Source organism: Cupressus sempervirens, chromosome 8, assembly GCF_028749045.1.
Source record: "Cupressus sempervirens isolate cs-2001-9-10 chromosome 8, ASM2874904v1, whole genome shotgun sequence".
In the NCBI taxonomy this organism is placed as follows: Eukaryota; Viridiplantae; Streptophyta; class Pinopsida; order Cupressales; family Cupressaceae; genus Cupressus; species Cupressus sempervirens.
Genome location: NC_143125.1, coordinates 251,090,562 through 251,162,650, shown reverse-complemented (window position 1 = coordinate 251,162,650; position 72,089 = coordinate 251,090,562).

Sequence of the window (72,089 nt, the reverse complement as noted above, 5' to 3'; positions counted from 1 at the left end):
GTGTTGACCAAGTCTTCCTTCATGTGTTGAGTTTTGCTAATTATGCTGAGTGTCAACATTTGGATATGAATTCTATGAGCCAACTTGTAGGATTTATTTTGACCATGACATTTATGTTAAGATCTTTTCTTGGGATGTGTCCAAACCATTGTTGGGTTGTCCTTCCTCTTATGTAATGCTTTAGAATGATCTATAAGTTGTTTTGACAAGTATATATATAGAGTATTTAAGCTTAGAGTTAGGCAATTTTTTTGAGGAGGATTGCAGAGCAGAATTGGAAAGTGCAAATTTTTTGTTGGATCTTTGAATGTGAATGCATTTTTATTTGGCTGTAACTTAGAAGGCCTTACAGCTGGATATGTATGAAGATATTTTGATGAATCAATAAAAGTATTTCACTCTTTTTCCTCCTTTGGTTGTTGTTCTTTGTGTTTGCTTCCATTGTGTTAACTCTTGCAAGGTGGTTTGGATAGTTGGGTGAGCCTTTGGCCCTAGTTTTCCTTATCCTTCCTTGTGTTTGGTGGTATCATAGCTAGAGGTTCATCCTTGTGGAGATTGGATTGTGTAGAACCCTAATTTGGATTTGGTTGTAGGGTGGCAGATCTGCAGATTTGACCTATAACTTGTAGAGGGTTATGATGTTGTAGGAACCTAATTTGTAAAGATGGTTCATGGTAGAGAAAATGTTGATAATGCAATATTGGATTAGTTGAGACAAATTGTAGCCATATTAGATGCTATAGAGACAACCCAGAGGAGAGGAGCACATCTTGATGATGTAAGTGACGATGAAGCAACAACACCAAACCATGATCCAGTTCCTAAAGAAGATCAAGATGAGGAAAGATTGTTGTGAGTGTTGTCTAGGGAAAATTCAAAACCTATTGTAGAAGTTGTTCCTTATGATGGAAAATTGGATACCAATGTTGTGTTGGATTGGATCTCAGATATGGAGAAGTTCTTTGAGTATGAAAACACTCCTAATAATAGAAAGGTGAAGACTGCAGTCACTAGGTTGAAAGGTCATGCTTCACTATGTTGGGAGCATTTGCAAACCGATAGACAAAGAAGAAAAAAAGAGAAGATCAGAACTTGGCCAAAGATGGTGAACAAGGTAAATAACAAATTCCTTCCCACTAATTACCAACTTAGCTTGTTGAGAAATATGAAAAATTTGAAATAAAAGGACATGACTATGTAAGAGTATACCAAGGAATTCTATAGATTGAACATTAGATTTGGACATGTGGATGATGATGTTGAGAAAATTGCAAGGTAAATAAATGGATTGATATTTGGAATTCAAGATGAAATAAGTTTTGTGAAGTTGGAAAGTGTTGAAGAAGCATATCAAGATGCCTTCAAAGCTGAGGAGATCTTAGCAAATAAGCATTAACAAAGACAAAGAGGTAGAGGAGGTAGATTCCAGAGAGGTAGAGGTAGATCTAAAAGTTTTGTGTAGAATAAAGGAAAATCTGAGTGGAAGAATGATGACAAAGGCAAAATTGAATGAAAAAGTGGTAATTCATACAGAGGAGGTTCTAATTCTTACCGAGGAAGAGGTAATTCTTATTCTAGAGGTGGATTTCATGGTAATCGTTTCAGATGTGGTAAAGATGGACATAGATCTTTTAAATGTAGATCCTCTGAAAGTGGGCAAGGTAATAGAAATATTGTGATTCAAGGAGATGATGAGGGTTCACCAAGTGGACTTGAGACAGGAGAAAATTTGATGGTGAGAAGAACCTTATGTAATAAGGGAAGTGATGAGGAACCTATTTTAAGGAGAAGTCTTTTCAAGACAAGATATAAGATGGCTGGAAAATGCTGCAAAGTGATCATTGATAGTGGAAGTTCTACAAATTTGGCATCAGAAGAGTTGGTTACAAAGTTGCAATTATAGAAGCTCAAGCATCCTAAACCCTATCATTTTTCATGGATCAAATATGAGCATAAGATATTGGTAAGTGAGCAATGCCTTTTGAAGTTCAAGATTAGATATTACTTTGATGAAGTTTTGAGTGATATTATGCTTATGGATTGTTGTCATATTCTATTGGGTTGACCTTGGCAATATGATAGATATGCTATGCATGATGGAAGATTGAATCAATATACTCTTTGGGTGAATGGGAAGAAACAAATGTTGTTGCCTTTAATTGAAAGTCTAGATGCGATTAATTGTACTACTATAAAAATTTGCATGGTTAATGAGAAACAATTTGAAAAGGAAATGAAAAAGAATCAAGTTTTTTTTGCTATAATTTCAAAGAAACCATGTTGTATTAATAGTAACCAAGTGCGAAAAAATAATGTTAATTGAGTGCCAGTCAGTGGTGATCGAGGGATAGATGGTAGTATTGACCGAGTGCTAGAAGAAATTGTTGAATTGTTGAATGAGTATAAAGATATTGTTGCAAAAGATATACCTAATGGTTTAACTCCAATGAGAAGTATAAGTCATTGTATGGATTTGATTCCTAGAGCTAGTTTTCTGAACAAAGCAACATATAGATTGACACCTACAAAGAATGAAGAACTTAATAGACAAGTATATGTGTTGTTATAGAAAGGTTTGATCAGAGAAAGCTTGAGTCCATGTGTTGTACCTATTGTATTAGCACCTAAAAATAATGGAGAATGGAGAATGTATACTGATTCCAAAACTATTAACAAGATAGTAGTGAAATATAGGTTTCCTATGCCGAGGATGGATGACATAATGGATTGTTTGAGTGGAGCAAAGTATTTTACCAAGATTGATTTGAAGAGTGGCTATTATCATATTAGAATCAGAGAAAGTGATGAATGGAAGATTTCTTTCAAGACAAAAGATGGTTTGTATGAATGGTTGGTTATGCCTTTTGGTTTGACTAATGCACCTAGTACTTTCATAAGGTTGATGAAAGAAGTTCTGAAAAGGTTTTTGGGTAAGTTTGTGATTATTTATTTGGATGATATTTTGATATTTAGTAAGACTAAGGAAGAACATCTTGAGCATATTAGAAAAGTATTGCAGAGGTTGAAAGAGGAAAAGTTAATGATTATTTTGAAAAAAAGAGCTCTTTTATTTAAGAGGAGATTGTGTATTTGGGATTTGTGATTTTAGCTAATGGATTGAAGATGGATCCTGAGAAGGTTAAATAAATTTTGGAATGGCCTACACCTAAAAACGTGGGTGAGCTAAGATAATTTCATGGTTTGGCTAGTTTTTACAAAAATTTTATAAAGAATTTTAGTTCTGTTTGTAATGCTATGACTGAGACAATGAGGGGAGATACAAAGGAATTCAAGTAGACACATGGAGCTAATAAGAGTTTTGAGACTTTGAAACAAAAGGTTTCTGAATTACTTGTATTGGCTTTTCCTAATTTCAAAAAAGTATTTCAAGTCAAATGTGATGCAAGTGGTAATGCAATAAGAGCTATATTAAGTCAAGAAGGTAAACCTATTGCTTTCTTTAGTGAAAAGTTGAATGATTCTAAAAGGAAGTATTATGTGTATGATCAAGAGTTTTATGCTATTGTTTAAGCATTGAAAAAGTGGAGACATTATTTGATTCCTAAAGAGTTTGTGTTGTATACTGATCATAAAGCTTTACAATACTTGGGAAGTCATTATAAATTAAATCAGAGGCATATAAAGTGGGTTGAGTACTTGTAGAGTTTCACATTTTTTATTAAGCATAAGAGTGGAGTTACTGATAGAGTTGCTAATGCATTGAGTAGAAGACATTCTATGTTGACTGAAATGAAGGTTAAAGTTCTTGGTTTTGATGAAATGAAAGAGTTGTATGATGCTGATCCTGATTTTTTTAAGGCATAAAGAGAGTACAAAGCACCAAATCTAACATATCACATTAGTAAGTATGATGAATATTTTATTCAAGAAGGTATGTTGTTCAAAGGCATGTAGTTGTGTATTCCTAGAAGTTCTATGAGGTTGAATCTGATTTAAAAAAAAACATAGTGGTAGATTGGCTGGACATTTTGGAATTGATAAGATATTGAGTTTGTTGAAAGAGAAGTATTATTGGCCAAAAATGTATAAGGATGTTCAAAAATTTGTAAAGAGTTGTGGAGTTTATCAAATTGCAAAAGGAGTAAGTCAAAATACTAGTTTGTATACACCTATCACTATTCCTAAGAAACCTTGGAGTGACATTAGTATGGATTTTGTTCTTGGATTACCTAAGATAGTGAAGGGGTATGATTCCATATTTGTTGTAGTAGACAGATTTTTTAAGATGGCTCATTTCATACCATGTAAGAAGACATTAGATGTAGAGCATGTTGCTGGAATTTTTTTTAAAGAGATTGTGAGATTGCATGGATTACCAAGAAGTATTATTTCTAACAAAGATAGTAAGTTTGTTGGTTATTTTTGAAAGACTTTGTGGGAGAAGATGGGTACTAAATTGAAGTTTAGTTCTATATTCCATCTGTAGACTGATGGACAAATAGAGGTTGTGAATAGAAGCTTAGGTAATTCACTGAGATGTTTAGTTGAGAATAATTCAAGTAACTAGGAGGTGGTATTGGCACAAGCTAAGTTTGCATATAACAATTTTGTGAATAGACGTATAGGGAAGACACCTTTTGAGATTGTTACTAGAATGTAGCCTGGAGGTATATCAGATTTGAGGGATGTTGTTGGTGAAGAAAAGAGAAGCACTATAGTAGAAGAATTTTTTGATTTTATGGATTCTTTGCATAAGGAAGTGAAGTTGAGGTTGGAACAAAGTAATTAGAAGTATAAGGAGAATGTTGATACGTCTAGAAGAAATCATGATTTTGAAGTTGGTGATGAGGTGATGGTTTATTTAAAGAAAGGAAGATTTCTTGTTAAAACATATAGTAAGCTGAAGATGAATAAATTTGTACCTTGTAAGATCTTCAAAAAGTTTGATAATGGTAATGCTTATGAAGTTGAGTTACTTGATGACATGGATATATCTCCTATATTGAATATTGCTGATTTTTATAAGTATCATGAGTTAGATGATGAAGTTTTTGTATCAAAAGATTATCCTAAGAAGCAAATTGAAGAAGTTGAATAGATATTGGATCAAAGAGTTAAAAATAACACAAGAGGAAAAGATTATTATGAATATTTGAAGTGGAAGAACATGCCTATTGAAGATGCTTCATGGATTTCTAAATCTGAGTTTGATTCAACTTAGATTGTGACATCTCAATGATTCAGGAGAATCATTTTTTTCAACTCTGGTTGTCAGATGCAGGAGCATCTTGGGTTGCTTTGTTATCGTACTCATTTTTTTTTTCATTCTGCATGTTGATGCCGAGTTACTATAGCTCTAATGGATGTTGAGTTAATTTAGCTCTAGTTAGTGCCAAGTTACTATAGCACTTAGTTAGTGTCATGTTATTGTAGCAATTAGTTATCACCGAGTTACTGCAACACTTAGTTGGTGCCAAGTTACTGTAGCACTTAGTTGGTGTCGAGTTACGATAACATTTAGTTGGTGCCAAGTTACTATAGTACTTAGTTGGTGTCAAGTTGTTGTAACACTTAGTTGGTGTTGAGTTACTATAGTAATCTAGTGTTGACAGAGTGTTCCTTTATGTGCCGAGTTACCTAGTGTATGCCAGGTGACTCTTCATGTGTTGACTTACCTAGTGTATGCCAAGTGACCTTTCATGTGCCAAGTTTTTTTGTTTATGCCGAGTGTTAGCATTTGGATGTGATATCTGTGAGCTGACTTGTGGGATTTATTTTGATCATGACATTTATGTTAATATCTTTTCTTGGGATGTGTCTAGACTATTGTTGGGTCAAACTTCCTCTTATGTAATGTTCTAGAGTGATCTATAAGCCATTTTGACAAGTATATATAGAGTGTTTAGGCTTAAAGTTAGGCAGTTTTTTTGAGGAGGATTGCAAAGCAGAACTGGAAAGTGAAAATTTGTTGTTGCATCTATGAATGTGAATGTATTATTATTTGGCCATAACCCAAAATGCCTTAGAATTGGGCATGTATGAAGATATTTTGATGAATCAATAAAATTATTTCACTCTTCTTCCTCCTTTAGTTGTTGTTCTTTGTGTTTACTTCCATTGTGTTAACTCTTCTAGGGTTGTTTGGATAGTTGGGTGAGCCTTTGGCCCTAGTTTTCCCTATCATTCCTTGCATCATGCAAAGAGGTGATCTGCTATCTACTAATAGAGTTCTAACCATAGGATCATTGCTAAGACATTCTAATAGGTGAATTAGTTAAATCTCTTAATAGAGTGGTCTCAATAAGCTATTTTAAATCATTTTATAGGGTGCTTACTTCATTGTAAGTTAAAGTCATTTTATCAAACACACTTCTAATAGGGTGTTGAAATACTTTAATAGGGTAATATCTAACAATCTTGGAAGTCTTTAACAGGGTAGATCATGTTTCATGATGAAACATTGTAACCTTCATTAGATACACTTTATTATTATAGTAGTGAAGATTTGTGGGTGTAATCCCCACCCCAATTTTACCTTCTCATTGGAGAGTTTCTTGGTAACCAAATATCTTGTGTCATACATGTGTTTAATGTTATTTTCTTTCATACTATGGATGAATATGTTTAGCTAGTTATTTTAGTTTACATGCAAATTGTGAGATAGATGTGTGGTGAATGAATTTATGGTTAAAGTTTTGAAGGACTAATTCAACCCCCCACCCGCCCTCCCCCCCCCCCCAATTTTACTTTTCCTATTGTATTTCCAACAAGTGGTATTAGAGCATAATTATCTAGAAAGGAAAGTTTTGTAGCTTTGAGGAAAGATCTTGGAGATGAAAGTCTACAAGTTGGGAAAGACTATTGAGAATCAAAAGATTGAAATCCAACTTGCCCTACATCAACTAAATGAAGCAAGAGATGAGTTTGAAGTGATCATTGAAGAGAAGAAAAGAGATAGCTATTGAAGATAATGATACACATTACCAAGACATTGACACTACTAAATTATCTGTAGATGACAATTCAAGTGAATTTGATGCAATAGTTGTAGATCTAATGAAAAAGAATGGAGCCCTAACTAAAGAGGTCAAAAATCTCAAGATAGAACAAGAAGTCCAATCAGTATTGCTATGTGAAGTAACTAAGGAAAAAATGAAAGTAGAAGAAGAAAAAATCATGATTGGGGATGACAAAAGGATACTAACCAATAGACTAGAAGAGAATACATCAGAGGTAAATAAGATTTCTCACATGCAATTGGAAACATTGAATCAAATGATGATTGCAAATCATGAATTGAATGGAAAAGATATTGAGATCACAACACTAAAGTTTCAGAATGAACAACTAAGAAATGATCTGAAAAGAGAAAAAGAATTTGTTGAATGTTTCAACAGACCTAGTGAAGCCATCAAGTATTTTGAGCAATTGATGAGATCTCCTAGATCAAACAGTGCTACTACTAGATTGGGTTACATCAGTATTGAAGAAGGAGAATCATCTAAAAGTGTTCAACAAAGGAATATCAATGCTAGAAACTCCAAACCTACTTGTCATAACTGTGGTAAGATAGTTCATACAACAAATTTCTGTAGGAGCAAGACTACAAATAAAAATCCTAAAGTAGAAGTTCATGGGTCACTGCCATAAGTGCAACAAGCAAGGACATCAGACACATGAATGTAGAACCAAGACCATAAGCACACAAAGATTTGAAGGATACTAGTATAATTGATAGAAGTATGGACATATAGCATATGAGTGTAGATCAAGCACAATTGGTCATCAAACAAGTACACAAAGGTAAAGCACAATGGAAACTCTTATAATTGGGATTATAATACAAGGTATAGTTGTCACTATTGTCAAGAATATGTTCATGTTGCTGAAAATTGCATTAGAACACATTTTAGAAGTGATTACGGTAGATGGTTAAGTCAGACTACATGTTTTAGTTTCTTAAAGACTGGTCACATAAGTAGACATTGTCCAAAAATGTCAAAGGCACCAAGTAGTGACTTCAACAAAGGAAAAGGAATGGTAGATGTTTAAGAAGTCAAAGTGTAGATGAACAAGACATGGAAGAGGGAAGATTGCAGTACATCAAGTTCAGATGGGATCACTTCGTCCAAATGGATCAGGTAATCACACCATCCCCAACTAGGCAATCAAGAGGTATGTATGGAATTGATAGTTCAATGTTCAATTATACATCAGTTCTAAGGATTGAGTTCTAAAAATATCATATATTCATGAAGTAAGATGCAAAGTATTGGTTAGAACTTAGAATAAATCTATAAGTTTTCATGTTGTTGCTGAGCATGAAAAGTTTCATTGTGGTTGCCAAGCGAAAGCTAGTTGATGTCATGCTATTGAAGGTGATATTGTTGACCAAGCTCATAGTGGTTTTTGAGCATGAAGAAAGCTACATGGAAGCTGAGTGAGTCAAAATTTCTATTATAGCCAAGCTTACAGTTGTGTAAGCTCTAAGCATTAATTGTGAAGTTTTGAGGGCTATATGGTCTATTTTTTGATTCATTTGACATCATTTAAATTTGGACAGAGAACAAAGAGTTTAAGGTGAATTGGAGAGATCATTCCAAGAAATTTTAGACTAAATTCAACCACTCTTTGACACCATTCATCGAATTTGAGAAGGCAAAAAAGACATTTGTAGAGGAAGGAAATCACCAAGGCACAACTATGTAGTCATCTTTTATTGGTGAGTGTAGATGCAATTGAGAAAGTAGAAAAGACATTTGTAGAGGAAGGAAATCAAGTCATAACTCAAACTCCTTAGTTTACTATGGTACAACTTATAATTTCCATTTTAGTGTACCAAAGGAAATAGATAAAAATGGAAAATATCAGCACAATGGTGCAAAATGTGTCAGTACAAGAAGTTGCTATGAAAGCATAGGAAGGGACATGTTGCCAAATTTTAGTTGCCCCTTTTTGTTTTGATTGAAGTATTTGGTTAGTTTGAGAATGTGTTATACATGAAGTATGTCTAAGTGTGTCTTAGGTAACTTACTTCTCATCTTTCTTGAGCCATCTTCTTTCTTCCATTGTGACTTTCCTATTTATCCATTGTGTGCATGATTTAGCTGGTCAAGGAGTTATTAATTTGTACTCTAGCATCTTCCTGATGAGAAATAAGTTATTCTTAACCTCATTATCAAGTATCTAGTTCTAACATTTCATTTCCCATTGCTTTGGAGATCTTGAGAAACTCTTCTCCTTCAAGAAAACCACATCAAGTGTAGATCCGAGGAATAGAGCCATGGTAGTTGTTGATAACTCTCAAATGTGATTATATCAAAATCAAAGGCTTGTGAGGTTATAGATAGAAGTAGATGCAATGTCATTAAAGATTTGAATAAATAAGACTAAGTATATCAAGTATTATGAGTTTATCGTTGATCTACTGCACATTGATAGAAATGAAGCCATTAGTCTCTGCTTCTAGTGCCACATGAATTTAAGATAAAAGTCTACCCCAATGGCCAAGGGAATGTATAATGGCTTGTAATTGTTAAGATGTGATCATAAATTGAGGATCAATGCCTCCAAAAAGAAATAAAGGTGAAAGTTTGTTTGTTGGATCTTAGATCAGGAAATGCAATCATAAGGGGTATGGGTATTTTCTGCCATAAGGTAACAAAGAAGCCATTTTTCTGAAGAATGTGAAAAGAGTAAAGTAGGGATGCCCTAAAATAAAAATATTCCTCAAAAAATCCCATCAAATGCTTCTAGAAATGTCAATAATAAAAAATGATCCATATATAAAGAGAAAGTAGTACTAAAAGCTTTTAGCAAAAAGAAGAAGAATGAAGTGCGTGCTACCAAAGGATTACTATCCATGTTGTATTTCTAGATAAAAGGGAAAGTAACTTGCAAAAAAATTTAAGTGTATCTCTCTCTCTCCTTCATACACAAGAGCTATTAAATATTTGTGTTCCTGACTTTGATTGGAAGTAGGGCACTTCCCATAAAGATAAAACACTCATGCAAAGTCATATCACTCTAGTAAAGTAATAGTGATTCTAGAAATGTTATATTTGATGTGCAAATAATGGAAATTTTAAATAGTTTTTATTCACAAAATTAAATTTAAATATTTCTATTGTGAATGTTGGCCAAACTTAATTTCATTTGTGTGGTGCCAACATTTGAATTCATCTACCTATTTAACTAGGATTGTTGGTATTTCCCTTATTCAAGTATATTTAAAATGACTATCTATCAAAATCTCCATCCTATGTAATCATTTGGTGAATGGAAACCAAAGCTTCTAGTTACAACTTATTGGCCTAGAGAGTGAGCTAAAAGAGTTGTCAGACACATCCTTCAAATTCTATGATTTGGGTGATCTTCGTGAAAGGCTTAATTCTCAACCTCTTCACCCAATCACTTAGAAGTTCAAAGATAGTGGACTGGTCAAGGGAACTAGATTTCCTATGGTTGTACATGCACCTAAGCTTGTTTGAGAGTGCATAGAATGATATGACCCAGAAACAAAGCAAATGTTATTCCCTAATTAGTCTATTGTCCTATCTATCAACAAGGTATTAATGCAATCTATGTTCAACATCCCAATCAAGCAACACTATTGTGACATAGATTTCATGAATTTTGCATCCATGTTCAATGAAAAGAAGACTCTCAAGTAGGAGGACATGTAGAAGACCTAGTTCCAGACTGTGTACTTGAAGAAGAGAAAGATGCCAAAAACTATATTTGACACAAATCTAAAGCAAGAAATTATGGACATCCTCACACTTCTCCTTCGGCTAAAAGGAAAAGAAGATATATATATTAGAGTTTTTTGTGCCTCATTTCTTTCTAGTGCAAGGAATTTCTATAGAAAAACATGCATATAGATTGGGCACAGATCATCTAACATGAACTCTCAGCATGGTTAAATTCAGCTAGAGGCTTCAAGTAGTTCTACATGTCTTCTTATTTTATTTATGTCCTAGCGACTCACCACAGTTGTCCTGGCCTCCCTTGCATTCAAGATTACAATGAGAATACTAAATTCTATAAGCTTTACCCACATCTACAACTATAGAGAAGTTACAAGGAGTATGTGGCAGTTAATGATGCCTTCACAATGAGGCTATGCCATGAATTACAAGGATGCCCAAATAGAAGATTCTCACCTGAGGTAATTTTGGCAATAAGTCAATTCAGATGTTCATTCATCTAGTTCTTGAGTTTCTCCTATTTATGGATAGGAGCTTATGATAGATTCCCTAAGAAATTACCAAGGTGTTTGGAGGACAAAGTGGTGCTAGTCAAGCTATGTTGACAGATCCTAGAAGTAAACACTCTCTGTTCTAATGTAAAGAAGACTGCTAAAATTTCATTTCCTATAGTGGTTGGCCTGTATTCTTGTGCCTCTAGATTAGATGCCTGAAATCTTGTGAAAATTTTTGAAGGCAAGATCAAGTTGCTAAATTATGAGGTGCTCAAGCCTTGGTATGATCTAGTTGATTTTGTAAAGGATCATTTGAAATTGGGATGTGCCTATAGGCATGTCCTGAACATTGCAGATTATTGGTCTAGGTGTCTCAATGAGTACCAAACTCAAGAGAGATTTTGATCATGGCTAACTATTGATGGAATTAAAGTATATACAAGTTTTTTTGATGTTTCTGACCTTGTAGATGATGAAGGCTTCATGCATCCTACATCATATGAAAAGATCAAGAACACCTCAATTTTGTCCACCCCAAATGCTAGCCTAGTTATTGATACCATGGAGGTCCTCATGTGAGGGATCATTAAAAGAACTTATAAATGGGTTAAATGGACTCAAGAAAGGAAGAAAAGAATAGCAAGTACTAGTTCCATGAGAGGAGTTTCATTTGGGGCTACTCAATTCACTATAGAAAAAACACCATAGCCACTACTTCAAGTTTTGTAGGTCTTGCTCAATCCATTAGGTAGGGAGGAGATCAGCCTCCAGAGAAGAACATGTCAATTAATCCTATGTGTGGAATTGGCTCTCTTCTAGACACTAGAAATGTTGGATAAAAGCACGATGAAAAAGATAAGGGGAAGGAGCAAGAAAAACCAATGGCTAAGCCTTCCTCCCCTATTCAAGTCATCAATTTGGATGGTGATACCAATCCTATGAATGGTCAAGAGAAAGATGTATCCCAACAAGAAGATACCTTAGCCCTTTCAGTGACTAAGGTAGTTACTTTCACTATTGCTTCATAGAACAACACATCTCCTTTAATGCCAAGGAAGTTGTTTGACCCTACTACTTTATATTTGGCTATTAATGTACTATCTGTGGAGTCATGGCTCAAGGAGACTACTGAAAAAAAGTAGAGGAGATATGAGGATGCTACTCCATCAAAGGACTTGGTTACATAAGTTACCTCTTCTCAGCCCTCCAAAAAGATGAAGAAGCAAAAGACAATTGTGGTGTTGGCTATAGATTCCTCCATCGGTCACATGTTGATTGAAATTGTTAAGCCACAAAAAGAAGGGAAATTTCATGAGCTTTCAAAAGATGATTTTCAAATCAAAATACTAGATCTTGGTATCCCTGTTCATGATTCCATGGTAAACATATGGAAATCTACCAACAAGAAAATAGGGGAAAAGCTAGAAGAGCTTAGAGCAGAGAAAGATGTGTTGAAGGCTTCAAATAAGGAGCTAGTGGAATGCATCAAGTTTTCCCTTGGAAGCATGTCCCTAGGTCAATTTGACCCAAATGAAGAAGAAAACAAGAACTTGCTCACAAATTTTTAACATGAAAGGTAGTTCAGGTAGGTTGGAAGTGCATAGATAGATCAATTAAAGATTTGAGGTAACCTACTATTGGAAAATCTGGGAAACTTAGTGTTGGATGCATACAAGCTCAGAGAAGTAACCTTAGACCATAAGAAGACTATTCAGAAGGTGGTTGATGGATTGATAGAGAAATTATCCCTTCTACAAGTGGTAATTGACATGGAGACTAATGTGGCAATTACTCATGAGATCCTCAAGATGGGCATGGAGCCATTGTTTCATTGGAAATAATATTTAGAATTTTTCATAGAAATATCCATGAGGTATGAAAATAAGCAAGGAGATGTATGCAACCTGGAGCAAAAACTTATTGACAAATTCTTTTACAACTTGAAAATATTGCACATAGTCTTTTGTATCCACCAATGGTAAGCTTGTGGATATTGAAAGAATAAGGTAAAAGTTCTTGAAATTTTTTGATGAGGCCATTGACCCTCTCAATTTATCAGTGTCTAAAATCCAAGAGCTCTCAATAGCAAATGTAGTCAGTATTAAAGAAAAAGAGAAGTATAAATCTAGATTGGCCAAAATGGATGAGTTAACAAACATGCATGAGTACTAGATGGTCTAGGCTAACAACATTATCATTCCAAATGCTGAAGAGATAAACAATGTAAAAGACATTATGAAAGAATATAAAGCTAAATTAGTTACCCTAAAGAAGACATAATTTTCTAACATCTATCATTCTTCTCTCTCATCTTTCTTTTTGTAGCCACTTTTAGCATTTTGTTAATCTCTGTAATAGGAAAACGATTGAAGCTTGTTATATTAATAGTATTTTTGTTTGAAGATGCTCTATGCAATAATCATCCAATGTAACTATCCATTTTGAGAAGGCCTATGTATGTAATCTTTCAAGAAGTTAATGGGATCAAAAAAATTCACTTTGGACAAACCCCTATAGTTGTAACTACTGTGTGAGACTCTGAGTTTATATTAGATTTTGTTGTTCATTTAGTTTTAGAGGAATTGGTGAAATGAATGTGTTAATGCTAAAAATTGAATGAGTGTGAATGAACTTGGTTTTATTCCCTTTATTTAATGAATGGTGTTCTTTACTCTATTTAGCATAAACATGTCTTCTATTATTTTTGTCATTCCATGTCTTTAGTCAATTCATTGTATTTGGAAGTCAGAAATTGATCATTGGAGTGGTTGAAGAATAGACAATTTGGGTATTATCAAAGCATCAACTAAGTTTCATAATCTAGGAATTACCTACTTCATGGTCTCTTCCTTTCTTCCTGCCATTTTAGTAATTGTTGCATGTTTCTCAACATCCCGCATTGTCATTTTAAGTAGAGTGCATTTAGTGATTTCTCCTTTTCTTGCCTGAGTTGTTTAAATTTTAAAGCAACTTGGTTTTTACCTCTTTTGCTCTCAAGTTAAGAGCATACCCCCCATAAATCACATAAACAAATTCATTTCATACTTTGTAGTTACAAGGGAGATATACTTTCGAATTTAAGGGTATTTGAATAGATTACTACATCGACCCATTCTATTGTTGACTTTGTGTCTTCCATAAGCCATAGGGAAAATAAAGAGTCAAGGTACAAACCAATATATTAAGGAAGAAAAAATATTAACCAACATGAAACAAGCTCAAACAAGTTAGGAATATACTCTTGTACCTAAAGCATAAACTCAAGGTGCAAATGAGATTGAAAAGAATAAAAAGAATACAACTGAAGAGTTAGTCTTGACTACCAAGCCTAAGGAGCAAATAACAATACAAACCTAGTTACTTTGCCAAAAATTGCTACTCACTTCAAGTCAAGCTCTTTATAGGCCGACTGTAGAAGCTACACCATTGCAGTCATCAAGGTCTAGTCCTAGCACATCCAAGGTAGATGAAGTTACATCATATGGTAATGTCAACTTGGATGAGGTGGTTGTGTTGCAAAAATTTGATCTTGCAACAATCACTATTGAACAAATGAGCATACTTTGGGGTGCTATTGCGAGGAAAAAGCACCAAGAACTTCTTACAAGGGAGCATAAGAAAAAGAAAATATTGCAAGATATTAAGGAAATATTTCTTAATGCATTATGCCTACCTAGACCTATAGAAGACAAGCCTATCATGAAGTAGTTGGAAAATATAGTAGAGCAGGTAAATGATACAAACCTAGATTCAAATGTTAAACTACTTGAATGGTCTAAGATGAAATTTCAAAACCAAGTCAATGAAAATATATCAAGTGCCATTGCACTTAATCAGGCTGAGTTAGCAACCAAGATTGACAGTGTAAAGAAATATTTAAAGAAAATTTTCCCACTTTACACCATGTTGTGTGATACAACTCTATTCACACAAGAAGTATAGCACCATATTGTAAATCTAGAAGGAGATGTGAAGATGACAAGTAATACACTACCCAATTCTCTAGCTCAAAGTCAAAATCACTTTAGGAATTTGATGAATTCCCAAGTTCAATTGGGAGTCCTGCATGCTCAAGATGCAAATATTCGGGCTACAATGATAAGCATCCAATCCATGTTGACCCCACACATGGACATATTACATAAGGAGCTAGCCCTTGTAGAAATGTTAATGAAGAAAGATCCCCATATTTCTACACATGAAGGCTTAGTTCACCTTGCTGCTGAGTTAGCCATCTAGATTAAATCATTAGAGGTAGCTTGTGACAATTGGGATACAGCTTTGAAGATCATACTTGAGGTCCATAAACCTTTCTTGGAAAAACAAACTATACATGTATAACCCTTTGACATCAGTGTCAAAAAGGGGGTGTAATAAGTTTTTGGGGGAGATCAAATAAAGGGGGAGTCAAAGACAGAAATAGAGTACATCACAGTTCAAGATATGCATATTTACACAATAGGAGTATTAGTTCAAATTTAGAACAACCACTAGTAAATTTGGACCCAATTTTCGACTAATTTTGGTTGAAATTTCAACCTAGGTTTATCACTATTTTTCTCATCAAAATTTTGACCAAATTATAGGTTGGTTGATATTTCGACGAATACATTCATCAAATTTTTTTTGTTTTGGTCGAAACAAAACATTTCGATGAATGTATGCGTCAAAATTTTGACCAACCTGCAATTTGGTCAAAATTTTGACGAGAAAAATAATGAAAAACTTGGGTCAAAATTTTGACCAAAATTGGTTGAAAATTGGGTCCAAATTTACTAATTAACACAATAATATTTTAAGGTATGATTGTTAAGACAAGTTTTGCAAAATTTTGAAAATTTGAAAATTTGTACATATGCTAAACAAAGATAGTGAGTATCTGAGTTATGCTCATAAGTTAAGATTGTTCATGCATGACCAAGTATTTTTGCTACTCATGGAAAATGGGGAGATTATTAATCTTAGATTGGTTTTGACAGATAAGTATCTATATACTTAGGTCATTTACAAGTTAGAACTTAGTTCATGCCAAACAAGTAATGCATGTTGAGCATAACATGTCAGATAGTGCATGTCGAGTGAGATACTTAGTATGTGCCAAGTCAATAGTTAGTGCTAGGTCACTCAAGTATCGAGCAGATAGATGATGTTGAGCATCGGGGACTTCAAGTGTTGAGCAATATAGTTTTGATATAGTTACTTGTAATGGTACAAACTACTATGTAAACCATTTTGGAGCTGACTTGAGGATTGTTTTTCAATCCTAGATGATAAGAATAAATATTTATTGAGAATCCCTATGCACTACATGTAGCCTATTAGTTAAAGGGAAGGATTAAGCAACTAGATGGATGAATTACAGTCATTGATTCATACTTAACCCTAAGTCACCTAGGTCTTCTTAAGGAGGAAAAACCCTAAAATTTTTATTAATGTAGAAGGAGAAAAGAGATAAGTTTTCATGCACAAATAGAACATTCATGGTGACTAAGGCATTGTGAATTGAGATACATTGCAAAATTAGTTAGAAGAGAAAAAAGAAAAGAGGTTAAAGGGTAGAAAAGATACATTTTATCAAAGGAAGATCAAAAATACATGCAAAGAGGTGATCTATTCTCTACGAGTAGAGTGCTAACCATAGGGTCATTGTTGAGACATTCTAACATGCAAATCAGTTATATCTCTTAACAAAGTATTCTTAACAGGATGCTGTAAATCCTTTAATAGGGTGCTTACTTCATTGTAAGTTAAAGTCCTTTTATTAGGCACACTTCTAATAGGGTGTTGAAATCCTTTAATAGGGTAAGATCTTATAATCTTGTAAGCCTTTAACAGGGTAGACCTTTCACAGGGTAGATCATGTTTGATGATCAAACATTGTAGCCTTCATTTGATACACTTTATTACCGTAGTAGTGAAGATTTGTGGGTATCATCCCCACCTTAGTTTTACCTTCCCATTGGAGGGTTTCTAGGTAAGAAAATATCTTGTGTCATACATGTGTTGAATGTTATTTTCTTTCATGCTATGGATGAATATATTTAGCTAGTTATTTTAGTTTACATGAAAATTGTGAGATGGATGTGTGGTGAATGAATTTATGGTTAAAGTTTTGAAAGAATGATTCATTCCCCCCCCACCCCCCCTTCTCACAATTTACTTTTCCTATTGTATTTCCAACACTTGTCTACCTTACGTCTTTTATAGTTTTTATAAAGATGATTGGGACAAGTAGGTGGTTTTCTAGGATGAGATGGACAATTAAGATCAATCTCAAAATAATCTCTATGACATGATGACTTACAAAGGGAATGATTAATGATGAAAATTTCTCCATTATGGGGAAATTTAAGGTACTTATAGATATGGGAAGCTATAGATTTCATGGAATAAAGCCATGGAATACCAAGATTAACTTGAAATTGATTGGAAGTAGTAATAACAACAAAGGTAGTATAAAATTTTTTTCCTAGAATAGAAATAGGTAAAGAAATAGAACCTTGAGGATGATAAAGAAAAATATTACAAGTTTCAATTCACATAGAAGTTTTAAGGCATGAATCTCTATGAAAATATTTATTAAAAATATGTTTTTTAGTGATAACATTCATCGGGGAAGAAGGATCAACCAAAGTACCATGAGAAGATATATGAGCAATTCTAGTAGTGATGTAAAGAGGACTATGTTTAGGTTTAGGTGGAGAAGAAATTAAAGGTTGAGGTTATAACTCAACATGATTAACCACATTATTTACTTCTTCTATCTTTTCATCATAATTGATAATGTGGTAAAAGGAAGAAAATATGCAACTTTTGATTAGGTGGTGCAACAAATTTATTCATATTATTAACTTGAGCATCCATAAATATAACATTAGAGTCAATAAGGTCCTGAATAGAATTCTTCAAAGCATAACACCTTTGAATATCATGACCAAGGTGATAGTGGTATTGAGAGAAAGCATTTGAATTAAAAGACTTGAGCAACAATTTACTAATATCAATAGGATGAATAGGAGGAATTCTAAGAATTCCAACATAAATCAATTTAGTCATCACCATAGAAAAATGTTTAGATAGTTGAGTGTACTTACAATTAGAATGATATATAAAAGAAAAATTAGTCATACCTTTAGATGTAGTGGCCACTTGATCAACAATTGGATTGGTTGGCTTAATTTTGATGGAATATTTAGGTTTTAAGAACTTGTTTGAATTTTTGATGGCATCACTCTTATCACTAGAAATAGGAGCCATTAGAGTAGAACTCTTGAGTTGACTCACTTGTAATTGGTAATGGTGAAGCACCACACATAGATGTGAAAAGGAGGTATACTCAGTAAGGAGAATCTTATCCCTAATGCAATTTTATAAATTAGAAATAAATATGCATTGAATATCATGATCAAGAACATGATAAAAAATCTGAGCATACAAATGTTTAACTCTATCAATAAAATTGGTAACTTTCTCATTAAAATTTTGCCTACAATGCATTAAATCAGTTAAAGAAATATGTGGACCAATATTATTCTAAAATTGTTGAATGAAAGAATTAGCAATATTTTGAAAGGAATCAATAGAATTAGGTAGAGAGCAATACCATTGCAATGATCTATTCCTAAAAGTATACAAAGGTAACTTAGCCATTAGCCTATAGTCATGAGATAAAAAACTACATATAGTCTGAAAGTTTTAAAATGAATCATAGGATCTCCCTTACCATTATAAGTCTCAAGATGAGGTACCTCAACATGTTGTGGTATAACAACATGAAGGATATTTAAGGAAAGGGATTACCAACTTCACATGTAGGAATGTTGTACTTAGATTGTGTGAATTTTGCCACTTAATGTTGTAATGAAGTGACATTTTGAACTGAGCTACTAATGGTAGGATTCAAAGGTGTGATAGTAGGAACATGTATGCTAGATGTATTAGGAAAGTTATAAGAAGTAAAATGAATATTTAACAATGTAGGTAGAGGATTAGAAGGAATAGGTAAAGGGATCAAATAAGTAAAAGTAATTGCATTATATGTAGATAATGAAGAAGGGATGGGGAAAATTCATGGGAAGTGAAAGGCTGGGAAGACCAACACTTAAAAGAGTGAAAAATTGTGTAGAAGTCTTCATAAGAGGTGGAACATATGTAGGTATTCTAGAAATAGTGGTAGAGTTTTGAATAGAAGGTTTAATTGTTATGAAAGGAGGATGATATCCTAACTCTTGAACACATTTTTTCAAAGACTTAGCATGAGTATTAATAAGGTGACATATACTACACAAGATAGAAATGTTATTATCATCATTGTTAACAAGCTTTTTAAGAGATTCAATAGCAGCAACACTATCATGATTATGATTTTCTTGCACAAGCCAAAATTTTGATTTACCAAATTCATGAGAAAGATTATCAACTTGAAAAGAAGGAACTCTTAAAGATTCATCTTCATCATGGGATGTGTAAGAAGAGTTATGTTCCATAATAGGATTAAGATTATGAGAAAATATGTTTGTATCATCATAAGTCCTAGGAAGAAAAGAGGAATCATGATAAAAAAATCCCATGATTTTATGCCTTTTCCTAATGGGAATTCTATAGGTTGGACTTAGTGTAATTAATTTTGTAAAAGGGTAGATCAAAAAGAAAAATTTAATGAGATCTAACCATATAAATAAAATAAAGAGCATGCAAAAGAGGTTCAACTAGACCAAAGATAACCAAGTCTAACTCTATGAGAAAAAGAAAGGGGCTCACCCAAAGAAGATAAAGATCTAAAAAATATAACACCAAAAAGGAGGGGGTTCATGTTGGGTACCAAAATGTTCAAGGGGAAAAGGGAAACTCTTTAATAAGACTATAGATCTCCACTTTTTTTGGCCACTAAGACATTTGCATATATATGTGAGGGAAAGAGGGAAATTTCTTAATATGACTACTCTTACAATCCAAATTAGATTAGCTAGAACCAAAAGCAAGAGGGGAATAAATACCAAATTCAAATTATAAAGGAGAATGCAATACAAGGAAATGCACTCTTTGGACTTTATAGGGTGATTTGTATGCCAAGTTGAACCAATTTCTTAAATAATGTAAATCTATATGCTCTAGGTATACAATTATCCCAATTAAGATATAGATATGAGATAAGGATATGAAAGGAAATAAAATATGAAAGAATCACATTGAAATGTGTTGGGGAAGATGTATTTTAGCTCCAATATTCGTGGATCCAAGCCTATTTTTTAATATCCAATTGTGGATTTTGGAATGAAACGATAAAAGGAACAAAACCCATAAATCATTCATCTAGAAAAGAACAAAAGACTAGGTCAACTTGGAGGATGAATAGGTTGACTTGGAAGGACATATTCACGCAAGTTGACATAGTCCAATGACACTATAACAAAATCAAACCAAATTCTCTAAAAACCTTCCGTGGAGTAATTTCTACATATGCATGCAAAAATTTGTTGTTCTTCTCCTATACATAGAAAATGTAGAGTTTTTTTTGTTGGTTTGGATGAGGGATTGAGGTTAAGAAATTAACTATAAATGAGAAATGTAAATGTAAATGACTTGAAAAAAGATAAATGTTAGGATTCACCTTTCTTAAATCCTTGTCAATAAGGATTTTGTTCGTAATGTGTTGTAGATCTTGAATTAGGTATAAGAATGTAGGGTATCTCCAAAATTTGTAGCAAATCTACCATAATCCTATCATTGTTCCATGGATGTATTTATGCATCAATGTAGAAGATGAATGCTCTTATGTTGGTCTCCTCCCTTTATGTCCAAAAATAAGCTAGATCTTGAAGAGGAAATGCCCAAAAATAATCATTCAATGCTAGATAGAAATCTCCCTTGCATGAATACTTGAACTCCTTGAATAGCTTGATTGTCTTCAAAATGGTGTAGATACTTGATGTGTGTAAAGTGAGTTATCTATATGAATTATGAAAATGTAGCCTCCAAGCCTCCTTATTTATGAGTTTTTAGGTGGGAAAATAATACAAGACAATTGGAGAGTGCAATAAAACAAATTAATCCCCTGAGGCCTTTCAGGCCTCAAGCCCCCAAATCACTAGCGACTAGGTCAACTTGGGTCAACCTAGTCTAGAATAGGTCAACCCAAGTCAACTTGGTCATACAAGTTAAGTCAGGGGAGCCACAAAGAATTCAAGTAGTCAATAGAATAAATAGAGGAGAAAGGGGAAGAAAATGAGGAAAAGAGGACATCGAGCACATGTCCATTCATGGTCCAAGAAAGGCATTATGTAAAGGGTGCTAAAAAGTCTTAAAAGGAAAGTGAATCCATATTAAGAAGGTACAAAAACAAAATTCAATATCATCATCCATGAGAAATAAAATATAATAGAATATTGTGGGGGAATCCTTCTTTAATCAATTTGAACACAAATAACACAGACATGGAAACAAAAGACTTTTTTCCAGAATTGGATGAAGATGAGCATATTTATTGAATGTAAACTAATCTAGGCATAGGATTAGCTAATATACCTAAAAAAATAAATATTTAAGGACAAGTTAACATTGTTAGAAATAGGGAATACTTAGAACAATTTGGGTGTTTGGGAGTGGGTTGAATTAGTATTCCACAACTTTTTGCTCAAATATGGACATCAAAACTTTCATACATAAAAAAAATGTATAGTAATAATATGCATTCCAAAAAAATAATTTTAACCCATATTTTTTTAATTGGGGAAACCTTGGCCAAGGGAAAATTTTGGTGGGGATGGTACCCACAAAATTATCCACAAACACAAGTACTTTGCAAAAGGTTTTGATCATGTTAGGAGTCTATTACATGCATATAGTGTATCTAACCTTGTTAGAGGATCATCCCTTGTTAGAAGCCTCAACCCCATTAGAAGTTGTATTACAAAAAGGGTGTCTTCATTTCTCTTACAAAAATATACAACAATACAAGTAGTATAAGATATTACCAAAATTGTGACAATCCTAATATCTCAAATATCTGATTAGTCCTTTATAGTTCCTTGTATCTGACAGTGTATGTAAACCTCTTCTCTAATCTAACCACCAAAATAACATATATCCATCTTAATTAAAGTGCCATATCATTATCATATCAAAGCATTAGCATCGGTATCTTTGCTTAACCAAAAAGGCTTCCTTTATACATGTTTCTTTGTTCAGTCATCCTTGCATCATACTAACACATTACAAAAACTAATTATTAATTTGTACTAGTTGAGGGTTAACATCTAGGATGTCATCCCTACCTTGTCAAGTTCTTGAATTGACAAGTTAATTCAATTCCTTGACCAAAATGATCATATTGTACCATAAACTCTATTTTTGTGATAGCAAACTATCAATAGGATTTCCATCTTAAACTTGTGCAAATTAGAAAATTAAGTTTAGAGGCATTGGATATATCAAATAGACTTCCCATATAACATCTCCCAAAGTTATAACCCTGAACCTGCTTCCAAGAAGCTTGTCAAAATAAACAATGTGCATGTACACTTTCTTCCTGAGTGGCACTTAGCAATTTTCTTCATAAACATATACCAAACTTAATAGTTGTCTTAATTGGTCTTACATCTACATAATGTTTCCATTAATGATGACATCTATTAAATTACTTCAGCCAACTTTCTAACAAACACTAATCAAGAAGATATATAGATAGAAAAATCACTCTTTTTATTGAAGGAAATATGAGGAAAGAAATAGAGAAAAGTAAAAAAAAAAAATAGAAAACCAAGAGTCATCCCATGTGGCTAACATCCCAAACATTTTAGATGAGAAGTTTGGAATTGTAGGAATTATTGAAGGTCTAGAATATCTAATTATACCAAAAAATAAGAGAAAAATGGTAGAAAATCTCTAGTTGAGCTTAGAAATAAGGATGGTAAAACATAAAATCAAGTTAAGCTCATAGGCATATTTTATTTAGGGAAGGGGAAGGAGTTTCCCAAGGAAAAATTAGGATCACTACTTGGAATATTAGGTGTATAAATGCCCCTAACAAAAAAATAATATTAAAACACAATTTCTATTTTTTAAACTCAAGCATAATACTTCTTTAGGAAACCAAACTAAACCTAGAAGACGAGAAATTTCGTTCACTAAAATTAAAATTTGGAAACTAGAATGGATAGAGGCTAATGGAACATCTAAGGGCTTAGCTATTCTATGGGGCCCTAGAAAGGTAAAATATGAAAGTATAACAATAAATTCTAATTGGAAATTTGAAAAATTAAATAGTATAAACAATCATTTAAAATTCCATATTAGCAACATTTATGGCCCTACCAAAAATATAAAAGAGAGACAGTTATGGTCATACATAGAAAGATATATCAACAACAACATAGATATACATATCTTAGGGGGAGATTTTAATGTTGTCCTAGAAAAAAATAAAAAAATTGAAGGATATAAATATATATCACAACCTAAAAGGACTTCAACATATAGGTAAAAAATAACAACTTATGGATATAAAAACTACTAATGGATTATTCACTTGGTATAATAGAAGGGAAGGTTTCAGTCAAATTGTAGAAATATTAGATAGATTATTATTTAAAGGAGACTAAGATGCTTTAGATTAACTTTAAATGTAGAAATATAACCAACTTCGATTCAGATCACTTTCTAGCAAGGTTTGAAATCATTGAACCTAACAAACCAAGGAAGAATCCCTTTAAGTTTGAAAATATGTGGTTTCAACATAAGGGATTTTTGAATTTAATTGAGAAATGGTGGAATGACAATTTATTTGAGGGATCCAAGATATTTTGCTTCATATCTAAACACAAATATCTCAAAAAAAAAAAATTCTAAAATAGAATAGAGAACACTTCAACAACATATTTAATGAAAAATCAATGTAGAAGAAGACAAAGATATGTTAAATGAAGAAGTTATAAGGAAAGGGATGAATCAAGAAATATTCCACAAAGAAAGGAGCTTTTGGCTAAACATGGAGAGTGTCTTGCAAAATAAGAAACTTTTTGGAAACACAATTCTAGGGAAACATAGCTATCTGAAGGAGATAATTTTTTTTTCCCACAGTAGCACAAGAGATAGGAGAATATTAACATAATAACCAAAATTAAGGATTACCAAGGTAATATAATAGAACCAACCAAGTTGGCAAAGGATTTTGTAGATTATTATTACAATACCCTAAACAACATATAATCAATTAATATTAGAGTTCAAAAAAGAATGCTAAAATCAATACCTAAAATTATTATTGAAGATGATAATAGGTGGCTAAATAGTAAATTTTCCTTATTAGAAATAGATTAAAAAAAATTCCAATTACACCCAAGAAAAGATCCTAGCACAAATGGCTTTAATGCAAATTTCTTTCAAAAAGATTAGCACATTGTAGGAACAAAGCTTTAAGAAGCTATACAAGCCACACACACTTTAGGAGCCATATTATCATAAATTAACAACATATTCCTAGCTCTCACCCCAAAAAAGCTAATTACTCTAATATGGGTGACTTTAGACCCATAGCCCTATATAGTATAGTTTATAAAATTATTTCAAAAGAAATAGAAAATAAACTTGAAAAACAAGTAACTAAAATTTAGACGAACAAACAAGATTTGTAACAAACATATCAATATTTGAAGGGAATATTATTAAGTCTATCATATTTTCACAATCTATATTGATGTTGTTTTCTCTTTTGGTATTTGATTGCATAAATTTTTTTAGCATCAATGTTTCACATCATACCACATGATCCATCATCAGGGTGTGAGAGAGAAAAGAAATTGAAAATATAGATTGTGGACTAAGAGATGACTAAATGAGAAGGAGGAAGGTATAGAGAAGAAGGACACAAAAAATAGGGCAGGCAAGACAACCAAAACTTTAAATAAAAAATAAGAAAATGAATAAGCCCAAAAAAATCCAATTATAGTCCTTAAGAGAAAGGGGAAAGGGAAAACAAAAATTAGAGACTCTCTCTCTCTCTCTCTCTCTCTCTCTCACACACACACACACACACACACACACACAATGTATGTATGTATATATATACTAACACACACTATATATGCATTTTTTTAATAAACTCGTGCCTTTTATTTTTTATTAATTAATTGCATTTTTTTCTAAAAACATTAAAAGAGGTGTGCCTTTATAAGAAAGGTTGAGAAGGGCCTTTTATGGAACCTATTGGTGGTGGGCCTTCTGATACACCTTCCACTATCCTTGCATAAGGTATAATCAAGTTTCCTTTCAAAGGGAGTGCATGTCATTAATAAGACATATGTCATCTACATGCCAGCTATCTCTTCAATGCCTAATTCTTATGAGCACCAACAACCACATGGCTCACTAGTAATCAGATGCCTCTAACACCTTTGTTAGCTATCACACGTGGCATCCAAGAATCAATCAACATAGAGAGTATACTAAAGTTTGAAGGTTGTGTTGTCCTTGGGTGTCAAGAATGTACTTAAACCAACATGTGCATGTGACATCAACCCTCCTTGGCAAGCCTCTTACTCTTCCATTGTCAATGTGATGTCAACTGCTAGTGCAAATAATTTTTTTTTGGATCATTTGTTATTTAATTAGTTAGTTTCAAGATGTTGGGAAATTTTGTATTTTTTTGGGTGTTATTTTGATATTTCAGGGATTTTTTGACAAGTGTATGGTTTTTTTCTTATTTTTAAAAAATCTTTTCTAGCTCCAAGAATTTATTTTTCTCACCATAGTGGCATACTAGCTTTTGATAGATATTTTATAGGTCACCGACTTTTTTTTCCATTGACCTCTTTTTTGTCATTGGATAATTTTTTGACATGTTTTTCAACACGATATTTTCCTACACAAACAACCAAATGATTTTCAAATTTAACCTAGCAATTTTTTGATGTCATCATTGTGTCAACATGTTTGCAAGCCCCTTCTAGTTCCTTTGGAGCTATTTGTATCTTTGACTCTAGTTGGTTTTCCTTTATTTTGCCTCCTAATTCAAGTAGTGTCATCTGAGGGAACTCATATAGATTACCATCTTTTCAGAATATACCACACTTGTGCCTTATTATACATGCACTAATCTGATTAAGTGTCATGGGGGTTGATGTTTTTCTTTGTTTCTCATCTACCTTTGTCAAGTGAGTGTTCCTTTCACCACATTAGCCTCATGATCTTTATAGAGACTGATTACCTCATGACACTATTATGTATTTTCTATGCATCTTATTTCTGGTTCCTTGACATGAAATTCTTCTTGGTCATCTTTTTCAGTTTCCTATCACCTCACCCTTGTCTACATTAGGGGAGCTCTTCAATTGATTCTTATGCTTCCTTGGTTCGATGGAGTGAGTTATGTATATAGTATTTATTCCTATGTACTAGGAAGATGCAATAGTTGGGTACCTATGCATTTCAATGAGATGGACCATTTACCATATGTACATTTTTTTCTTATTTTGGAGACATCTTTCCATATTCATTTCAATCAACTCTTTACACTTTGTTGTGTTATGTCATCTATATCTTCAATTTCAGTTGTTTTCCTTTGTTTGCCTCCTAATTTGAGTAGTGTCATTAGAGAACACTCATGCATATTATAGTCTTCTCTACCTAGTCACATTCTATTTCAATTGAGGTTCTTTAGATCAATAGTTATTTTTTGATAGGGTTTTTGCAGCTTCTTCATGCTTTAATTTTGTTCTTCATTATCAGTCTTTTGTTCCTATTTTATGGACATTTTCTAGTTTGGAGGATTTTGTGGTCTTTCACTAGTTTGTCAACATTCCTTCCATCTCTTCTTGGAGTAGAGTTTTTCCCATAAGGTTTTCTCCATTTCTCCACTTTATAGAGATTTAGTTGTGATTGGGTATCTCATCAAGCCATGTAACTAAGACCTACGTTTTCTTTTTGCATTGTAGTTTCCTTTTCCTTTCATGTATTCTTTGTAGTTGCATGGTCTCCCATCTTGGGGTGAGGAGGGGGTAGAATAAAGCAATAAATTAATTATTAAGTCATCTTGACTTGATCATTAAGTTACCTTTACTTCTCTCTTAAGATAACACTTTATGCATTAGTGATATTTAATTATTATATTAATTATTAAATGATTACTTTTTAGGGTTTCTTATTTTAGGTTCCAAATCTCCTTTATAAGGATTGATCATTATATTCTTTATTGATTTGTTTGATCTAATAATATAATATTTCATATTTTTTGAAGCCTCACCTCGACCCATCCTAGCACCTCACCTCGACCCATCCTAGCACCTATGATACATTGTTATTTTTGATACTCATGCTGACATGTCAGAACATTATTGGATACACTGAACTTTGTTATGCTATTTTGCGATGTGTGATTCTTACTTCAGTTAGTTGATTTTTCCATTTAATGCTTATAAATATGTATACTGATGAAAGAAAATGTATGCAAGCTAACACATTTGGTTATGCAAGTCGAAAGGCTAGAAATATGAGTAGAATTAGATAAACAACTATTTATTAAGAAGTAGATGCTTTAAATTATATATAATTTCCCTTAGCATGTTAATTCACATTATGCACGTGATTTTGGACCTACTGATGTGTGCAATGAGTGTGCAGGGAAATCAGCCAAGATAACCCAATGGAAGAAACGGAGTTAAATTTCTTGTTAATTTTGTGCTAATTTTATATTGTAATTCTTTAAAGGTTGTAATTTGATCTTACTATGCTACTAACTTTTAATTATTCCTAATGAGCCCTTAAATGCTTAACAACATTAAATTTAAGCACCCCTATGGATAAGGGTATGGGTGGGGGTACTTTCCAACCCTCTAGCCTCCTTGGTTGACTCTTAGGGTCTCTTAAAAACCCTATTATAGGCTGATTTCGAAAATGGGTTGTCCTTGACTTGGGTTAGTAAAAACCACCTCCATCTTGTGTTACTTGAACCCTAGTGGGATTAAGGACCATAGTTAGAGGCCTTTTTGAGGGAACTTTAGTTTTTTTTTGGTCACCCAATCCTCTAGTTTGGAGGAAGCTTTGAAGATTGAAGAAAGAAGAAGGGAAGCTCTTCTCAAACCACCATTTCCATAACTCTTTTATGAAGGTAGGAGTTCTTTACTCCATGAATGGTTCTTTGTGTGTGTGTCCATGCTTGAAATCTTGTTGAATCATGTTGGAGAAATTGTGTAGATATGCATTCCTTGCTTGTGTGTTGAGGGTGGTATTGGGAGGGATTTAATCTTTCTTTCTTTGATGTTATTCTTATGCCTTCTTGGTGTGTTGATTGTTTTTGAGATATTTTCATGGGGATGTATTTGGCAACACTCACCCTTGTGTAGGGAAGAAGTGGCCATGCTTGGGGAAAGGGCATTAGTTGGACCTTAATAGTGTAGAGTCTCCTCTCATGGAGGGAGGAGGGAGAAAGGGTAGGGTGTATGGGCCCCTACTTGTCATCCCATACCTTGTTGTTATTAAGAATTCTTGAATATGGTAAAGAATGAAAATCCTTGTGGATGTAGCCTCGAAAGGGCCTTGAGAAAGAATGGAAATTCTTGGAGTTTTAAGCCCCGAAAGGGCTAAGTGAAGGTATGGTGATTGATTTCTCCTATTAAGAAAATCCACCTTTCCCCTATATTGGTTCATTGTTGGACCTATTGTGCAACTGGGTGGGAATGTATGTTCATTTTTCTTGTCTCCTTATGATGTTATCCCCATGTTGTTTCTTGTATTTTTTTCATGTTTCCCCTTGATGCAATGTAGAATTTTGATAAAAGTTCTCTTGTGGAATCCTGGAAGAAATCTCAAGGAATTGTAATATCATGTAACTTGTAATAGAATTTGATGTAGTGGTAAAGATATCGGGTTTTCTTACTGGTTCTTTCTCGATGGGGCCTTGAACCAGGATGAATAATAGAGGAAAGAAAAGATTATGAAAATTCCCTTGCATTGATCTCATGTGATTTCAATTTTTGCATATGTTGTGAAAAAAAATTAGAATGATAGCAAATGTCTAGAATTGGAAATTTTGAGTTTCAATTATAATAGTAAAAGGAAAATGGATGTGTTGAAGTTTCAATTCAATGTTGAACATTACCATGTTATAACATCAATCCTATATTGTAATCACCAAGCTAGCATTTTCATTGTTAAGTTACAATAGTGATACAATTGAATTCGATAAGAATTATTTATCACCTTTTTGTTTTACTTTGAATTTAGTGTCATGATTCCTTGATAAGATTCACAAGGTTAACTCCTTCATTGCCAAGTTTCATGTTGAATATAGACGATTGATCTAAAGATCATGTATTCCTTAAAATTCAAATAGAAGGAAGATTCACATTGTGATGTAGTGAACAAATAAATCAAAATTATGAGATGTAAGACACCAACATACCCCTTGCATAACCTTGGAACTTGATACTGGTTATAATAATTTATGTTGTCATTAGGTTGGAATGCATTATTGAGATAAAGATGTATATCAAAAAAATGCCAACCCTTAGCCAAAAATTGGCTTTCAAAAAAAGTGCACCTCCAGGCCCAAAAAGGCTCTCTGGAAAATATATGGAAGTAATTTTAATCCTTCTAGTCACAGAGAATATTCTCTGTATTATTCTCTTAAATCTCAAATAAACACCATTATTAAATCTTTAAAAGAATATATATATCATTTATTTTCCAAATTTAAATATGCTATAGAAAAATGTTGTTGACATCCTTCTTACCAATAAAACTTTTAGCATTTAATTTCCTTAAGACTTGTGACACAAGTTGGATTGCATAAAAGATTTCCTTACAAAAAAATTTGTAATAAAAAAAAAAGAATCTATCTCTTGCCAGCAAGTACTGGGTCACAGCACGCAGGAGGGCAGGAGAGTTAATTTTTTATCATATATATTTAAGGGAGGAAGGGGGGGGGGAAATGGGTACTCACCAACTTCCATTTCCCCCCACATCATGCGTGGACCTGTCGGAGGTACGTGCATTGGAGAAGGGAGACGTGGGGAAGCACCCGCACTTTCTCTTGCCACCACGGAGATGCAGGTCGTCCTGCGAGGCGTGTCCCCCACGCATGGATAGGGGACTGTCCTGCCATGCGCAGGCCTTGGGTAGCGCGTGGGCAGGCCCCCATGATAGGTACCGTGGGTTAGGCATGCGATTTGAGGGTGGGTTTATTTTAAAATGTTAGGATAATTAGTTTATAGTTAGTATGTCAGTATTAGTTAGTGATAGATTTTAGGTTAGTGGGGTTAGTATAGGGTACTATGTTTTAAGATAGTAAGTTAGTTATGTTTTTTTATTTTTAGTTGCTTTTATGTTTTAATAATAGTATTTTACTATGGATTAGTGTTAAGATTAGAACTTTAGTTTTGTGACAATTTATTAGAGTTAAGTAATAAAATAGTTAAATTTAGTTATGGAAGTTTAAGTCTTGTTAAGTTATTTGTCTTTGCCTATTAATTTTGCATGTAAGGTCCTTAACATTTGTACTCTAAGTATTAGTAATGTTGATTTGTTTAAGTAATTGTTTTACTATTAAGATGTTGAGTTAGATAGTTTCATAGGTATGTTGTTAAAGAATTAAATTTTATACTTCCAAATCTTATTAATGGTCATATAATCTAATTTAGTGGTATAGTGTAGAAGTTTTAATTCATTTATGATATGTGATTTTTGTTTTAATGTTAGTGTAAGTTGTGAAATAGATAGTATGTAATTATAGGATAGTTCATTAAATGTTAGTTAGGATTTAAATTTATATTTAATTCTGAATAGGAGTAGTATTAAAACTTAGTTAGATTTGTAGATATTAGATAATAGTAAGAGAGATATTATGTTTCTATGTAGGTATGGATGTCAGTATATAAAAGTGTTTCTAGATGTTAGAGTATCAAATTAGCTAATTTAAAAAGTTTTAACTAGAAATTGGAATGTTTCAATTAAGATAATTCTAATGTTTTACTTCCTAAGTTTCATACTATTGTGAATTAGTTAGATTAATTGTAATATTGGCAAGGTAACGATTGGACTTAAATCTCATAATAGTTTAGAATAAAGTTTAGGTTTTCTTATCAATCTATTTGAAATAAGACTAGTTTTCAATTTTAATTGTAAATGTTAAAATTAATAAATTTGATTTGGATTAGAAATTTAAATGTAAAAAAAAAAAAAAAAATTGTGTGTGTTTTGCCCTAGATTTTGGGCATGACATATTTTCAAAGCCCAAACCCTTTCTTTGTTATTCCATTCTTCTTGGTGACATATTATCTTTACATGTAGGTGATCTTGGCTTCATGATATTGGAGTGACAACAATATGTTCCATGAACTAGAAAGAAAATGGGTTGCTATACTTTAAATAAGTATATATTTAATGAAGATCCTATAAACATCTTTAGATGTAAAAATCACCCCAAATATTCTCACATATAGAATGTTATGATGAATTATAAAGATATAATAAATGACAACTTACCATTGGATATTGGCAGTGGAGAATAAGCACTTTTGTTGGAAGAGTCATTAGTGGGATATGAACCTTTTGACCATCTTAAAATGGACCATAACACTAAAAAGTTTTGAAAATGAATGGGTTAATAAATTACATTGTTAAAAATGATACAATCCTTCCCTAAGACGGTAATGGAGAAATCTTGGAGAAATGCTCTTGTCAATAAACCAAAAATTAGAACTTTTGAAAATATTAAATCAAAGATGATTCTCAATAAAAAATAGATCAATCAAAATCATTTGAGAATGCTCTAAAGATGATAAATACAAAGTCAAAGAGGGATACCAAAAATTGTCAAAACTAGAAAATTGCAACCCTTAAACATACCTCTAAATATATGCTAGAACAAGGTATGTTTACCTAAGGCCGACACTTTTTTATGGGCATCTCTCCAAAAATGTATTCTCATAGTGTGAATATTTTAAAAAGATTGGAAATGAAGGACCATCAAGATGTGTATTATGTGAATAAGATGAGGAATTAGTGGATCACATCTTACTCAATTATCCTTATGCTAAGGAGTGTTGGGATTAAATATGCCAAAAATTAAATTTGTATACAACACATCACAACAACTTGGTGGATTTTGTCAAACAATAGCCTACAAAAATGTGTAATAGTTTGTACAAAGAATAATTGTTTGGGAATAATGGAAGGAAATGAATGGAAGAATATTCCAAGGAAGAATTATGTCAACTTACTCCCTGATCAACAAAGTAGAAGAAAGCATTGTAGAAATATTAAACAATAACCTCTAAAATATTAATCATATAGAAGACATATTTACACACTAAGATAACACAAAAAAAAAAGGATTGGAACAATAATCTTTCCGCAATTTAGTATAGGAGGAAATAAAAGTAAAGCCACACCAGTGTCTCTAAAATTGGATACATTATTCATTCATGGGAGGATAAAATATTAGCTAAATTGGAAAATCCTATACACAAAATGACAAAAAATATAGTAAAGATTGCAACTTTGGCATAGGGGTCAAAGTTATGTAAAGCTCTAGGCATAAAGTTATTAGAGCTAGAAGGAGACTCGTAGATTATTATTAACATAGTAAGAAGTGGTGAAACTCTTGACTGGAAACTAAATTCACTCTTAGGAAGTATACTAGAACTACTAAAATTCTTCCCAGACATTGCTATCAAACACACACATATATATAGAGAGGGAAATAGGCTAGCAAACAAACTAGCCAATAAAGGTGCAAATGGGTTAGATATATTAGAAATATATCAAAATCAAGGATAAACAATTCAGACAACATAAAATCACTAGGGAAATCATTTCTAATCTTCTTTAGAAAATTACCTTTCAATTAAAAATTATAATTAAATTTTAAATTGTATCCCAAATATCCATTAGTATACAAAGATACAAATGTAGTAAAAAAGATGTGTGATAATAGTGCAAACTATTAACACAATTAAGCACAAAATTGCTTAAAAATTTAATGTGTTAATCCTTGATTACATATATCTATGTTTATACATTCATTTTTTCATATGTTAATATATATATGTATATATATATAAACACACAAACACATGCATGCATGCACACACGCACACACATACACATCTACTTATAATTTTATATTTATTAATGTCGATTCTTGTAATCAGATTTGATTATGTATAATCATCATTAAATGTCCTCCTCTCCCAATTATTATTGCATAGTAACCATGTTACACTTCCCTATTTTAAGGATGGCTTGTCACAAGTTTCATATGAATGGGAATTAAGAAGATAATTATAAAATATTAATGCCAAACTCAAAAGGATAGGTTTGTCCTTCCATCTCCAAAATCTAGAGTATCCTAACACCTTCCAAAACTTTGACCTTGTTTTAATCCCCGTCCACTATTAAATTTTGTAATATAGAAATGGAGACTAATATTTTATTATACCATTCCTCAAAACTAAGAACTATGGCTTTCTTTGGGGAAGTCAAGCAAGAAAGATGGAATAAAATTCTCAATAATTTGGATGATCTTGCAAGACAAGTCATAAAAAGGGTTATATATAAAATATAATTTGAATATAGTAATACATGGTGAACCAATAGTGATGTTATATGCATCTTCATTTCATGTCTATTTTAGGCTAAATTAAATAAATGGGACATAATGACACATTGTCAAGCAACTTTTGTTAAACCATGGCTCAAAGACCTTAATAATTTTATTTTCAGTATAAACAAAAGGGGATAAATTCTATATTCGGAAGAATATATGGATGCTCCTATTGGAAATCTTGAATTTGCAAAAATGGAGAGATGGCCTATCCTTGTTCTCAGTGACCCAATTAAATTTGACAAACATTGGTCAAATATGGAATATAACATCAATTTTCTACTACGACAGTTCAACATCATCAGAGAGGAAAATTGCCTTTGGTTGGAGAACTTTCTTCATACTTATGATATTAGATCCCTCCAAGTTCCAACCTTGAACTTGAATAACCTATAAAAAGCGATGCCTCATACAAGAAAAGCAAAAAACACATGGGGAAAAAGGTGTCAAAAAGTTAGTTAGGAAGAGTTGTGTATAATAAATGTTCTTATTCAATGTGATCTCTCCTTTCATAAATGCAAGAAAAAACTTTGTACCAAAAAATGTGGTAGAGAAAATTCATATTAAAAGAATTATTAATATATGGTCTTTTTTATAAGATTTGGGTCATGGAAATCCGATAACCCACTCCAAGCAGCCTTTGTCAATTTTTGGATAAAGATTATTTTATATATTTTTCCATCATAAGATTATTTTTATAAAAGACTTCTACATGACACTATGTGATTTCCATAGGGGAAATTGTAGTAATTAAAAACAAATGTTTGAATGATGACGTATAAGAGGATTTTACATGAAGATTTGTATTTCTTTAGACATGTTAAGGTTTTAAGGCATTTATTGGAATTTTTGTAGATTTTTTGAAGAATAAATTTGAATGAATGTAGGGGTGAAGATGAGGTGAAAACTAGAAGCTATGTTCTATTTTTAAAGACCACTTTGTTTCTTGGGGCAAATGATTTATATAGGCATTTTAGCAATTATGATAATAATTTGTTAGGTCTACTTGTATGGCTACTCATTTTATCTTATCAATTAAAATATTGACATAAATTAACGAAACTATTTTTCATAGAATTATTTTCTCATTGCAAAAGTGTTTTAGATAAAAAGGAGAAAGAAATTATGTCAAGAAACAAAAAGTATAATTGTTAAATTAAAAAAACTATTTCTTGTTTGAATTTTCAATTTTATTTTCTAAAAATATTACTAAATTTATGATTACAATTAAATTGATTTTTTTCTATTATTTGTTTTAATATTTTACGATATCTTTATTTCTCTTTTATGTGGGTATACAACAAATATCATAGATAAGACAAAAATTTATTGAAAATCTAAATAAATATATGATAATTGTTGGATAAATTTATTTCTATTAATTATTTTAAGATTCAAGAAAATATTTACTTCTTTAGTCATAACACTAGGTAAGTGCACCAAGTTGTGGTGCCAAAAAGATGACACCCATTTTATTTTTTCTAACTTTGAATAGCACATATGCGCTTTTTGAAACCCCAAAATATTATAAATGGGCTGCAAACCTGAAACCTATTCATTTTTTTAGCATTTTGCAACTTCCTCTCCTCATAGTGCGTATGCAAATTCAGCAAATTGAAGATTTTTGCCACCCACCTTGTCAATATTCCTCCTCGTTGTCGAAGCTCGAGATCACAATCATGTCGTATGTTGTCTAGCCTTCTTTTTGCATTGTTTTATATGTTTTTGTATTATTTTGTAGGTTTTTTTTCAATTTTTCTTTAAATTTGTTTATTTATTTAGATTGCAATTGGTTTCTTATCAAGAAATGTGAATAATGAACCAAAAAATCCCCAACAAGATCAAAACCAAAACCCTCAATAAGATCTAAACCAAAACCCTCAACAAGATGAGAATCAAAACCCTCTACAACAAGAACAAGAAATTCCATAACCTGCACCAATTGGAAGACCTCCTCTTGGCACATAAGAGAACATAATAAATGAAATAGAAAGAGGCAAAAATGAATTAGAATCACTCATTGGTAGGTTGAAAGCTTGTGGACAAACCAATCCAATGAGAGCTCAATTGGCATCCTCCCTCAAGTCCATTAAAACCCACATAGCTTCTATTAGTGGTCAATTGGATATTTGGCAAGTTAAGAGGGATGAATGAAAAGGATATTATGAAAAAAAATTAGCATATCAAGATGTAAAAAAAAAAAAAGATATACCAAAAGGTAGCATTTGTGCATTGTTTAGAAAACCCGGTGAACAAAATACTATTAGAGAGACAAGTAAATAGTTCCACATCCATTAGTGCATACATGCTAGTATTAAAAATAATTTTTGGGATAGATGGTGGATGGTTTTTTATGCCCCTCCCTGTAATAATCACAATGTCCCAATGTATTTCTTAAGGAAATTGTATTGTCAGTTTGTCCTTGGGGAGATCCCCAATTATTTTGATATATTAGAATCTCAGGGTAGAGGTGGGGGGTCATCATTTGAGAGGCCATCATGACCCTAATGTAGTTAGGGCACCTATGCTCAAGCCACAGGGTGAGCATGTGACTATTCCTTCAATTGTGAAGGAACCTGTAGAGGCCAACACTATAGGGACTATTAATGCTTTGACATAGACCCTCATTCATTGCATGAGTCCATTAGTTCAGGAGGAGCTTTTTGTGTGTCGCAGTCACATGTGCACATCATGCGGATCCTTATGCACATTTGGCAGTCATATTGGAGATAGTACAAATGATGGGATAGTCATTGATCAGTTCCTAAATGAGACATTTGAGATTAACACATAGATAAATTACAATTATAATAAATTAATTTGATCACATTTCATATGTATAGTGAATGACTAATTAATTAGCATGTATTGACATTGTTCAAAATTTAGGGTCAGAGTGTTGGTGGCCCTAGTAGTGGTCCCCTGACACCATTTTTCATCCCGTCAATGAGTCCAGAGGTATGTATCAATTTAATCATTTAAATTAATACATATATCTATTAAGTAATCATATGAAGGATTGATAAAAAAATTTATGTGTGTGCATTAGTTCTCTACAGGATCATTGGCATTCACTAGGGACTTCAAGCCTAGACATGATATGAGCTTCGTAGAGGTACATTTATTTCATGTTAATTTAATTCATTTGATTATATTTTCTTCATGTTACGTGTTACATGTAATGTGTATCGTATGACATGTAGCTCTTGACATCCAAGGCTCCTCCTCATCTTCGGCAGTCCATGGATTATGGAGTGGTTGTAGCTATGGCTAGTTCAAAGCCATTGACTGAGGTATCAAATAATTTTCTTGGTTTTAGTTGTTGTTTATAATAGTTAGTATCAAAATTATTAATGTTTTTGAAATAAAAAGAGACCAAAAACAAGGGGGTCAGCCCTTACGACCAAAAAGCTAGTAACCATCACATCACCGTCAGAGACCAACATTGAACACTACTGAAGTAAAAACATACAAAAGTTCAACTTAACCACAATAATACTATGCAAGTGACTAACCAACATATTACTATGAATAGAAGCAACTAAACTATATTAGAAGTCCATAATGTTTCCTATACTACTTAAGTTCATCATAAAAATTGTTGGCATAACTAGGCCAACCCAAGTCTAAGCAACAGTTGGACACCAACAAAACAAGTAATAAAAAATTAACATAAAACAACTTGGATCCAAGGATCCCTTAAACTAAAAAACTTAACACTCATTTTTTCCCTTTCCCTTCCCATCCAGAAGAACCTGAGCCCAATCATTAGCAAGGAATTTAAAAAGGTGCTTATGATCCTCCATGTCTATTCCTATTTCTTCTTTCTCTTGTGCTAGTAGTTGGAGGGTGGTGGCAATAGCATGTGTGACCTTTAGAAAAAATTTAGAGAAGGTGACAAACCCTTCTTCTAAAATTTTAACCCTTTTTTTCCAATTTGGCATACACATCCAATTGCACCTTAGTCTCCTCCTTATTTTTCGTTCCTATCTTTTAAATTTCCTCTTTAACTTTTTCCACTTGGTTATCTTCCTGCAAAACCCTTGGGTTAGTAAAAACCTTTGATTTTTCCTTAACTAGGGAGGAAATGGTAATGGGGGATGTGTCCACTTTACTACTATCTTCACAAAAAGTAATGGGTTATAGGGTGAAGCTGGCTGAAACATGGGTAGTAGCATTTCCAACCGACACCTAAGTATTGTTAGCAAACATCTAGGAATTATTTGCAGAGTTAACACTTTTTTCTACCTCCTCCTTCCCTTTTTCTCTCTTGGAATTAGAGTTATCCTACTCCTCCCTCTCCTCTTCATTATTTTTTGAGCTCTCCTCTTCTACCTCCTTAACCCTGAATCTGTTAGATTCTTGCTTACACCTTGCCTGAGATTGGGCAAGTCTTCATGATCTTCTCCTACCCTTTCCACTTGCCTCCTCCTCTAAGTCCTCCTCTTCCACCTGCACTGGTTTTTCAACTTTAATCTTTTTACTACCCTTTTGTTCCACAACTGCATTAGGTTTCTTTTTATTCTTATTTTCATAGCTAGGGGAGGGTATCAGGGTATGAACTCTAGTACCACTACTAGTACTTAAGGGTGAGTTTTGTCGGTGGCATTGGTTATCAACCACCACCATCCTAGGGGGGCAAAGGGCAAGATGGAATTGGTACAAGTGAAAGATCAGGCCTTGGTGGATAATGGTAAAGTTATGCCCCTTATTCCTCTTCTCCCTAACATCATTGACCATATCCTCTAGAGAATGAAGTATAAAGAACAAGATAGAAATAAAATCCCTATTTCTAAAATGATTCAATAAGGGAAAATGGTAGTAGTAGTAAACATTGAACCTACCCTCTAGAGAAAGGTATTTCATGAGTACCAGGAAAACATCATCCCATGGGGCTAGTAGCCTATCCCTCTTAAATCCTCCTCTATAGCACACTAGTTCCTCTCCCTATGCAAAAAAACTACTCATACTAGCCTCGTTAGCAGTTTTAGTAACCTTTCTCCATTTTTCCCCTTCCTTGAAATACTAGTATCCATGGAAATTACTTCTTCATTCACTTGAAATGTGATTCCATTAATGGTTACCTTGTGATTGTTCCACCCATTGACAAGCTAGAGGGCACAATTCTTGTCATACCCCGCCATTGACTACATGTAAGGTAGAAAACCCCCCTCCTTTAATAGGAACTAGGTAGCCATCCTATCTTTGAAGTTCTCAATTTTTGAGGGCTCCATCCTATATAAATCTCCACCCATATCTTCCCCACCAATTTCTAATTCTCCCACCTTAGTAATGTGCATTTGAACCTCCTTGTCTATGAAAATACTACAAATACTATCAACCCTGAGTCTCTCAGCAATGAGTGCAAAGGTTTTACAAGACCATGCTCAATAAACTTCAAAATCCCATGTGAATTCATTATGGAAAATGTGCTTGTTTAACATCATAATTTTAACACCTTGAAAATCTCTAACAATCTGAACAATGATATTATTTGTACTTTCAAAGAGGAAGTAATTTGAATTCCACAATGTGTTACCATAATGGTGAAATGATAATCTTCTTAGATTGAATTCATTCATTTTTCCATTTGTACAACCACATTTTCTCCTCATATCCCTAAAACCTTTATTAAATTTAGTGCACTTAGACTCTCCAAGGAAAAAATTGCCAAATTTGGCCTTAGCCTTAGATTTAATAGCCATACTTAAATGATACTCCCTCCTCTTTCCTTGCATATCAAGGATTTAATATCCTCGTTTAGATTTTCCATATTTCTCTAACATGTGACTGCAATTAATTTAAACACAATGGTAGTTTCCGCATCATCCACCTTGTTTCCTTCCCTATAGATGTGCTACATATGGACACTTTCCATCCCTTCTAAAATATGCCTAATGTCCATAATGATAGTCTGAATATTCTATCCTAGTTGGGACACTCCACTAACCAAATCAATAATTAATTTGGAGTCCCCATCTAGTTATTCCCTTAAGTTGCATTTCACTAATCAACTGAAGACCCCAAAACAAAGCCATTACCTCAGCTAGATTATTACTTCCACTCCCCACCTTCCCAGCATAAACTAATATCGCATCACCATTCCCAATTTCTAATGTTATTTATAAGTGATTATATTGATTGAATTGTTGTAGGGTCTTGTTACACCTGATCATCCATGAGCCTTTGTGGTGGACTTGTAGAGAAAATATTTGATGGCGATAAGAAAATAATTAATTTTGTGTGTAACTATATTTGATTTCAATGTATATTAATTATTGATTCATATCTACTGTGTTTGTATTGGCTTGAGTTAGAGAAGAGCCTGAACAAGAGGATGAGTGAGCATGTGAGGAAGACCCCATCATCCCTATCATCTCCCTTCACATGATGATTGAAGACCTCTAGAGATTTGTTTCCTTCCCGTCATGGGAAGGAGAAGATATAGTTGATAGACACACATGTATAGGCATTAGAGGACATATATGTTGGATTTTATGTCAGTGGACATATTCAATATACATTTGATGTATATATAACATTTTATATTAGATGTATGTCATTTATTTGATGCATGACATTATTAGACTTATGACATTATTGGTTAATAAATGATATGTTTGCTCATGTAAGACATTATTCATTATCATAAAATATTATGTGTTTGTTAATGTGTGACATTATTGGTGTTCATTTTATATTATATGTTTGTTCATGTATGACATTATTGGTTATCATAATATATTATATGCTCCATGTATGACATTATTGGTTAACTTAATATATTATATGTTTGTTCATGTATGACATTATTGGTTAGCATAATATATTATATGTTTGTTCATGTATAAAATTATTGGTTATCATAATATATTATGAGGTTGCATGGGTACTTGTACCCACACCCTTGGTACTCATACCCATGTACCCAAGTATCAAGTACACGTATCCCAAGTACTAGGTACTCAATGGAGTGCATCATAGCTAAGGACCTTGATTGAGATTTTAGATTTTATTTTTTTGGTTTTTTGTTTATGTATCAACTCATTTTTTATCAAGCTTAATTCAATACCTTATCAGTTCAAAACTTTGATAGAATATTGATTAACAATAAACTTTATCACTGTTCAAGCATAAGTTTATAATTTCCAATATGTCATTATCATATGATTTATGATTGTGTTCATGTTTAAAGTTTTCCTTCTCTGTTATTTGTTTATCAAGCTTAATTCAATACCTAATTAGTTTGAAACTTTGATACAATATTGATCAACAATAAACTTTATCAGTGTTAAAGCCATAAATTTATCATTTGTAATATGTCATTTTCATTTGATTTATGATCTTCTTTTTCATGTTTAAAGCTTGCCTTCTATGTTATGCATCTAAACATTTATCATAAATTATTATTATGAACATATAAAAAATATGAAACTGAAAATAATACATTACATTTGCAAACTTTATCACTGTTCTTGATTTGAAAAATCATTGTCATGACTCATAAATTCAAGTTTTCTATAAATATAAAATTATAATTAAAAATAAAGTTTGACATACCCAAGTACCCTCATCCCCTATTATAAAAAATAGTTGTACCCATACCATACATGTACCCTAAGTACCCCAAGTACACCCATCCCTATGCAACCTTGTATATTATATGTGGATCTTGGTGTTTTATCTACACCTATGTGGTCTATAGGATCTCTTGCTACTTAGAACATCCCATGACCTTGCCCAACCTCCTGACTAGGTTAACTGATCCAAACTTGCAACATCACTCCCTTACTCTTCTAGGAACAATATCCCTCCAAAGGTTTTATAGGTCTACTAGGGCACCATAGCACTCCCCAGTCCAACCAAGGTTTCCATGATGTCGTAAGGTGTTATTGGAAAACTTTTACTATTCTTGAATGGATAACAACAATGGATTTGTACCTAATTTCATGATTTCTTCACAAAAGGGCTACAAGGAGAGCCCCTAATTAGGCCTCCACCTAGATTTCTAGGGCCAATAGCTCCTTTTTCTTAGAGTCTCAACACCTTTGGCCTTAAGAAAAATTGATACATATGACTCATGCTCAAGGATTTTTAGAGTTTCAAGGTGTGTACAGGCCGTATAACAAAAATAGCAAAATTGAGGGTTTGGTAGGGTTTTATTGGCTTCCTATTGTCCCCACTATTAAGAAACCTTCCATACTTCATCAAGACTCCTCCTCCACAAGTTATAACTTCCTCATACCCCTCTTCAATCCCTCAAAAGGGAAAGTCTTCATTCTTCAAGCTTTGCTCTCGAGAGCTCTTTCTTTGCTGATAGTCTCTAGATGGGCATTGCCTAGCTTGCCTAGGGCTTGGTCAAAGAATTCATTACACTCACTTTCAAGGCCCTTGATTGCATAATATAATACATTATATTTTTTAGCCTTGAAATCTAGAATGCCATGGAATTTCCATGGTGGAGACAAGACTTACAACCCTTTCATGATATACAATTCCAAAACTGGTAGCAGACATGTATCTTTGAAGAAATTTACAAAACCTTTCAAAACTCGGTCACAAACTATAACTAATGCATGGAAAATGAAAAAAATAATAATAAGAAAACTACAACATGCAAAAAAATGATAATAGCCACATGATTTTCCTCCAATCAAGATTAAAAACCAATAAAATCTGTGCTAAAATAGTCACAATCTGTTGCATACATTCCAACAGTATAGATTCGTACAAGAAATGAGTTGCCAACCCTTGATTAAGATTCCTCCAAGAATAAATAGGTTGCTCCTCTAGTAAGAGATAGCTTTTAGGGATTTTTCAAAGCTTCTTTACAAAGTACATGAAAATATTATACCTATGTTGGAACCCAATATTGGTTTTCATGACAAGAAAGAAGATATTCTTAGTCAATTAAATGTTCTTGCTTGGTAGTCTAGGAGAACTCGAGAAGATTAGCATAGAGCTAGTAGAGTTCTTAGGGAGGAAGAAGATATAGATGATGTTCTTAGACAAATAAAACAAAAAAGACAAAGACAAAACCAAATAACCTCTAGAAACCAAGAATCCCAAATATCTTAGTCTGTGAACCATTGTTGGGAAAATTGGAGTTTGCATTTTGTAGACAATACAGTAGATCTCAAAAAAGGGAAGGTATCCCTGATTCTATATTTCAATAATTACAAGACATTAACTTCTCACCAAACCTTATAGAGTCTAGGAAAAAAGGAAAAAGTAGACCTTCATCTCCTTTGAAGGAAACCCACTCAACTCCCACCCTACTATTTGGAAAACTTAAGCTTTACATGGGACAAATCTTCCCCCTAAAGTCACTATCTCAACTCTAATTTTTGCAATGGCTCAACCATGGGGAGCTTCCACCTCTTAAGTGCTAATCTAAAAAACCTACCCAAAGGAGCTAAGGAAATCTTACCCAAGTTCAATGGTAATTCCTATCAAGAGATGGTTGAAAATGTAGGAAATCCTTAAATGTCTATCGACTCTATAAATTGTCATCTTGAATATAAATTTGATGTAAAAAAATAGGGTAATATCTTGGTAATGTAAGAATATCCTTCATGCACTATTCCAACAAGAAGCTAATCGATCCTTAAGACTCATGGCAATACATTGTACCTAAAGTAGATGAACAAAGGTAAACATCATTTTTGTCAAACCTTTGGTTTGAAATTCCAAAGTTCAATGACTCCAAAATTTCATTTGCTAAAAAAATCCATACTTTTGTAAGTCATCCAAAAGTTTAAAAATCCCCCTATGAGTACCTTAGATCGAACCCTAACAAATTAGATAAGTTGATTGAATATGTAATAGGTCATCAATTGGTGCCTAAAGTTGTTGATAAATAATTAACTAATGTTTTATCTTTATAAATTAGTCAAGATTATGTAGTTCATTCCTCCATTGTTAAATTTGAGGCCAAAGTTGGTTCATATGACAAATATGTCTCATCAAATATGAATCTCAAACCATTCTATATTTCTATGTTCATACACAACCATAAGATCAACAGGATGGGACAAGCTTGGGGCTAGTGTTTACCTAGCCACCCAGAGCTAATAGAATAGATAGTTTGATCCCACGATGAAAGGTGAGAGAGATTTGACAATTGGCAACTTTGTACTGGCCAACACTACAAGTTTCAGCATCACCCAAGATGGCATCATAAAATCAAAATGGAGTAAGATCTCCAAAAAGTGAGAGAGGTTATTATAGGTCTCCAAAAAATGGTCCTATAGGACCTAGAATCACATCCATACCTCACACAAGCTCTAAGATATGCCTCGTCAAATATTTCTTCCCTATGGCATTTAGTGACCCTTAGGGACGTTTCAATTCAGCATGCCCAAGAATGTTCGAGTGCTCAACAGGATAGGAAATGCTTGGGGCTAGGGTCAAGCTTGGGGTTAGGGTTTAACTAACCACTTGAATCTAACAAAATAGACATTTCAATCCCATGATGAACGGTGAGGGAGATTTGGTAGTTGGCAACATTGTACTAGCCAACACTATGAGTTACAGCATCACCCGAGATGGCATCGCAAAATCAAAATGGAGTAAGATATCCAAAAAGAGAGAGAGGTTATTGTAGGTCTCTACAACATTCTCCTATAGGACCTATAATTGTATCCATATCTTGCACGAGCTCTAAGATATGCCCCATCAAAGATTGCTACCCTATGGCATTTAGTGACCCTTAGGGACGTTTTGGTTTGGCATGCCCGAGGATGTTTGTGTGCTCAATAGGATGGGATGTGCTTGGGGCTAGTGTTTACCTAGCCAGGTAGAGCTAACAAAATAGATAGTTCAATCCCATGATGAAAGGTAAGAGAGATTTGGAAGCTAGCAACTTTGTACTAGCCAACACTACAAGTTTTAGCATCACCTGAGATGGCATCACAAAATCAAAACAGAGTAAGATCTCCAAAAAGTGAGAGAGGTTATTTTAGCTCTCTACAACATGGTCCTATAGGACCTAGAATCACATCCATACCTTGCATAAGCTCTGAGATATGCCTTGTGAAAGATTGCTCCCCTATGGCATTTAGTGACCCTTGGGGATGTTCCAATTTAGCATGCCTGAGAATGTTCGAGTGCTTAATGGGATGGGATGAGCTTGGGGTTAAGGTTTACCCAACCACTCAAAGCTAATAGAATAAACAATCCAATCCCATGATGAATAGTGAGGGAGATTTGGCAGTTGGCAACTTTGTACTGGCCAACACTATGAGTTTTAGCATCACCAGAGATGGCATCACAAAATCAAAATAAAGTAAGATTTTCAAAAAGTGAGAGATTTTATTGTTGGTCTCTACAACACAGTCTTATAGGACCTAGAATCACATCCATAACTATCACGAGCTTCGAGATATACCTCATCAAAGATCATTGCCCTATGGCATTTAGTGACCCTTAGGGATGTTTTGGTTTGGTGTGCCTGAGAACGGTCGGGTGCTCAATGGGATGGATCAAGCTTGGGGCTAGGGTTTACCCAACCACTTGGAGCTAACTGAATAGATATTTCAATCCCACAACAAACGGTGAGGGAGATTTGGCAGTTGGTAACTTTTATTGGCCAACACTATGAGTTTTAGCATCACTCGAGATGGCGTTGCAAAATCAAAATAGAGTAAGATCTCCAAAAAGTGAGAGAGGTTATTTTAGGTCTCTAAAACATAGTCATATAGGATCTAGAATTGCATCCATACCTCATATGAGCTCCAAGATATGCCCTATCAAAGATCACTTCCCTATGGCATTTAGTGACCCTTAGGGACATTTCAGTTTGGCGTGCCCGATAATGATCGAGCACTCAACAGGATGGAAAAAGCTTGGGGCTAGGGTTTACCTAGCCAATTGAAGCTAATAGAATATATAGTTTGATCCCATGAAAAATGGTGAGGGAGATTTTGCAATTGGCAACTTTGTACTAGCCAACACTACGAGCTTCAGCATCACATGAGATGGCATCGCGAAATTAAAATAGAGTAAGATCTCCAAAAAGTGAGAGAGCTTATTGTAGTTCTCCACAACATGGTCCTATATGACCTAGAATCACATCCATACCTCACACGAGCTCTGAGATATGCTTTGTCAAAGATCATTTTCCTATGGCATTTATTGACCCTTAGAGATGTTTTAGTTCGGTATGCCCGAGACTATTTGAGCACTCAAAAAGATGGGAAAAGCTTGGGGCTAGGGTTTAATTGGCCACTCAGAGCTGATGGAATAGATAATTTGATCCCACGATGAACGATGAGGGAGATTTGGCAGTTTGCAACTTTGTACTAGCCAAAACTACAAGTTTTAGCATCACCCGAGGTGGCATCACAAAATCAAAATAGAATAAGATCTCTAGAAAATGAGAGAGGTTATTGTAGGTCTCCACAACATGGTTCTATAGGACCTAGAATCGTATCCATGCCTCACATGAGCTCTAAGATATGCCCCATCAAATATTGTTGTCCTATGGCATTTAGTGACCCTTAGGGACATTTTGGTCTAGTCTTCCTGAGAATGTTCGAGTGCTCAACAGGATAGGATGAGCTTGGGGCTAGGGTTTACGCAACCACTTGGAGCTAACATAATAGATAGTTTGATCCCATAATGAATAGTGAGGGAGATTTGGTAGTTGCCAACTTTGTACTAGCCAACACTACAAGTTTTAGCATCACCCAAGATGGCATCACAAAATCAAAATGAAGTAAGGTCTCCAAAAAGTGAGAGAGGTTATTGTAGGTCTCCACAACATGATCTTATAGGACCTAGAATCACATCCATACCTCATACGAGGTCCGAGATATGCCACATGAAAGATTGTTTCCCTATGGCATTTAGTGACCCTTAGGGACATTTTGGTTTGGCATGCCTGAGAATGTTTGAGTGCTCAACAAGATGGGACGAGCTTGGGGTTAGGGTTTACCCAACCACACAAAGCTAACAAAATAAGCATTTTGATCCCACGATGAACGGTGAGAGAGATTTGGCAGTTGGCAACTTTGTACTAGCCAACACTACGAGTTTTAGCATCACCCGAGATGGCATCACAAAATCAAAACTGAGTAAGATCTCCAAAAAGTGAGAGAGTTTATTGTAGGTATCTTCAACACAGTCCTATAGGACCTATAATTGCATCCATACCTCACATGAACTCTGAGATATGCCTCATCAAAGATTGTTGCCCTATGGCATTTAGTGACCCTTAGGCACATTTCGGTTTGGCATGCCCAAGAATGTTTGAGCACTCAATGGGATGGGAAAAGCTTGGGACTAGGGTTTACCTAGCCACCTAGAGCTAACAGAAAAGATAGTTCGATCCCACGACCCTTTTCCCACTAAGTTTGAAATTTGAGCAACTTTTACAACTTTCAACAATGCAAGTTTGCACAAAAAGTCCAATTTTTATATTTTTCACTTGATTCCAATTCTACAACTTGGAAAATATTTGGAAACACTAAAATAACTTATTTCCAAATGCTTAGCCCTTCATCAATTTCCAAACTCCTACCATTCACAAATCAACATGCTACAAGAGGTCAAATCCTTCATGGTACTTGACCTAGGGCTTGATTAGAAAAATAACAAAACACATCCTCCAGTCTTGAAAACATGGAATCTTTAAAAAGACCCTTCTAACTACCATTTTACAAGTGGGAATGAAATTTTGACCAAGGAAATTGCAGTTAGAGGCCCATTTTTGTTGTGTGCACAAAAATGTTGTCCTAAAAACCTAGTTTCACTAAAAATGCAATAACTTGAGTTAGAAAACATGTAGAATAATGAGACTAGAAGAAAAAGAAAGATAATTCAAAGTTCTATCTCAAAAATCCATCACATTTGGTCTAAATTTTTTTACATTTTGTGCAGCATGCAAACAACAATAAAAATGACTCAAAAATTGAATTTCTTTCTTTGCAACTTCTTCCAATCCGTATATTAATGCCCTCCAAACCTCAAAAATGAGGTATATATATATATATTATATGCATATTTTAATGGTTAGAACCAATATTTTAATAGTTATAATCCTTTTCGCACTAAGTTGCAAATTTGAGCAACTTTTACAACTTTCAACAATGCAACTTTGCACAAAAAGTGCAATTTTTACATTTTTCACTTGATTCCACTTCTACAACTTGGAAAAGGTTCCAACATACCTAAAAAAAACTAAGAACAACTCAGTCCTATGATTTCTTGAAAAAAAATATTAAAAATCTTGAATTTTCCTAATGAGCAACTTTTTCTTATCAATTGCATAAAGTGCCTTAAGCATACAAAATGGTGTCTTTCTTTGACAACCATGGACTTCTCATCCAAGGGTTGTTTACTCTAGCCTAATAACATAAATCAAGTTACAAGCACCAATCGGCTTATCGGTTTCAAATTTAGTATAACACCTAAATTGGAGGTTGATGCTTTTTCCTATTAGTATGATGGCAACTCTACCATGGTTGTCTATCATTCCATTAAATTATAGGAAATCTCATGATGTATTTGAAGAGGCCCTTTCATACCTTTGTATCTCTCTATGAACTTTGTCAAAACCACTAGATTGGGATAGTATCTAAGATTATTGAGGGAACATTGCGTCTACTAATCCTATTTATCATTATGATGGTGTATATTAGCATGAATATCTTTAGACTATTGTGTATTTTTAAGAAAAATGATGTAACCATCCCCTTTTTGTTCTAATTGTGACTTGGGGATGGATTACTAACATTTATCATATGTAACTATGCATACTAATGTAGGGAACAGTCAGAGGATACAAATGATTGGTGCAGATTTTATAGCCTTAATCCACCAAAACCTTCTTAAGTGCCTAGTAGCACCCAACCCACTGCAAGATGCCAAACAAGGTTTCTAGCCTTTAACCAATGCTAACCTCTATCTCTTCAAGTGGGCTCCACTTCTCCAAGGTCTTACCCTCTCCCTAGGGTTCTTAGCAAACTTGGGCCAAAATAAGGCTTTAGGGACACTAGCCCTCAACTAGGCCAAATAGAGAAAATTAGGAAAAATGCTTTTAGGGGTTCAAACGAAGACTTTTTTTGTCATACTTAGTCCTATCCCACTAGAATTCATCCACTTTTAGGGTTCCCACACCACCAATAGACGTATTTCCTAAATCTAGGCCTAGAAATCCTAATAGGTCTATTTTTAGTTTTCCAAGGTTAACTCCCAAACTCTCGAAACATTGTAGCTAAAAAAACACCTTTTTGGATACCCTTTTCTAGACTCTTGAAGATTCCAAAGACTCATGGGCTGATCCTACTCTAGCATACCCAAACACCAACTTGGTTCGTAGTCCTAATAGGCTTAATTAGGTTAGCTTTCCAAGGCAAGTGTCAAGAGATGGGGTCATAGAATTAGCACAAACACCTAGGAATCTTCCTTACCATTTCAACAATCCATTCCACCCTTCACCTGGGTCATTACAACAAGTTTGAGAGTTTTACACCAATTTCTCTTCAAAACTGGGTTGAACACATGATGATGTTCAGCCTAGGGCCTGCAAGAAAAAATAGTAAACCAACTTTTTTTCCATTGAAACTCTTCCATATGTAAGAATAAACCCTAAATTTCTTCCCACAAAATGGCATCAAGATCCCATTGTTGGATTGCAAGTTAGAGGGCCATAAGTGCAATCTAGTCAATTTATAGACTTACCCAAGCAGCCCTCAGTAAAATGGCAATATCTTAAACAAATGAACAGATCAAAACCTCAAAAAAAATTAAAATGAAATATAATTCAAATATCTATCCAACCATATCAAATTTTTACATGTTACAATTTGTACACATCCGTACAATAGCAAAACATAGGAAAAATGACATAAAACCAAGTTTTTATTGCTTCAAAAGACATCAAATCCGTACAACCATCACCCACTGAGGCTTTTATGTTCATCTGATACATATATGCTTCCCTTAAAATGGTTATAATCACATTTCAAATGGTGGTTGTAACATACACTTGGTTTTTCATCAAAATTGCAAAATTGTCAGCATTTTTGCAAATTTTCTTTGACAAATTTTGCAATTTTTTGCAATTTTTGACATCTTAACTCCTAGACACCTAAAATTTAACCCAATGACCCTAAGGATCTTTATAACCTTATAAGAAACTTAAAAATCATTTTTTCCTTGAAAAATCACCTATATTGCTCATTTTGACCCCTTGGTTCAATTTGGCACTCTGGCTTATAATGGCAGCTAGAGTCCAATTGACCCTACATCTCGGGTCTTATTACATCATTTTGCAACCTTGTTTATAATTAAAAACTAGGATGACACCTATCTATTTTCTTTGGTGACCTGCACTAATGATCATCCAACTGGACAAATTTGGAGTGCTTGGGTGCATGAAAATGCATTAAATTTAATGCCATAGGTATAGCAGCACGAGATCTGCCTAAAGGAGGCCATGGTTTAATGTAAAATAGTCAAATTAATCATCATAAATATGGTATAGGATCAACTAATAGGTCTTGGAAGTGATTTCTTAGTCAGATTTGAAGAGGCCCTAGTTTTTGGCCTAGTTTGGTGAGGGTTTCATAAAAAGCACATATAGAGAGTTGATGGGTTCAATCCAATTTAATAATCCTCAATTTAGGATCATATTAATATACTTTACCAATTTATATGTTTTAGGGATAATTATTCCATATAGGTCCTTTGTAAATGGAGGGGTTTTTATGCCTAAAAAGTGGCCCCTAGTGTAATAGTAGAGACTTGGTCCAAAACAACCATATCTCATATTTTGATATGTTATAGGGAAGAAAAATGGGTGTCTTAATATTCAATTTAATTTTTTTATGTTATGGAAAAATGTGGAGAAAAATGCAAGAGGACAACATTTGAGGGCTAATTGGGGCTTGTAGGCCTAGTAGGCTAGGATGATTGGTTTACCTTAAAGTTGGGCTCTTGGTATTTGGTAAAATGGTTATTTAGGGTATATTAGGGTATTAAAAACCATTATATTACTAAGAAGTCTTTGGATAAGTCATTTACCTGACCTAGGAAACTTAAGCCTTAAGGTTGCATTCAGAAATAGGTACCTTTAGGTAGATATTTCTTGATGTGTCTTCAAATTGTGCTAGACCTGTGAAAATATATTAAATATAAACATGATGGTAGTATGTGGATTACACCTTTGAGACTTGACATATATTTGTATCTTTCAAGGTTTCTTTGTCCCTTCTGAGATTATTTGAAGACTACTTCTCACATCACAAATTTTCTTGAATAAGTGTTTTTTGAAAAAGATCTTTTTATTATTGAACTCAAACATTGTCATATTGTCAACAATTACTTAATTAATAAAAATAGTGATTCAAGCTATGTCTTTTAGGTCAAACTCTAGGGCATCTTGCACTTTCAATTTCTTTTGTTGAATGCAGTTTTGAGTTTGATTTCATAATTCATCATTATATAACCTGCCAATCTTCCATACTATCACTTGTCTTCTATTGATTTATCACTATAGTTCACAATTAATATGCTTTCTGAGAAGTCTAGTGCCTATCTTCTAGTGATTTATTGTATTGTTGTCATTTTGTCATTTGGTTCACAGATAATCATTGAATGACAGTTGTTCTAAGCCTCTAAAACTTCAAACTTGTTCTTGATTGGTTATGGAAACCTATACTTGGTCTTTCTAATTTTTGGTCTATACTACTAATTTAGTGGGGTGTTCACTTGTCCATCTTTCTTAGCATAAATTTTATTGCTCTTTTATCTTATTTTTGCTTGCTTCACAAGATTTGTACATAGGGCATCTACCCATGACTTAAACACCTTTGGACAAATTATCTTTTCTCTTTTTACATCATCACTTTGGAAAAGTGGAAATATTACTAACCTAGTTTGAAAATCAAGTCTATTCTAGTTATCCTATTGAATTATTGTATCTTCTTTCATGCCACTTGCAACTAGATTGTAAGATTCACCAAAGAAAGTGACCTAAGGCTATCTTTGACATATCACCTAGAAGAGAGTTAGAATTTTTGGGTTTTAATCCATTTTCTACTATCTTTAGTGATTATACACCCTCTTTACCTAGATTTGAAAATAGTGTCTCATTGACATTATCTAGGGAGGAGCATGAAAAGAGGATCGACAAACTCTTATCTAGGATGGTAGACAAATGGTTACAGTGTACAGAATGAGGAAAACAAGCCTATATGGAAGAAGCATGACAATTTTCTAAAAGATTTACCAATTAAATTTCTAGACATTGTTCACTTTAACCCCAAAGGTCAAAACATACTAGACATGGTTCACAAGATAATGATCCAGATCCAGAAATCACTAAGGAAGAGATCTTACAATTTCAACAAGATAAATATTAACAAAAGCTCATGAAATTGAACTTGGATCAAGAAAAAGATAAATGCTTCATGCACTTCTTCTCTCAAGGAGTAAAATTTACACAAAACCTCAATATTGACAACTTGATTGAAAAGGAGGAACCTTCACCTTTAGAATTTTGTTATGAAACAAATGAATAAATGAGGAAGGATATGTTACACATGAGAAATAAGCAAGAGAAACATAAGCCATCTTTTTCACTTGAGTCTATATGTCTATTTCCTTTTGAAAAATACTTATAAATGTATCCTTTTACTTGTAAGGTTGAATTTTTTAAGTATGAAAAATATGATGGTAGTGGAGATCTTGATGATCACACTAGAGATTTTTGCGCACTAAATATGAAATTATTACATGAACTCACTTATCTCATAAGCCTTTTTTTCTAGAAGTCTTAGTGGGCAAGGTATGGAATGGTTCACAAAATACTCTCCTCCACTTATGTCATTTGATAAACTAGAAAAAGGTATTTCCAACATTATTCCTATAGTATTCAACATGTGATCACTATGCTAGACTTATGCAACATCAAACAAAACCAAGGAAAATATTCTATTTCCTTTCTTCAGTGATGGAGGAAGCTTTATTCCTGATATCCAAGGCAAATCCCTGAAGCTGAAAAGATTGATATATTTATCAACAACCTTGTGCCTTAATTGTAGCATGAACTTATGAAACAACTATTTTCCAATTCCTTACAAATTAAGGATGTTTCAGTTAAGAAGGGTGAACTCAATTGATAAAGGACAAAACCAACAACAATAATGTAAAGGGTAAATTGTACTCATGGAACAAGAAAAAAAATGTGGTAAATGATGGTATAGTGGACACATCCAAACCTAAGGAGCTTAATGTGATCAACTTGATTAATGACATTCAAACTACACAACAATATGCTTCTCCAAGAATATTGACTCAAACAAATCCAATGAATCTAGTAGAGGTAAACCATCATGGTTTCCAAATCTAAGCAAACCTGTACACCTCTACGAGACTCACTTGAACTAGTGTAGAATAGTTTGATATCAAATAAGATCATTACACTATCATATAACTATAAACCTTATAAACCCAAGGTTAAGTCTAAATTTTGGAATGACAATCACTATTGCATCTATGATAGGAATAAGGGTCATACGATTAAAAATTATATGAAACTTAAATACCTCATTCAAGATCTCATTGATGATAAGAAAGTTGGGGTGGATAGACTCATGACTAATACTGATCATAAGGTTTTCAATGAAACCCTACCCAAGCATGAACAAGAAGAAAGTTCTAGGATGCAAAGATCAACTACATATGATTGAGCCAACTTGTGAGAACATAAACATGATTAGGTCTAAAGGGAAAAAGGAAGGCTACAAATCAAACATTGATGGACCAACTATGATTATCCTTAAGGGTGTGGATTCTTCCACACAATCACAACCTTACAATCTTGAGACTAAGAGTGAAAAAACACAACAACCTATGGTCATCCTTAAAGGATTTGACCCCCAAACCCATACATATGCTAAAAACTTGAATCTTGTGACTAGGAGTGAACCAAAGATCATACACTTTGGTCTTAATGTTTCCAAATAGACAACATATGAAAAATTTATAAGATGGATTTTATAAGTTTATGATTTGAAAATAAATTTATTTTGGAGTTTATCTAAAAAAATTATAGATGACAAAATAAATAACAGATAAAAGCATGTCAGTCATAATATCATTATTGGTAACAATGTTCCAAATGCAAGGAATTGTTTGTTTGAGCTTCTAGCAATGATCAAGTAGCTCACTGAATGGCTTGATGAGTCTTGAAAAATTCTCCCATTATATCCTTGCTTTCACCAATTTCAAGTTTCTGGTTACATGCACACAATCATGACTTTACATCACAAAACATTCACATTCTAAAAAATTTATTGTTCTTTAATTACATTTGGATCTAAACAAAAAATTCTAAACTTTCACTTATTCAAATGACTAATCTAAAAATGGGTCTTATTAATGAATCTAATATAAATTCAAATAATGTATCTAGATTCTAAATAAATCAAAACATAAAATCTGTGATTTAAACTTATCTCATCACTTACACATAATAACAATACCCACCTTGTCATGTGAATAGTCTTGGGGGAGAGGTTGCAACATTGTATTTGGATCCAATTGATCACTTTCTCTCTCTCTCCCTCTCTCCCTCTCTCCTTATTCAATCTAATGAACCAACTGGATCTGCTCTACATTTTAATGTCTCAAGTATTACCTTGTGGTCTGACTCACAAACTTTCCAAAGAATCTTATTATGTGTTTTTCCACCATATTTTATCAAGTGGACATTTGATGTGACAACAAGGTTTGAATAATGAAGAATCTTCTTCTCTATTTGCCAATCCTTGAATAACCATAAGTTAGGGTTCTTCATAGAATATCATCTAAGCCATGTACCGATTACAACTACCGCACTGATATGGTACTCTAAACCTTCACCATTTATAATTGAGTGATCCAATTTTTTTTGGTTTGGACACAATGACACAAATAATAATCTTTCCCTTCTTCATTGTCTTTAGGTGCAATAACAACAAAAACATGGCCTACAACGACAAATGTACAAAATGTGGTCATTAATTCAGAAAATACTTAGGTAAAAGTTATAAAGTTACATATTGAAATTACAAAGATATATATATATATATATATATATATATATATATATATATATATATATGTGTGTCAAGTAGTCAAAGTCAATAGAAAAATCTATCTCTACCATTTTCAGTGCTTGTGAGGGACGATAGGTGTCAATTGGGTCCAAAACTCGTATATCCCATTTTTCCACCCATTTAGTTGACTCACAATCATCCTAGTTTTCCTCTACACATGATGGACAATAGCATGCCATTTTGTGTGTGTGGATACTCCATGAACCTTCATCAGAGCTTCTAAAAGAGTGCAACTCACTGGATCTTGTTAGTGTGCAACAATCCTCATATGGTGCAATGTTAGTATTATCTATCAACCAAAAAAATCTATGAACTGTAGACTCACCTTCCTTTCCTAGACCCATTGTAGCATTACACCACTAGATGATGGATTTTTCATCTATCAATATTGCTCCATATTTTTACTTTAGTTCTTCATGAGCTAAGGCTCTTTTGATGCATGTGCCTACACCATCATGCTCCCCGTTTCCATGACCAGCCTCTATGAAATTCTATATATATTGAATTCTACACAACCTATGCATCCTACTCAACCAATAGAACACCCATGCATTCCTCAATTGAGATGTGCAATTGTCTAACCAAATAATGTGTTGACGATATGTTATGCCCTTGATAGCCAAATCTCCATAAAATAGTTGAAAAAAACCATGTACAAACTCCATAGAATGTGATTGATCATCGCTAATGTAAAAATGGTACTCCCCCAAAATCTTCCTATCATCCTCTATACTTGTAGGTGAATGCATGAATGTTATGTTGACAAATATGCAAACCTATCGAAAAGTATAATACTTTTCTTGCACCTCATTTTGTGGTTGTAGTGTGTAGTTCTTTGCAAATTCTACAGCCAAAACAATGGTATCTAGTGGAAACATATCCTTGCACAACTTGAATTGCAAATCTAACCATAGAGCTCTATGTGTATGCCTTGCATACTCATAAATAATCTTTTCACAAAAAATCTTCATGAACTCATACATTGAAATCTTTTCAATGACTAAATCACATCTTTTACCCTGTTTTCCATCTTTTAGAGCATATGTCACTGTCTTAAATTTTTTGTAATCTACTATTTTATTTCTAATTGCATGTGTACTATCCATATGTTCACAAGTTGATAAAAGTTGCAAAGAACTACAAAAATAAGCATGTACCATCCAAGCAGGATGTCTTGTAAAATTCTTGGTCATCCCCTATTTCACATAAAATGTTGGATATGAATTCTTTTGAAGATCTTGGTGGCTCATTCATGTCATAATCCTACAAAACAAACTTAGAATGAAAAAACACACATATATGCCTAAAAATACTAAAATGGTTAGAAAATTTAATATGTGTCCTACAACAACAAGTTGTGCATGTGTGATTTATCTTCACATAAAAAGGTTTACCGATCTCAACAAATCTTTGAATTATTCAAATTTGAGGATACATACCAATAAAATTTGCAAAAAATTATGTTTGAGTTAAGTCCAAAAATGTTTTGCATGTGGGTCACAATTTTGGCTACCAATCCTTCTTCTTACAACATCTCTTTGATTAGGGGAAATAGGTGTGTTATTTTTCCAAAAATCTTCGATCAATGATTTCAAAGCTTCACTAATTTCTTTATTCTTTCATGGTAGTCTACCACTAAATGTCCATAACTCATTTTTTGTTGGATCTCCCAATCTCTCATGCCTTAGCATGGCTCTCCTTAGAGTATCTCTACCAATTTTCAATGTTTTGATTGTCTTTCTCATGAGTCGAGATTTCTTCATTTGGGTACTTACCATTGTTAATGTAAGTACTTGTCTTGTGATATTACTATCTTTGGTGCATGATTTAGAACCCACTTTGTCATAAGCAGCCATTAGATTCTTTACAATGTTTTTTTCATTTGAATCATCCATCGTTCTTAGCCTAAGAATCTTCATGATAGGTTTAAATTTCAAATTTCTCATCATTTCAACAAATAATTGGCATTGACCTATAATATTTAATTCTTCAGAGAATAATCTCCACATATGATTAACTTTTCTTTGACAAGTACGCTTGCTAATCTTGTTAGGCATTGATTTCAAAATGTTAGTATCAATATCAATCAAATATTTTGGTCTTCTAAAAAAAATTCTAGGTGTTATACTCTCTTCCATTCCCTCAACATTTTGAACATCAACATAAGGTTGAGTTTTTTGCATACCTTGAATTGAAGATGATGTGCCTTGGCAATAAGATGCAAAAGATGGAATATCACCTACTTGATATGTTGATGTTGTGCCTTCAACATGACATGATAGAGTGTGTATATTGTCGGATCTACAAATTAGTGTCTCTTCAACATGAGAGGATGATATGACTCCAACATTGGAAGATGGTTTAGCTTCACAATTCAATTGTCTTCTTGAGCATAATAATCTCATTCATTCTCTTTGTCTTTCCAATTCTTCCTCTTTGTTTCTTTGTATCGGTGGTTCTTGTTCCTCTTCGAAAGTCAATTCTTCATTATTGTTTTTTCAATTTTATTTGTTCACATAGTAGTTTCATTTTATCTCTTTTAATTGCCAAATCTCTCCCCCTCTCCTCATTTGTTTGAGTTTTTGGTTTCTTCCTTGCATGATGATGATTTCTACATGTCAAATTATTCAAACATCTAAATTACTTACAATTTTTAAATTACAAATCATTCAAATACATATAAAAATTACAATTATTTCAATGAATAGACAATATATATCAAACAACTTGCCAAATTTCTAACCATTTCCAAATAAGAATTCATTCAAACATACAAATTTTAATGAATTCACTATATATTAAACAACATGTCAAATTATAATCAAATTTGTCTCTATATATCAACAAACAATATTTAAAAAGGACTACACTAACCTTTTCTATAGAAAGAATATTCAAAAAGCCTTCAAATAGTGTATCCAATGATTCAATTTGGTGTTTGCTAGCTTCAAAGAGTCTTCAAATAGTGTTTTCTAACTTCCAACAACTTGAAACCTATGTTTTTCGTCAGAACAACAGAATGCACAATAGACAAAAAGTAGAATATGGATCAAAAGGGACCCAAACTTGCTTTGTGACTATTTTTTGATGATTTCACGTAGTGCGTACACACTATGTGAAAATACATCTCTCCCTATACCACCATCCCCCATCCCCTACTCTCTCTCTCTCTCTCTCTCCTCTTCCATCCTCTACTCTCTCTCAGTCTCTCTCTCCTCTCCCATCACCTACTCTCTCTCACTCTCCCTCTCCTACTCCCTCTCCCATCACCTACTCTCTCTCACTCTCTCTCCCATCCCCTACTCTCTCACTCTCTATCCTTTACCATCTCCTACTCTCTCTTTCTCTCTCTCCTCTCCCATCCCCTACTCTCTCTCACTCTCTCTACTCTTCCATCCCCTACTCTCTCTCGCTCTCTCTCTCCTCTTCCATCCCCTACTCTCTCTTGCTCTCCCTCTCCCACCACCTACTCTCTCTCACCCTCTCTCCTCTCCCATCCCCTACTCTCTCTGTCTCACACACTCCCATCCCCCCTCTCTCTCTCCCTGCTCTCTCTCCCCTCTTCCATCCCCTACTCTCTCTCTCTCTTGCTCTCCCTCTCCCACTTCCTACTCTCTCTCTCTCCCATCCCCTACTCTCTCTCACCCTCTCTCCTTTCCCATCCCCTACTCTCTCTCGCTCACACACTCCTATACCCCCCTCTCTCTCCCTCTCCCACCACCTACTCTCTGTCTCCTATCTCCTACTCTTCGTCTCCCATCCCCTACTCTCTCTCGCTCTCCCTCTCCTACTCCCTCTCCCACTGCCTACTCTCTCTCTCGTGTCCCCTACTCTCTCTCACTCTCTCTCCTCTCCCATCCCCTACTCTCTAGATCTCTCACACACACTCCTATCCCCCCTCTCTCTCCCTCTCCCACCACCCACTATCTCTCTCACACTCTCTCTCTTCTTCTCTTCTCTCTCTCTCACATCCCCTTCTCTCACTCTCTCTCCCATACCCTACTCTCTTTCTCACACTCTCTCCATCCCCTACTCTCACTCTCTCTCTCCCATCCCATACTCTCTCCACCACCCCCTACTCTCTCTCACACTCTCACACACATTCCCATTTCCCCTCTCTCTCCCTCTCCCACTCTCTCTCCCACCACCTACTCTCTCTCCCCCATCCCCTAGTCTCTCTCTCCCCTCTCCCATCCCCTAATCTCTCTCTTTCATAGAAATGCACTCCCATCCCCCCCCTCTCTCTCCCTCTCCCACTCCCTCTCCCACTACCTACTATCTCTCTCTCACTCTCTCTCTCCCTCCCATCCCGTACTCTCTCTACCACCCCCACTCTCTCTCACACTCTCACACTCTCTCCCATCCCCTACTCTCACTCTCTCTCCCCCATCCCATACTCTCTTTTCCACCCCCTACTCTCTCTCATACTCTCACACTCTCTCCCATCCCCTACTCTCTCTCTTAAACACATTCTTATTCCCCCTCTCTCTTCCTCTCCCACTACCCCTCCCACCACCTATTCTCTTTCCCTCATCCCCTACTCTCTCTCTCTCTCCCCTCTCCCATCCCCTACTCTCTCTTTCACACACCCACACACTCCCATCCCCCTTCTCTCTCTCCCACTTCCTCTCCCACCACCTACTATCTCTCTCTCTTACGCTCACCCTCTCTACTCTCTCTCTCCCATCCCCTACTCTCACTCTCGCTCTCTCCCCATCCCCTACTCTCTCTTTTCCACCCCTACTCTCTCACACTCTCTCCCATCCCCTACTCTCTCTCTCTGTCACCCCTACTCTCTCTCACACTCTCACACTCTCTCCCATCCCCTACTCTCTCTCTTACACACACTCCTATCCCCCTCTCTCTCCCTCTCCCACTCTCTCTCCCATCCCTTACTCTCTCTCTCCCATCCCCTACTCTCTCTCTTTCATGCACACACAAACTCATCTACCCTATCTCTCCTCTCTCATCCCCTACTTTGTCTCTCACTCACTCTCCCTCTCCCACTCCCTCTTCCACTGCCTATTCTCTCTCACTCTCACTCTCACTCACTCTCTCTCTCACTCTCTCCCTCTCTACTCTCTTCCACCCCCTAATCTCTCTCACATTTTCACACTCTCTCCCATCCCCTACTCTCTCTCTCTCTCTTACACACATTTCCATCCCCCCTCTCTCTCCCTCTCCCACTCCCTCTCCCACCACCTACTCTCTCTCTCTCTCTCTCTCTCTCTCTCCCATCCCCTACTCTCTCTTGGGCTATACTCTCTCTCCCCCCTCTCTCATCCCCTACTCTCTCTATTTCACACACACACACACACACACACACACACTCCCATCCTCCTCTCTCTCTTGCTCTCTCTCTCCCACGCTGTCTCCACCACCTACTCTCTCTCTCCCCCATCCCCTACTCTCAATCTCTCTCTCCCATCTTGTACTCTTTTTGCCACACCTACTCTCTCACACTTACTCTCTCTCTCATCCCGTACTCTCTTTGCCACTACTACTCTCTTTCACTTCCTCTCTCTCCCCTCTCCCATCCCCTACTTCCTCTCTCTCTCTCTCTCAGTCTCGCACACACACATGCATACCCATCCCCCCCCCCCCCCCCCCCCTCTCTCTTGCTCTTGCTCTGCCTCTCTTCTTCCCTCTCTATGCACTATTTAGGTCTTAATAGTGTGTGCACACTAAAGTGTGCACATGCTATTAAGAGCCAAATTTAAAAAGCTTTAAATAGCATGTGTGTTCTATAAGGCATACAGGTTATTCATACCTTTGCATTTCACCAAGCCTAAGGCTTGGTTTTGCCTTGGGGATCCAACCCAAAGGTTTGGAGTCTATAAACTGGTCTAAGACATGTTTTGCTACAAACATACAAAAAATGATTGATTTTTCTTGTGTGCTCTCCGTCAAGATTCCTCGTGGTTGAGCATCGATAAGATCAGGTTACATGACATTATAGGTCTCTGTGTTAGCTATATAATCATATAATTTATTTTTTATTTGAACTATTTCAAGCCTTTCATCTATAATTTATTTTGAATGTATGTCCATTTTTTGTCAAAAACCAACATGTACTAGTTGGGCTATAGATTTTAGCTTGTTCATCTAATTGTGCAACAACTTAGTTTTTTATACTCCATTCTACACACTTTGAAAAAAATAATTTTTGATTTTAGATTAGTTTTCAATCATTTCTAGGGGGAGCACATAGATATTTCACATTTTTGGGATGTGTCTAGTTAAAAAATTCATAAAAAGAAATACACATTATAAAATTACTTGAAAAATCTACAATAAACTACATAGTGTTAAGTAACTTTTGACTAGAGCAATTTCAAAATTTCAAAAAAAAGGTTAAAATTTTAGGGGGACCACACTTTGTACTATGTTATGTTTTTTTGGAATAAACAGTACCACTTTCTGGGGCCCCCTTTTTGAAGGACCTAAAACTAAACCATTTTGAAAAAAATTAGTAGTTTAGAAACTAGATTCAAAGGACTGCTACTTTTGTTTTTGTCATATCTTAAAATTTTGAGCATAACTATCTTCAAATTCTTGTTGAATTTTAGAAAAAAGGTGTCCACTTATACCCCCCTTTTGGCACCACAACTTGGTGCACTTACCCCCTAAGAAAATGAATATCACAAGTGAAGGAAAATATATTTTTGATTTAGAAATATTCTAATATTATCTATTTTAAATTAAGAAAATAAAAAAGGCATTACATAAATATTCTTCTATCATTTGATATTGTAATTTATATTTTACATAATTATTCTTCTATCATTTTATATTCTAATTTCTTTTTTACTAGTTGTTCTTAAATTGCTTAAAGAAAATTTCATAAATTTATTAGTTAAGGCAAAAGGAACTGTAGGCACCAACCAATTTTTAACTAGACATTAAATTAAATCTCATTTTCTAAAGTATTATAAAATTTTAATACATAAATCTATATTTTAAATATTCTATTTCTAAATAATCAAGGCATTTTGTCATAGACTAGACTAGGAGTTTTCTTCATTGTTCTTTTCCCCTTGGTTCCTAAACTTGAATGGGGATAAATAGATTGATGTTTAATTTTATAAATTTTAATAAAATATGGGCAGCTACCTTTTATTGATAAAAAACTATATTCTATTTTTAATTTTAATTTTTTGATAGATAAATGATGTAAGTCTTGATACATCATAACGTACATAGATACATATGGATAACTAGCTTTTAATCCCAAGTTACATTGTTTTGTCTTCCTTCTAGGTTGTCCCTCATCCTTCCCTTCTTCTTCTACCTTTGATCAGGATCTATATATAATCTAAGCACTACATCTTGCACTTATACTAAGGACTAAGCTCTGAAAAGTCATGAAACATGAATACATAAATGACATAGAAATGAAAAGAAAAGTGATAAACACATATCCTTAAAAAACTAAAATATACATCTAAATCATTAGATAATACATCCAATAGAGAGAAGTAGTCATTCCTCAACTAAGAAAACATATCTTAAACAATGCGATTATTAGTTTTTTACAACAAGGGTGCTTTGTCACCTTAGTTACATTAAAAAAAAGTAATAATCTTAAGTTACTATACTAGCAATAAAATGGGGGGAAAGACACTCCCTGCCATTCTAAATATCCATTGAGTCCAAATTGGATAATTCTAGAACCTCCAAATTTACCTCAAATTTATTTTCCTAGGCTTCAACACCATCTTCCACAATGAATATGCCTATTCAATCATATTGTCTTCGGATGCAAGATGTAGGTTGTGGGTAAAAGCTCAAAAAATACCCCTGAATCTTCCCCGATATAATGAACTAAAAACTTTGGTTGAAATTCTAAAAAATCTAAACCATCCCTTATTCAGATGGAGTCCCTATATTAAAATTTTGGCTTCTTATGTATGATCTACTTTTATACCATACTAGCTAATTCATTTTCTCTTTGATTTCCCTCCTGACATATATGATTGATTGGATCTTATCAAAGGTCTAACATAGTGAGAGGGTTCTGGATAAAATTAAGTCAATTCTCCAATTGATGAGGGATTCCTTATAACATTTAAAATAATTGGAGAACCTCCTTCAATATCTAAATTCCTCCAACCAAGAGTTTTACATAGTTCTAGTCCTTCAACTAAAACCATTAATTATGCCCAATTATTAATTTATATTCCTTTATATCTTTGTAACTTTGAACTATCTCCATGCCTTTTGAGTTATGGATAATGTAAAAAATTATTTCTCTACCTATACTACCTCTTTAAGCTCCATCAAAATTGAGTTTAAACCATCCATCCTTGGGTGGTTTCCATCGACACATCTCTCATTTTATTTTTGAAGCTACCCATCTTTCTTCTATAAAGGGATTAATTTTAGACCTATCCACTTGCCTCTCATTTTCTCATCTCAATGAGACATTATAGCCTCCCTCTTTTATTTATTAAAAACCTAACTTTTAGTAAGTTTAATGACATAAATCTCAATTTTAATTAGAATTTTTTATACATTCATCTTCTTATCCTAAATTATTCTTTGGTTGCATCCCTTCCATAATTCCCATAGGACTATGGAAGGTGTAGATATCCATAAAGAGCTATAGAAACTATCCTTTCTAAGGAGGAGCCAAGCATGTATCATATCCCTTATAGTTCTTGGAAATTCTAATACCCACCCCAATTGTGAATAGAGCTATTTCTAACATTGACTCAAATAAGGAAAAATAAAAAATGTGGTCAGTGGATTCTTCCTCATTTTTTCATAAAGGACATCTACTTGGGCCTTGGTTTCTAATTTTCGTAAATATTTTTGAGGTAAGGACCTTCCTATTTAAAATTAACTAGGTGAAAAATCCTTCCTTAGGAAGACAAGCTTTATTCCAACATAATGTTGCAGGGAGGGAGTCCTTTGTGCTCATCTCAAGAGATCTGGGGGATTTATACCCCTCCTTCGAGTTGCATTCCCCACTCTTGCTTCCATCCCACATCAATTTGTCCTTGCCAAAATAGAAAGTTACTTTCCTATTTTATGAGGTTATTTTTAGATCTTTCACTTCCTTAGGTGAGAGGTTCATGTCCTTAAAATCCTTCCATTTCCAAACTTTATCTCCTTCCTTAAAGTTCACATAATCTATAGCTCTTTTTCTCCATCTAGCTTTAACTGTTTATCTTAATTGGGATAGTTTACCATCCTTTTCCAAAGCATCATATCCTCCCTAAGAGTCTTTCTAGAAGATTTTATTTCACCATCCTCAAGTTCCATGATAGTCTATCCTAGATGGAGGATCTACAATCCATCATGAAGTTCCAAATTCTTGATCCCCTAGGAAAAGATCTCTCCCTAAATATGCTGATTGGGACCATATTGATAAGATATTTCATTATTAAGATCTTTTCCCACTTGAGGTGTGTATTCCTAAACATTTTCCATACTAGTTTAGCACCTAAATCTTTACCTTGGATTTTGATGTCCGTAATCCCTACACGTCCCTTGTCTTTTGGTTTGTATACCTTATCCCAAGCTAACATGGAGTTTTTTTTCTTTTCCCCTACCCCTTGCCAAAAGAAAGTCCCAAGGAGTCTATTGATTTTGTCCCTATTTTTTCTAGGGAGATCAATACATGATAATTGATAAATAGGTTGTGTTAAAAGGACATATATCATCGATTCTCTACCCATAGAAGAGAGCTATTTTTGTTTCTAGGAATCCATGTTTCTTTTGATCTTTTTTTTTATTTGATCCAATAATTTTGTCAAATGATACCTTTTTCTGAAGGGAGACCCATGTATTTAAAAGATAAACTTCCTTTTTTGAAATTCAAAATTTGGTGAATCTGCTTCTCTAGATTAGGATGGATATTAAAGAAGAATATTTCTAACTTCTCACGGTTTATCTCTTGACCTGATGTATGATTGTATTGACTTAATATATTTTAATGCGATTTTCCCTCCTCTATGATACTTTTTTGCATAAAGCATAGTATCATCAATAAACTATTGGTGGGTTGTCAGATCCAGGCTAGTAGTGATCCTTATTCCTTTAATAGTCTTGTCATACCTAGCATTCATACCTAGAATGTTTTATTCATCTTCCTAACACTTCTTCTATTAAGATGAAAAGAAAAGGGGATATTAGATCTCCTTTTCTAAGTCCCCTATTAATTCCAAAAAAGCCTTTGGGTGATCCATTTACCAGTATTGATAACTTATGGGAGGATATGCATTAAAAAATCAAATTTATCCATTGTTTTGCAAACTCAAAAGCTTTGAGTCATTTCTTTAGAAAGCTCCAATTCACTCTATCATATCCCTTTTTAGTATCTATCTTAGATAACATACTATGTTCTTTGTTGTTTTGAATAGTATGTATAACCTCTTGGGCATTAATTACTCCATTGAAGATAGATATGCCCTATACAAACCTTATTTGTTCCTCCTAATTAGGTTTGGGAGAAGTTTTTGGATTCTCATTGCCGTAGTCTTAATAAATAATTTATAGAGAGTATTGCAAAGAGCTATGGGATAGTAATGATCATTAAAGGTCTCTAATTTCTTCTTTTTAGGGATAAGAGTGATGAAGGTATTATTCACCTCCCTGAGGATTTTTCCTAAATTTTTTACTCCTTTTAAAGCCTTAGTTACTTTCATCCCTATGAAATCCCAAATTTTTTGACAGAAACATGTTGGAAACCCATTTGACCTTAGAGATTTATCTAGATTAATTTGCTCAAGGGTCACACTTACTTTTTCAAAGGTAATTTTTTTCCAATAGTGTTTTATTTTGTCCTTCAGATATGAGCTTTGGGATGTTCTTAATGATGCTTTATGTTGTGGTGTCCACAACACACACCCCATTCCTCACTAGGAATGGGGACCCCCTGCTTTTTTTGACTCTCAGACTCATAATTCGAGAGTCAGGAGAAGAATTTTTGTTTAAAAGTTGAGTCCAAAAATCAGAAAAAAATTGAAAATTTGAAAAATCACCAAAAATCAAAAAATTGAAAAAACACAAAAAAAAGAAAAATTAAATTTTTTTTAAAAAATTAAAAATTTAAAAAAAAAAAAAAATATATATATATATATATATATATATATATATATATATATATTTAAAAAGCAAGCACTGCGCATCGCGGCTGCGACACTCGTACCACACACCCACGCTTGCATCGAGTGTTGTGCACGTCGCACACCCGAGCGCCATAGCGCCACAATTGTGCCCGTGTCGAGCATCGCGCGCATCGTGCACCACACCATGCACCATGCGTTGTGCCCACTCGCTTGTGCCCGCTCGTCGTGCTCCTCACGTGTTCACTTGCGCACAGCGCACATATGCACTCGTGCGCTGCCGCTCCTTGCACGCACCGTCGCGTGCTTGCATTTTGCCACGGGTTCGCGCCTCATGCGCACGCTTTGATGCATTTCGTATGTGTGCATGCGCGCATGACCAAGGGCCTTGTGTGCTTGTCAAGCTATTTTTTCACCTCCAGTTTTGCTTGAATAGCCAATGAGAGGGGTTTAAAATATATCGTTAAAGTATAAGTTGACGTATATTGAATTCCTTATACTTAAGATATATTTTAATATTTGCCATGAATCTTTTGAGATAGATTTTAGACCTCCTGGAGATAAGGTAAAAAATTTAGGAAATTTCAAGGCTTCAGAAATGTAGACTTAGCCAAATTTTAGGGCTTCAGAAATCTAGACTTAGCCAAATTTCAGGGCTTTAGGAATCCAAACTTAGCCAAATTTTAGGACTTCAAGATTTCAAACTTAGCCAGATTTCAGGATTCATCTCCAATTTTGTTTGAATGGCTAGTGTGTCTTTACTATGCATTGTTAACTCTATGGACTAACGTTTGCTTCTTTTGTAGGTAAAAATGGCATTCTCAACTTGTCTAGATCATAACTTTTGACTCGAGCCTCAGAATTGAGAACTGCTCACACCATTGCAAAGAAGAATTGAAGATCTAATTTTAGTCCCTAAAATAGAGAGCCTTTGGCTACCCAATTTTAGGGACTGACAAAGGTTCCGACTTGAAATTTTGAGCAAAAGACCTCCAAAAAGGTCATTTAAAAATGCCTAGAAAATTTGTGAAAAAATATGAAAAAGTTGCAAACATTTGATCGTCTTGGATAATCTGGATCACTTGGTTTCTCACCAGGAAGGATTGGATAGGTGGAGAGAAGACAAAGGTCAAAGATACAAAAGTTTGACACATAAAGCAAATCAGGTTCCTCATCTTATGCAGCTATTGGGGGCAAGATTCAATTCAAGTGCCTTGAGATTTTTGATTGAAGAAGCAGAGGGAGTGCAAGTTTATGAAAGTAATTGGCTATAAAGAGGGTGTGAATCATCAAAAAAGGGCATGGAGCATATACAAAAAGTGATCTAAAACCTCATTTGAGCAAAACCCAGAAACCATTTTCAAAATTGAGAACTTTGACTTTTTGGCAAATTGAGCTCTGCAGCTCTGCAGGTCCGTAGATCCGCAACTCCGCAACTTCGCAGATCCGCAGCTCTGCAAGTCTGCAATTTAGAGGTGCGCTGACAGTTGTCTGCCAGTTCCAAAAATAACACTTTCCATACATTGGGAGCACATTCTGATGGCAAGTTAACTCCAACACACGCCAAGTGAAGGGCCAACTTCTATTTTTGGTGTCTCCATGCACTTCTACTTCAACTAATGGCTTCCTCCTACTTTCTCTCTCATGCTTTCATTGTTTTTGACATGTAAAGGGCTCATGCATCCAATTAATGAATAAAATATGGATGGAGTCCCTCTAAGCACCAATTAGATTACTAGTTTGTTTTAATGTTTTAAAAGCATTTTATTGCATTAAGATAACTCTCACTCTCAACACAAATTGAGGAGATGATTTCTTATAAATACCCCATTGTAAAATGTAAAACAGGCCATCGTTATTATGCAATAAAATTATGCTTTTGGTACTAGCATTCAGAGTCTAGTTATTCTTGCCTGAATGTGTCATTGTTTTGTGGATTTATTTATGAGATTTTGATTGAGCCAAAGGTTTATTGCATTGTTTCTGTTTGTGCAATCTTTTAGTTCTAGTGTTTGCTAGAGATATATGAATTTCGTTGACATAACGAGCTTGAGAAGAAATCACCCGATTATGTCTACATAGCTTTTTGTCTCTCATGAGCGCACTTTTTGTGGCCTTGCGATTTGATGAAGAGTGAAACATCATTCAATTTGTTATAGATTCTCACTGACGATTGCATCAGTGGATTCTAGGAAGTGATGCTCCTGTTTTCATTAGTTTCCTACCGATTTCTTCAAATGTTTAACTCGCAGTGTGTTGTGTTCTGTAGCTTATGTCCATTTAAGAATTTCAATTTCAAGTCATTTGATTTCATGTTATTTTCTTTCAATTTTGTTATTTTCTTTGCTAACCCCATTGTTAGAGTAGGACCTCATAGTAGTTGCATTGTTAGAGTTGCATTCATTGAAAAATAGAAAATACAAAAATATTGTTCTTTTGGTGTGATATTTTGAAACAGTGAACAGATTTTACTTGATTCCAAGGTAAAAGAGTTTTTGGAACCAGCAAAGGCCTCCTCGTGAACATTCACATTTATCTTCTACTAAGCGAATTTTGGTACATCGCAAGACAAACACTGAACCTTGGAGTGGATCCTTTAAAATATTTGCTTTTCAAGAGAGAAATTACACTATGGATTCCTCCTGATGACCTCATGAAAAATGAATGGCCAACACTTTCTTGTGCCCCTAGGTTCAAGTTACCATTATTATTAAAGATTTATTCAAATTATTTTATTGTCTCTTTTGTAATGTCATCTAGGTCCTCTGATTTTTCCCAATCTTTATTTTGAATGGACATAATTCTATTAGCTATTGTACACTAGTTTGTACTATTGTGAAAGAAATTTGTATTTCTACCCCTACATCTAGTCATCTCTCTCTTGATTTTTGTCTCCAAAATTGTTCTTCTTTGTTTAAGATGTCTTCATAATCCTTCATTAGGATCTTGTCTCTTTCATATAAGGTTGAGTCCAACCCATTCTCTATAACCTCCTTGTTTAGAGTCTCCAATTATTCTTTCAGTTCTTCCTTGTTTTCAAAGATATTCTCAAAGTGTTTATAATTATATACCTTAAGCCTTTTCTTAATAATTTTTAGTTTGATCACCACTTGTTAAAGTTCAAATCCAAATAAAATAAAAATTTTCCACTATTTGTATATCATCTTTAGAAATCCCTCAACCTTAAACCACATTTATTCAAATTTGAAAGGACAATTATCTGGCTTTTTATCCCTTATGATGTGTAGTTCAAATGGGTAATGATCTGAACCTGAGATGGGTTTCACTTCTAATTCTAGAGTAAAGGGTAGTTCTACTATATCCCCATTTAAAAGAAATCTATCTAGTTGCTCTACAATAAAGTTGAATCTTTTTCTCCTATTATTCCAAGTATAGTTGTCTTTGGACATGATAATATATATATTAGTCCAATTTTGTTAATCCATTCATTAAAATATACTGCTACTTTAGGGAGTTTTTGAGTTTCACCCCATTTTTCTAATTCCTTAGTTATAGTATTGAATTCCCCTCAATTATTGAAATCTCTCCTTTATACAAAATTATGTTTTCTTCAATCTCTTTCCAAACTTTGGTTTTTTTCCATATCTTGAATACAACCATACACATTAAAAATCCTTAAGCCTGAAGCTAAACTTCATTCGAGAGCTTCTTACAAAGCCACAAGTCCAATTTCCATGATCTTCTAAAGATTTTATAATTAGAAATCTCGGGTCCCATATGAAAGCTAAACAACCCAAGGCTCCCCTAGCTAAAGATCCCCATATCTCCTTAAAGCCTAGCTTCTTTTTTAAACCTCTAGATCATTCCTATCTAGCTTCTTTTCTTGTAATAAAATGAGTTATGCTATTGTTTTTTATATGCAACGTGTTAAGAGCCACTGCTTGTTAAGGGTGTTTAAACCCCTAACATTCCAGGTTAGAACATTCATGGTGACTTGGGAAGGATTTCCCCCTTCCCCACATTAAAGATATCGATTAATTTGGATTGACCATGATCACATCCATCCCTCATTCTCAGTTCTTGTAGTGATTTTCCTCCCCTCTTTTTATCTATTTTTGTACAATCAGGTTTATTCTTACGTGGCTAAGTCATGGCTATCCCCATCTATTCTTGATCATTTAGTTCTTAATCTTCTAGTTCTGCTAGTAGTTGTTCCACTTCCACTTTCTCCATCAGATCATCACCTTTTAGAATTTCCTTGATCAACAATTCCTTCTATCTTATTAGTTCTTCCTCATCATAAATTTAATCTACAAATTCATTCATTGGTGCATTAACTAAAAAATCACATAAATGCTTAGTAATTATTTTAACCTCTTCCTCCAATCTAGCTTGTCTATTGAGTTCCTCATTTGAAGGTCTTGATGTACATAATTTTTCCTCTTGTATATCTATGTTATTATCTAGGTGATCCCCTCCTCCATAATCCTTTTCCTCTCTCCTCTAACATGTTCCATTTATGAATCCTCCTCCTTCCTCATTATGTATTATTTCTATGTCTTTCTGAGGATTATCCCTTTTGGAGTCCTTACCCCCTACCCCTTTGGTTTCTTCCCCTATATTTTGATCTTTCTTAGAACTATCTTCACTCCTTGTTTTGTCTACAACTATCTCTAACTTTGGATGGATAGAAAGAGAGGCATTAATGATGAGTTCTGAAGCCTCCCCTCCTTTATATTTAGAGACAAGTATAGTTGCCACTATAATTGAGGGGAGTGAGTGTGCAACTTCTCTTATTTCCCCTTCTTCCAAATCATCCCCTACAGAAGATTCTATATTGTCAAAGCCCCCCTTTTCCTTATGAAGGATAAACTATGTGTCTGAAGGAGGAAGAGGAAAATAAGGGCCCTGATTTAGGATCAAAGAAGTTGATGCATGGTCCTCTATTAAAGATCATTCTGTGAATATTAGTTCTTTTATGGGTGGCCTTCCCTTAATGAAGACCTTTAAAGGATTAGGTTTACAGATGTTGGCATCCATATTGACTATGACTATTGGGTTGGAGAACCTCAATTCAGTTTCTACAAAACCTACATATTTCCCTAACTTGTTACATATCAATTTAAGCGTCTCTTCTATTAGTAATTCAATAGGGAGATATGAAATCTAACAACACAATCTATTGCAAATGATCCTAGGTTGTTTGGGTTAAAGAAAGGCTTCTATTCAAGGACTCTAAAAGATTTTCCTTTGAAAACTAGGACATTTTTGAATAATTTTATTTTTTCAAATTGAAGCTACAATAATCAATACAAATAAAATCATTTTAAAAAATAGTCACTTCTAATTTATTTCCATAAGATTCTTTCAACCATATCACAATAGATTCTACCTTTGTACCTATTCCCATCCATCTAGCATTGTGTCTGTATGAAATTATCGTTGAGTATATTCTACTTCATAACCTTGAAGATATAGAGAGAGGATTCCCTCCTTTTCATTCACCATTGGACTAGGGACAATCACTTCCTATTGGCTTGTTGGGGCTTCTTTCCTAGTTGGTCCAACTATGGGATATGATTTGAATTTAGACAAGGGAAATCTTGGAACTGGATCTCTCAGAGGAATGAAATGATTAGAATCCACACAATGTCTCAACAGAGTTGATCTTGATCTTCTTGTAGAGGAAAGTGTTGACCTATGTGAGTTTTGAGGACAAATTCAAGTTTGGGGAGATTATACATGGCTTCTTGTCATCTAAATCATTTCAATTTTACAATAATCTAACCCTCATCCTCAAATTATTTCTTCATTGGTTCATAAAATTCCAAGGAACCAAGTCTGGAATAGATTTGTAGTAAAAGGGGAGGGCATATTTTGTGCACCAAAATATAAAACATTGTTTGTCAATTTTTCCCTAGCTACCTATTTGCATCAATTGAACAAAATATAGAGTTTGTAGGATTCATTTTTGTGTCAGTCTTTTATTATTACTAACACTCATATATTTTATTTTAAGACTTATCTAATTATATCGGATGAACTTATGATTGGATTCGCCAAACTATATTAGGAACTCACCTTAATTAATTTTCTATATATTTGAATCTAGAGGTTGTAGAAATACGCTAATTTCAAATAGATTTTTACCCTAGATATATTTGATCATCTAATTTATTAATCCATAA